At 44.0% G+C, this 72,089-nt stretch overlaps 2 protein-coding genes across 4 annotated transcripts in view; both read right to left on the reverse strand.

Annotated features, from left to right (window-relative positions):
• Positions 1-8,235: 8,235 nt before the first annotated feature.
• Positions 8,236-38,543, reverse strand: LOC143927031 (allograft inflammatory factor 1-like). Of its 2 annotated transcripts, none has more exons than XM_077451012.1 (6): positions 38,519-38,543; positions 36,178-36,239; positions 33,767-33,833; positions 15,598-15,639; positions 13,855-14,017; positions 8,236-8,534 (listed from the first exon to the last, which is right to left on the reverse strand). In XM_077451012.1, the coding sequence occupies exons 1-6, from the start codon at positions 38,526-38,528 to the stop codon at positions 8,333-8,335; spliced, it is 546 nt and encodes a 181-aa protein (XP_077307138.1). In that variant the 5' UTR covers positions 38,529-38,543; the 3' UTR covers positions 8,236-8,332. The 2 variants fall into 2 exon arrangements, with proteins under 2 accessions (XP_077307138.1, XP_077307139.1); XM_077451013.1 differs by lacking the exon at positions 38,519-38,543 and adding an exon at positions 38,376-38,415.
• A 25,149-nt stretch (positions 38,544-63,692) lies between these two features.
• The window catches only part of PRRC2C (proline rich coiled-coil 2C), a 120,845-nt gene continuing 112,448 nt past the window's right edge, over positions 63,693-72,089 (reverse strand). Inside the window, exons 34-35 of one of the 2 annotated variants that reach the window (XM_077453008.1) lie at positions 65,998-66,237; positions 63,693-65,280 (exon numbers count right to left, since the gene is read on the reverse strand). In XM_077453008.1, coding sequence (XP_077309134.1) covers positions 64,999-65,280; positions 65,998-66,237 — 522 coding nt within the window. In that variant the 3' untranslated portion in view covers positions 63,693-64,998. Of the gene's footprint in view, positions 65,290-65,997; positions 66,238-72,089 lie in introns of both variants that reach the window. The other variant, XM_077453007.1, reaches the window with a different exon arrangement.

Below are 72,089 nucleotides of genomic sequence, written 5' to 3' on the forward strand. Positions count from 1 at the left end.
TCTGCCAAATGTTCCTTTACTAAACTTTCTGTGCATTCCCTACACAGAACCTTGGGCCAGGAATCACCCATAGTACACAGCCATCAGAATCTGCCAGCGCAACACAGAAACCGAAACAGTTTTTAAAAAATGTTAAAGGGACCACCACCTCAGGGTTCCTTTTACCTTAGAGTTGCTGGTGTTGGCATCTCCCGATGCAGATCGGGAAACCTCGGTCATCGACATCCCTCCAGGCCAGATTGGGATGCGGTCCATCTCAAGCTTCTCTTGCCATCACTGCACTGGAGCCCACACCAGCTCGCTTTATGTCCCACAGCCGGAACGGGAAGCTGCGGGTCAAAACGGAAGTGCCTGCCCCGCCTGAACTGACGTCACCTGCCATAATGCCCAGCCTCGAGCTCCATGCCGGCCGCCCCGGAGCAAGGGGGAATCGAATACTTCCGCCATTACCTTCCCAATGCAGCAGAAAGTGAGCGCCCTGGCCTCCACCTTCCCCAAGAGAGGACAGGGTGCGATACAGCGACATATAGGTAATGGGCTCCCCAGCCCAGCTGCTCTGCGTGAAAGACCTCTGTCTCCCCCTTTCCAGGATAACACCAGCCTCAGCCTCCCCAGCTGAAATGGCCCTGGTTCCTAGCAGTGTCTCTCCACTGGAGGAAAAAATGAAAATAGTGGGCTGGAGGGGATGTGTGGCTTAAAGCTCTGGTGGAGGCAGCGTTTCCTGAGAAGAGAGGAGCCGATGTCTCTCAAAAGGTGCTGACCTGAAAGACGAAAGGGGGAAAACTCATATGCACATGTCTGAACGAAAACACTAAGACCCCCTTCACACCAGCGCATTTTGCAGGCGCTATAGTGTTAGAAATAGTGACTGCAATCCGCCATAAAAAATCGGCACCATTGTCTGTAGTGTGAAAGGCCTCGGGCTTTCACACTACAGTGGTGCGCTGGCAGGACGTCAGGGAAAAGTCCTGCCAGCAGTTTCTTTGGAGCGGTGAAGGAGCGGTGTGTTCACCGCTCCTCCACCGCTGATCCCCATTGAAATCAAATGGGGCAGCGCTGTAATACTGCCGGCAAAATGCCGCTATTGTGGGGCGCATTGCCGGAGGTTTTAACTCTCGCGCAAATCTGGCGTTAAAATGCCGCTAAAAATAGCGGCGTTTTACCGCCCACGCTATCGGCGATGTGGTGTGAAAGGGGTCTTAGCAGTCGAGTGTTAAGAGTGTATCAAGATTGGCTGTGGACCCTGATATAGCCCAGTAGGCGAGACCAAGCAGACCTAGTTGCCCCTCTCATTTCCTGAGTTTGTCTTTTACATAATTACAGGATAATAAATAAAATAAAAAAACAAACAAACACATACACACACACACACTACACCATTTGGTATGATATATTGATGTTTAAAATATGTGATGGAGACTTAGTGTGAGCTCTTCTCACTGCTTGCTCTGCTGATACATTCTGACCAGTTACTAGCGCTCATGCAAAAACACACACACACACACACACACACACACACACACACACACACACACACGAGAAGACAGTTTGGTTTGAAAATCATTATCCCTGTTGAACAAAATTATGTAACTGAAGTTTTAAGCTTACAAGATTTCTGGAAATACAAGTTTTTAAATTTCTCAAGCAAAGAGAATTGCTTTCACTGGGATTTTTAAAACAGACCAAAAAAAGGGAGCAACTAGAAAAAAGTTAATTAGTGGGGTTTATATCCATTTTGTTGTATGATAAACGGATTCACAGAGCACTGTTTCCGCTAACAAGGTAGTGTAGCCCAAAATGGCTCCCTTTTAGTTGCGTTTTCTCTTGCTAAAAAGCTCCTCTACATTTCTCCTTAAAAGGAAACCTGTACCAAGAAAAATATGGAGCCCATCATGCCGACTGAAGCAGACAGCATAGGCATCGCCAGGGGGTGGCCATTGAGGCTGTAGCCCCAAATCTGAAGCCCATAGCCCCAAGTCTCTTGCCGCAGGGTCCCTCCCTAGCCAGCAGGTCACGGTTGCGGCAGGCGGGCTGCATGAGAGGAGAGAGACAAGTGGGTGGACGAGCAGAGATTACATCTCTCTCCACGTCACCACTCTTCCGCCTTCACAGTTGGGCCACTTCAATGTGGGAGCAATGAGCAGAGAGATGACATCTCACTGCCCGCCACACATCAGCGCATTTACGCCCTCATAGTGCGGGCCTCTTCAATGTCAGAGGTGCGGTGGGGAGGAGAGAGATTACATCATCTCTCACTGCCCGCCCCACATCTCCGCTCTCCTGCCCTCACTAAATGGACCAGTGCTGCCAGCCTGCCACCAATGCAGCGACAATGCACATCTAGTGGCAGGTGACAATCTGCTAATGGTGGAAGCCGACAATTGACAGTATGCAAATGGTGGCAGTTGACAATCGCATCAGGTGACGTGGCAAGAGAATCTGAAAATGGTGGCAGGTTATGTTGCAATCCACATCTGGTGGCAGGAGACGGTAGTTAAAAAGCTGCATCTGGCGATAGTGGCAAGTGACACACCCAGGGTTCCCACTGATTCTGCGAGTTGAACCACTTCATTATATATTAGAATGTAACAATAGAAACAATGCACTTCGATAACCCTGACATATCAACCATGGTGCCATGATGATTGAAACGCCAACACCAGCCTTTGCTTACCCCCTGCGTCTCCACACCCCCAGCCTGGGGAAAAAAAAAAAGGGTGGTTGGTGACCGCTGTTATGGGCTCTAGCCCCAGATCTTTTGCAGACCTAGCAACGCCCCTCTTTTTCAGAATATAAACAAAGCACATACTGTATATCATACTACTATATCTTATTTCCGCAGCGCTGTTGATTGGTCATATCTTTCCTAGTTATTTTGCATCTGCATACATACATTTGCTAGCAGTTTTTAAAAGACCTTTTTTCTGACACTTTTTAAAACAGCATTTTTTTTTTCCCCTCTTTCTTCCTGCCAAATTAGGGGAGGGGTTAATTGTTCACAGGTGTATAAAGGTAGTTATACAAACTCCCCCTTGAGCTTGCTCCCTGATTGTGGCTTGCATGTGGATTTTGTGGACACAAGTGGATTTTTTGAACTAAAGTGGAGAGTTAATAACCAGGAGTCTCTAACCTCTATCCTACCTCCATCCTCCCCTCCATTTTAAAGATCCCACTGCAAGGGGCAACCAGACAGCTTTCCAGAAACGTCAGGCTGACAGCAAGCCAGATTCACCGGAACCAGAGTGTTTAAAGGGGACAACCGCAGCCAGGTAAGCTTGCGCCTCCACTCCCCCCCCCAGTGATTGTTCCAGGGACTCCGTCCGACCGCCTACGGGGGTCAGGAAGGAATTTTTGCCCCACTGGTGCGTTTGGCTGCTACTGTCAGGGGGTTTTTCGCCTTCCTCTGGAACAACCATAGGTTAGCATACCCCTACCTCCGGCCTCCTTTCCATTTTTTACGCTATCCTAGGACGACTATTCCAGATCACAGCCAGACTTCTTTTCTGAGCGGAGACCTCCACCTTAAGTAAAGGTAGCGGGAACAGCCAGCAACCGAATACAACTCCTTCCGCATCCATATAGGCATCCCCTGATCAACTTGCGCGCTAATAGCCTCAAGCACGGCGGCAAGTCTGATACCTAGCCCCACCTCAGGATCAATACCCTGATCAGGATCATCATCTTAGGCCCATAGTACCATCAACATCATCCACAAACCATGTGCTACTTCAAATAAATACTCAGCTGAAGTTCTGCACAGACTAAGGAACATCAACACCACATTGCCATCTTCCATACAAAAAATACTTCAAAAGGGAACAACTATTAAAAACCGGACGACAACCAGCCCCCAACCACAGGAAGACATCTACTCGACCACTACAATTAGATTGCGCCTTGATTAACGCCAGGTCTGCAGTCAAACAGACTGGAAGTACACGACTTCATCATCGAGAACAATGTAGACTGCCTCTTCATCACCGAAAGCTGGTTAACCTCTGACTGCAACACCATCCTCACCGAATTGGTGCCGGAAAACTACAGGATCCTAACCGAACACCGGATAGGGAAAAAAGGAGGAGGCCTAGCAGTGATCTTTAAAGGTCATCTGGATCTCACTAAACCATCATCTCAGAACCCAGTTCCTTTTATGGAAACCCTGATGCTACATCTTCAACCAACACCCCATGACACCACTCATATTCTACTGTGCTACAGACCACCGGGACCAAAGTCCAATCTTCTTTCACCCCTCACGGAATCCTTTGCAATGCACACCCTAAAATTCAAAAATTTCCTGGCACTCAGAGATTTCAACCTTTGGGCAAACGAGCCTAAAGACCCCATCGCGACTGCCTGCATCAATCAACTAGAAGAACTGGGTCTACAGCAACTGATAAAAGAATCCCACGCATGGGTCAGGACACACCCTGGACCTCATTTTCAAACAGAACATCGACGTCAACATACTCGACAACATAACTCTGCCATGGACGGATCACCACGCCATCAAATTTAAAATCACTACCAACATCACCAACGCAAAACGGAAACCTGTAACAACGCACTGGACCAGATCGCATAAAAAAAAACTGTACACCGAAGCCTTCAAAACCACTCTGTCCAAAAAGATATCTACAATAACCTTAAACCACTCTACGGAGGAAACACTCAACTCCCTGAACAAGGCATTACTGCAATCAGCAGACTCGGTAGCACCAAAACGCAGGGCACTCATCAGGAAGAAAAATGCTGGATGGTTTAATAGCTCCCTCTCCGTACTAAAGCAAGAACGCAGAAAAGCGGAAAGAACATGGAGAAGAAATCCCACCGAGGAAAACCTATTTAACTACAAAGGTCTGACAGAGAATTATCGGAAAGCAATCTTCAAAGCCAAAAAGGACCACTTTTCATATACAATCTCAACGGCCAAAAACCAACCACGGGAACTGTTTAAACTGGTTAATCAATGAATCCAGTGTGCCTAGAACCCCCAGAAAGCGAATCCCAGGATTACTGTGACAAACTGTCGGATTTTTTCATCGATAAAGTCAAAACCATCAGGGAAACAATTTGTCAGAAGAAAACATCCAACCTCAGCCAGCAAATACATAAAGAGGATGTCTGCACCAACATACCGCAACCGCCAAAATTTTCACTATCCCCAATTACTGTAGACACCGCAAAAAACATCATTAATAAACTGCGTGACAGTACCTCACCTATTGACATCATCCCCACAAAACTACTGAAAGAATGCTCCGACATCGTGGCTCCAACCATAACCCACCTCATAAACCGATCATTCCACGAAGGGATTGTTCCCAGCATCCTCAAACAAGGCATCGTCAAACCTCTACTCAAGAAACCAAACCTGGACCCTCAGGATCCAGACAACCGTAGGCTGATTACAAGCCTCAACACCATTTCTAAGATCATAGAGAAAGCTGTAGTACATCAGCTACAACTTCACCTGGATACTCACAAACTCCTGGACCCGCTGCAATCAGGCTTCCGCCCGGGTCATGGAACAGAAACAGCTCTCCTCAAGATTTGGGATGACGCCCTCGAAGCAGCAGATGACGGAGAGCCGTGTCTCCTCGTACTGCTACACCTAAGTGCAGCGTTTGATACAGTAGATCACAATACTCTACTCGTCCGCCTCACAGAAGTAGCCGGAGTCCAAGACATATATCTCCAATGGTTCGCGCCCTTCCTAGGAAATCGGTCACAGACAGTGAAACTAGGAAAATTCCTCTCCGAAACTCGGGCAGTCACCTGCGGAGTCCCTCAAGGCTCTCCGTTGTCACCCGTTCTCTTCAACATTTACATTCGCCCACTCCTTCAAATCATCAGATGCTCAGATCTCTGCTTCCACTCTTACGCTGACGACACGCAACTTTATTTCCGGATCAATGGAAAAAAGATCACCAACAACAACTTGAAAACTGCCTCAAATCAATAGAGGACTGGATGACCACCAACTCCCTCCAGCTGAACCAATCAAAGACAGAGCTTCTTATCTTACACCCAAATCATAAGCCCGCAACCAAAACCTCCTGGTCTCCACCAACCGTCTTTGGGCAGACTATGTCCCCAAAGACCAAAGCGAAGAGTCTCGGGGTTATTTTAGACGCACAAATGTCAATGGATGCGCAAATAGGATCTGTAGTCAGTCGATCTCACCATCTGCTGCGCATGCTTCGCAGACTCATCCCTTTTATCCCAAAGAATGACAAAGCAGTGGTAGTTGGAACAATCATTAATTCACGACTGGACTACGCAAACTCGCTTTACATAGGATTACCACAATATCAACTTGCGCGATTACAACTGATCCAAAACACGGCGGCAAGGCTGATAACAGGAAAAAAACCCTGGGAATCCATTTCTCCTTCACTGAGGAGCTTACATTGGCTAACCGTAAAAAATCGGATCACGTTCAAGACCCTTTGCCTCACCCACAAATGCGTGCATAGAGAAGCTCCGCAATACCTAATGGAAAAAATAAATCATTACACACCAAACCGCAGTCTTCGATCAGCCAACAAAAACCTCCTCCTCGTGCCCAAAGCCCGGTATAAATCCAAGGGTGATCGGAGATTCGCTGTCCAAGGGCCTCGGCTATGGAATGCTCTACCAATCAACATCCGCCTGGAAGAAAATCACCTGGCTTTTAGGAAAAAACTCAAGACCTTCCTCTTTTAGCAGATGATCAAAGCTCGCCACAGCGCCTAGAGGCGATTCAGTTCGCATTGTGAGCTATACAAAGTATTTCATTCATTATTTCATTCATCTGCAGGCGAAGATCTACAACATCAGCAGAATAATAGAAGCCCTTCCCATAGGAGTGTCTGCATAGCCCTAGAAGAAGAGCAATTCAAATTAAATTAGGAATATAAATCCCCACCCCAAAAGAAAAGTTTTACAGCTCCCTATAAATCATAATTGAACATCACATGTGTATTTTTTCAATATGGTGTAGGAAGATTTAAAGATAAAAAGGTCATCAGCTTTCATTTTTATTCCCCCCCCCCCCCCCCCCCCCCCCCACACACACACACACACACACACACTTGATATATTTCATGCTGATAAAGCCAAGCTTTTTTTGGAAATGAAAAGCTTTGAAGGAACTGAAACTGGAGCATGCTTAGTAGAGGACAGCTGCTGGTCTACACAATCTCAGGCTGCAAGATGAGAGGGACAGCTGAAGGCAGCATCAACGAGGGACATTTCACTTTTGACAAAGCATGTAATGAGAGTTTCATTGCCTGGGTTTAAATCACTTTAACTGTAAATTAATAAAAAAAAAGGACCCAAAACCAGTATGGTTTCAGAATTACCTTTTAACATTTGACCTTCAGGTTAACTCCACTTTCTAAAGAAAAAATATATAGCGTATACAAATTGCGACACAAGTCATTTTGTAAAAAAAGCTTTCCCCTTTCAATCTGCAGCCGCTGTAATTTTCTGAAAAGGCAATGCAATATGGCTACCTGGAGGTGTTCTGTACACAGCATGTATACAGGACTTCCCCCAGAAACAATTTCCTGCTTGTGCAATTGGCTCACTGATTTTTTCCAGAACTCTGCCCTAAGATGCAAGTCGGATTTCAGACACCCCCTGCAAAAACCATCATTTTTGGTTAGATACTCCCAATAGGTATGCGTCTAAGGCCCCTTTCACACTTGTGCAACTTGTCTTGCAACTTGTGACTGCAAAGGCTCATGACAAGTTGAGCCCTATGATTTCCAAATGATAACCATTCATATATGTGCGACTTCAAGTTGTGCCGACTTCAACGTAGTCCCTGTACTACTTTGGTCTGACTTTCATGCGAGTTGAGGTCCATAGACCTCAAGTTTACACAGGCATTCCCTGAAATCGCAGCAAAAATTGCACGGCTTTTAAGTCGTGGCAGTTCAGTCACGTCAAAAAGGATGAAGTATTCAGTGTTTATCAGTTGTTTTTTTTTTTTTGTTTTTTGTTTTTTGTTTTTTTTACATCCACTACCAACGCAAAAATGGATGAAAAACTGACCATTTGTCATTTACCATTTGTTTTTCATCCATAGCTTTTTTGTTGAATGGATAAAAGCCAGTAAAATAAAATAAAAACCACCACCACACACACACACACACACACACACACACACACACAAAGCACGCCAGCAGGGAGGATGGTGCCACTTGCTGCTAATTGATAATCAAGAATGTAAACAATTGCAAAATGTATTTTTTATGAAAAGTTTATTACACTGTTGCAAATTTAGTACAGTAAACATTTTACTATGCAAGTATAATTTTTTTTTATCCCAGCGAGAGAACAGTCATGCTGCTGGATAACTCGCAGCCTTCTCCCCTGGACACATATCAGCAGGTGACGGTGGGGGAGGGGGAGGAATTGGTGTAATTGGAGACTGAAGAGGAGAATGTGCAGAAAATTCCAGATAACCAAGGTAAGAAGTGTGGGTACAGTCCAGCCAGCAAGATTTTTTATCAAAGTCACCATCATCTCCATTGTGCGTCATCCTTTAAGAAGAAATGCCATCAGTACCCAGTCTTTAAATGTAAATCAACCAAATACATTAATGCTTATTAGAATGCAATTGCTATTTTTCATCCCACCTTCAACAGATAAAAGGAGGCGGCCTCCTAGCAGTGCAGGCCAGGCAAGTCCCTCCACACTATATTGACAAAAGTATTTGTCCACCCCTCCAAATAATTTGGTGGAGGATGGTTTGGTGATGGCCCCTTCCTGTTCCAAGAAGAAAACACACCAGAGTACAAAGCAAGGTCCATAAAGCCATGGATGAGCAAGTTTGGGGTGGAGGAACTTGACTGGCCTGCACCTCAACCCAATAGAACACATTTGGGATGAATTACAGCAGAGACAGGCCTTCTATTCCACATCAGTGACTAACCTCACAAATGTGCTTTTGGAAAAATGGTCAAACATTCCCATAGACACTCCTAAACCTTGTGGACAGCCTTCCCAGAACAACTGAAGCTGTTATAGCTGCAAAGGGTGGGCCAACACTGTGATGCCAATAAAGTTTATGTGCTTGTAAAGGCAGGTGTCCCAATACATTTGACAATATAGAGTGTGTACACCCCCGCAAAGTGGCAGTTCAGAGTTCTTGGCCTCAGTCAGCAGATGTGCAGCCCAGCATCATAACAGTTTACCGTGTGTAGCCATGTTCTCATGTTTTTCATTCTTCTTAAAGCCTTAAGATGCCGTCCATACATTTTGCTGTATTTTTTATTAATTTTTTATTATACAGTATTTAGCTAAAAACAGGCATGCATATGCTTTTTTTTTACCACATCCAAAATTTGGTATTGTATGCCTTGTGTGAATGAGGTCTATAAAGCACAATTCAGCTACACCCTGGAGAGCTTAAAAACAGATCTTATTTGGAGTGCTATCATTTTAAACACAATGCTAATATAGTGTCCTCCTAGCAAGGTACAGTCAATTTCCTCTTTGGTTTCTGCTGTAATCACAGGAGCAGCAATTGTTTGGTCCGTTTAGAGCTTCACGGGATGACAGTTGGATTACTTCCCCTTGCTTCTGGAAGAAAGGTTTACAGTTTAGGGATGGAAAATCCATGTCTAGCCTAAATATTAAAACAGGGCTCAACTTATCCCTGGGGATGTGCGCCCACATGGTGGCAGGGCTGATGTTAAATAGTCTGGAGCCCTGAGGAAACCATTTTTTTTCTCCCCCCCAGTGGGGGGATTGATCTGTGAGTGGAGAGGAGAGGGCCCGTTTTCCCCTTGAGCCCTGTGGACTGAATACTGAATTATTTTGCAAGAGGTTGCACCTATGGACTGTGTGTACCAATATCCAGCGATTAGTGCTTCTTTCTCTACTCATATTACAACAGATGCGCTCATGGATTCAGATAAGTGAATGAGGGTATCTTAACCACTTGCCGACCGCCTCACGCCGATGTACGTCGGCAGAATGGCACGGGCAGGCATAAGCACGTACATGTACGTGATTAGCCTCCCGCGGGTCGGGGGCCCGATCGGGCCCCCGCCCGGTGCCTGCGGCGGTCGGTTTTCGTTCGGGAGCGATCCCGGACGAGGGGACGGCCATTCATTCATGGCCACCCCCTCGCGATCGCTCCCGACGAATGGAAATCCCCGGTGACATCACTTCCTCTCCTGTAATGTAAACACAGGAGAGGAAGTGATGTATTCTCTCCTCCGTGTCGGTATTTTTCGTTCCGACACGGAGGAGAGCGGATCAGTGAGTTGCACCAACACATCCCACACACAGTAGAACATGCCAGGCACACTCACACCCCCCCTTTACCCCCCGATCACCCCCCCAATTACCCCTGCCCCCCAGTCACAGTGACACCAATGTCATTTTTTTTTTTTTTTTTTTTGCATTGGTGTCATTTGTGACTGTAATAACTGTTAGGGCAGTTAGGGTTAGCCCCCTTTAGTTCTAATGTACCCCCCTAACCCCCCCAATAAAGGTTTAACCCCGTGATCACCCCCCGTCGCCAGTGTCACTAAGGCTGGGTTCACATTGCAGCGGTTTATGAGAACGAATGTGATTCGCACCGCACTGCAGTGCAAATCACATCCGATCTCTGTGCGATTCGAGTTCAGCCATTCGCCGCACCCGCCGCACCCGCCACACCCGCCGCACCCGCCGCAAATTCGCACGGGACCCTTTTTTTGGCCCGCAGCAGAATCGGATCGCATGGGTGTTCACACCATGCGATCCGAGTTTGCAGATCGCACTGCGATATGCGAACTGATCTGGGGGTGTCAGTAACATTTCACTGACACTCCCAGCAGTTCGCATAGGGCAGTGTGAACTGCCGCCGGGAGGCATGCGATGCGGGAACCCGCCGCGGATTCGCGGCGTTTCCGCATCGCTCCAGTGTGAACCCAGCCTAATAAGCGATCATTTTTCTGATCGCCGTATTAGTGTCACAGGTGACGCTAGTTAGGCAGGTAGGTATTTAGGTTCGCCGCAGCTTTTTATAGCGCTAGGGACCCCCATATACTACCGCATAAAGCCCCCTGATTGCCCCCTAGTTAACCCTTTCACCAGTGATCACCATATAACTGTTACAGGTGACGCTGGTTGGTTAGTTATTTTTTTATAGTTTCAGGGCACCCGCCATTTATTACCTAATAAAGGTTTAACCCCCTGATCACCCGGCAGGTGTCATTTGTGACTAATAACTGTTAGGGCAGTTAGGGTTAGCCCCCTTTAGTTCTAAGGTACCCCCCTAACCCCCCCAATAAAGGTTTAACCCCGTGATCACCCCCCGTCGCCAGTGTCACTAAGGCTGGGTTCACATTGCAGCGGTTTATGAGAACGGATGTGATTCGCACCGCACTGCAGTGCAAATCACATCCGATCTCTGTGCGATTCGAGTTCAGCTATACAGATAGTATGGCTGAATTCGTGTCGCACCCGCCGCACCCGCCGCAAACTCGCACGGGACCCTTTTTTTGGTCCGCAGCAGAATCGGATCGCATGGGTGTTCACACCATGCGATCCAAGTTTGCAGATCGCACTGCGATATGCGAACTGATCTGGGGGTGTCATTAACATTTCACTGACACTCCCAGCAGTTCGCATAGGGCAGTGTGAACTGCCGCCGGGAGGCATGCGATGCGGGAACCCGCCGCGCATTCGTGGCGTTCCCGCATCGCTCCAGTGTGAACCCAGCCTAATAAGCGATCGTTTTTCTGATCGCTGTATTAGTGTCACAGGTGACGCTAGTTAGGCAGGTAGGTATTTAGGTTCGCCGCAGCTTTTTATAGCGCCAGGGACCCCCATATACTACCGCATAAAGCCCCCTGATTGCCCCCTAGTTAACCCTTTCACCAGTGATCACCATATAACTGTTACAGGTGACGCTGGTTGGTTAGTTATTTTTTTATAGTTTCAGGGCACCCGCCATTTATTACCTAGTCTCACTAGTGTACCCCTAAATTTAGGGGTGTCTACTTTCTAAAATGGGGTCATTTGGGGGGGGGGTTTGTGCCATCTTGGCATTTTATGGCCTTCAAAACTGTAACGCCCTTAGAAAGCCTGAAGGCGGTGCTTGGTTTTTGGGGCCCCGTACGCGGCTAGGCTCCCAAAAAGTCCCACATATGTGGTATCCCCGTACTCAGGAGAAGCAGCAGAATTTATTTTGGGGTGTCATTTCACATATGCCCATGGCATGCGTGAGCAATATATCATTTAGTGACAACTTTGTGAAAAAAAAAAAAAGTTTGTAATTTTCCCGCAACTTGTGGCAAAATATAAAATATTCCATGGACTCAACATGCCTCTCAGCAAATAGCTTGGGGTGTCTACTTTCTAAAATGGGGTCATTTGTGGGGGTTTTGTGCCATCTTGGCATTTTATGGCCTTCAAAACTGTAATAGGTAGTGAGAAGTGAACTCAAAAAATTACGCCCTTAGAAAGCCTGAAGGCGGTGCTTGGTTTTCGGGGCCCCGTACGCGGCTAGGCTCCCAAAAAGTCCCACATATGTGGTATCCCCGTACTCAGGAGAAGCAGCAGAATTTATTTTGGGGTGTCATTTCACATATGCCCATGGCATGCATGAGCAATATATCATTTAGTGACAACTTTGTGAAAAAAAAAAAAAAAAAAAAAAGTTTGTAATTTTCCCGCAACTTGTGGCAAAATATAAAATATTCCATGGACTCAACATGCCTCTCAGCAAATAGCTTGGGGTGTCTACTTTCTAAAATGGGGTCATTTGTGGGGGTTTTGTGCCATCTTGGCATTTTATGGCCTTCAAAACTGTAATAGGTAGTGAGGCGTGAAATCAAAAATTTACGCCCTTAGAAAGCCTGAAGGCGGTGCTTGGTTTTCGGGGCCCTGTACGCGGCTAGGCTCCCAAAAAGTCCCACATATGTGGTATCCCCGTACTCAGGAGAAGCAGCAGAATTTATTTTGGGGTGTCATTTCACATACGCCCATAGCATGTGTGAGCAATATATCATTTAGTGACAACTTTGTGTAAAAAAAAAAAAAAAATTTTTTTTTTGTCATTATTCAATCGCTTGAGGCAAAAAAATAAAATATTCAATGGGCTCAACATGCCTCTTATCAATTTCCTTAGGGGGTCTACTTTCCAAAATGGGGTCATTTGGGGGGGTTTTGTACTGCCCTGTCATTTTAGCACCTCAAGAAATGAGATAGGCAGTCGTAAACTAAAAGCTGCGTAAATTCCAGAAAACGTACCTTAGTTTGTAGATGTGACAACTTTTGCGCAAACCAATAAATATACAATTATTGACTTTTTTTTTACCAAAGACATGTGGCTGAATACATTTTGTCCTAAATGTATGACTAAAATTGAGTTTATTGGATTTTTCTAATAACAAAAAGTAGAAAATATCATTTTTTTTCAAAATTTGCGGTCTTTTTACGTTTATATCGCAAAAAATAAAAATCGCAGAGGCAATCAAATACCATCAAAAGAAAGCTCTATTTGTGGGAAGAAAAGGACGCAAATTTTGTTTGGGTACAACATTGCATGACCGCGCAATTACCAGTTAAAGCAGCGCAGTGCCAAAGTGTAAAAAGACCTCTGGTCATTTACCAGCAAAATGGTCCGGTCTGAAAGTGGTTAATGAATATTTTTGATATTAGAAATAGTTGAATAGTTAAGAGCAAGTGTAACATATTCGTATTTTTTTAGCCTGGAGTTGAACTTTAAACAGGGTTTGTAAACTGAAGGAATAAAGTATTTGAGAGACCCAAGAGCTGTTTTTTTTTGCACAATTCACAACCAGAATGTTAAAAAAATAAAAATAATAAAAAAGCCACTTTTCTGCAAATCCAATGAGATACCTTTGGCACACAGTTGAGCGTTGGCCCAGCACAGCCATGGCAGTGTCTTTATAGGAAAGGATGTTTCTTGTATTGCCAGTTATTTCCTGGACTCTTTTCTTCTGCTCTGCTAAAGTGGTAAAGACACGAAGTTCCCGAGCCATGGCATGAAAGGCAATATAATCTACAAACACAAAACATCTCACATTATTACCATTAACACTATACCATGAGGGAGAAAAAAATAAAAATAAAATAAAAAAAAAGTTTATAAAATTCCCCCTTTTAAATATATTGCTTTAGTAAACTTTGGAAAGCAAGCTATACCTGTAATAAAATGTGAATACTTACCTTTCCTACTGCCGCATCACTGAATACCACTCAAGAGAAGTTTTCTGTTAAGGTCCACAGAGAAGTGGAAGTTTCCAGGAGTGATGACCTCCTGCTTCCCCCACAACTCTCACTGGTGGCTCCTGCTGACCGTCACATCACCATTGTCTCCTGTAAACGGTGGAGGTCAGAGGGAGGAACCAGCAGAGCTGCAATGGACCCAGGTGAGCCAGGACTTCCAGAAGTGTTTGTTTGCCTCCTGACTTCATAGAAGACGTCTCAGCACTGATGCAGCATTCAATAGAGAGGGAAGCAGGAAAGGCAATTTACGTATCCCACATTTATGCCTTCAGCTTATTAAAGTTCATTTTTTAGGGCGTAGAATTGCCCACTCACTGGGACAGGACATTTTAGAAAATCTCCCCTGTGCAAACAGAGAAAACAAAACAAATTTTCATTAAAATATTTATCTTAAAACACCCCTGCCATTGAAATCCATGGCCAGAGCTGCCAACATGCCTGCAAAACGCTTCTGCAGCAGTGCTTTTAAACCTTTATCGTCTGCTAGCGGGGGGTTAAAAGCTCCACGCCAGTGGCCAAAAAATAGTCGCTAAAACAGCGGTGCTTTACCGCTAATGCGCCCACCGATTAAGTGTGAAAGTGGCCTTAAGGCTCAGGGGGCAGAGCATGTGGAAAAAGGATATGAAAAAGCATACACGAAGCAAAGTTGGTGGATTGGGGACACACACACACACACACACACACACAATTGTTGCACCCAACAGGGATTACTACCTGAAGTTAGTCATGTTGGGTTGTAATCAGCCCAGAATGATCTTGTAGCTTGGTTCTTCACTTGATTTTTACTTAAACTCAGTGGAGCTGTGTATTTTTCACTGCTGCCAGCAGGCGTCACTGGTACTACTAGCAATAGTTTTGAGATTCCACAACAAAATTATGCTTTGAAGGTTTATTTTTCTCTAGCCAGCCCAGCAGGAGGCTCATGGCCACCGGTGCATGCTGGGGGGTAGACCAAGGCCTGGGGACGTGCAGATGAGGTGACCGGATCTCTTAGGCCCAAACTCTGTATAGGGCCAACCATGTGCTCTGGGTGTGAAGACAGGCCGGAAGTGGTCCCCGAAGGCTGTCCTGCCTGAATATGGAGGAAGCTGTGCCAGGATCAAGACAAAGATAGGATGCACAAAAGCCTAGGAGAGGGAGAGAAGTCTATGGACATGCTAGGATGTTGCCTGCACTGTTAGGTTGGCTTAAAGGTTCTAACACTGAAGCTGGAAATGGATGTGGAGAAGTCAAAATTTTCATCTGGGCATTTAGGACAGAAGGGGACCGATGCCCAGTGTTCTTTTAGTCCCCCATTTTAGCCATGGGCCAAGCCCTAGGGTACGCAATTTATAAAATTTACTTGATACATACCAATTTCTCCTATACTGGCGTAGTCATACTTCATGAACAGTCCTTCAAAATTACAACATAGTTCACATTAGTTTCACCAGAAAAAAAAAAAAATAATAATAATAATAATAATAATAATTTACCACATCAATGTCAGTATACGGTTGCAGTACGATTATATAGACACAGTGAATGCCTTCTTTAAAAACATGCAAAATCAATTTTTTAGCATTTTGAAATATGCACCTTTTGTAAAAACTGGAAGAAAAAAAAATATATATACAGTGGTGTGAAAAAGTGTTTGCCCCCTTCCTCATTTCCTGTTCCTTTGCATGTTTGTCACACTTAAGTGTTCCGGAACATCAAACCAATTTAAACAATAGTCAAGGACAACACAAAATGCAATTTGTAAATGAAGGTGTTTATTATTAAAAGGTGAAAAAAAAATCCAAACCATCATCATGGCCCTGTGTGAAAAAGGGATTGCCCCCTAAACCTAATAACTGGTTGGGCCACCCTTAGCAGCAACAACTGCAACCAAGCGTTTGCGATAACGTGCAATGAGGCTTTTACAGCGTCCTGGAGGAATTTTGGCCCACTCATCTTTGCAGAATTGTCCTAATTCAGTTACATTAGAGGGTTTGAGCATGAACGGCCTTTTTAAGGTCATACCACAACATCTCAATAGGATTCAGGTCAGGACTTTGGCTAGGCCACTCCAAAGTCTTCATTTTGTTTTTCTTCAGCCATTCGGTGGTGGACTTGCTGGTGTGTTTAGGATCATTGTCCTGCTGCAGAACCCAAGTTCGTTTCAGCTTGAGTACACGAACAGATGGTCGGACATTCTCCTTCAGGATCTCTTGGTAGACAGCAGAATTCATAGTTCCTTTTATCACGGCAAGTCTTCCAGGTCCTGAAGCAGCAAAACAGCCCCAGATCACCACACTACCACCACCATATTTTACTGTTGGTATAATGTTCTTTTTATGAAATGCAGTGTTCCTTCTACGCCAGATATAGTTGGACACACACCTTCCAAAGAGTTCCACTTTTGTCTCATCGGTCCACAGAATGTTGTCCCAAAAGTCTTGGGGATCATCAAGATGTGTTGTGGAGAAATTGAGACGAGCTTTGATGTTCTTTTTGCTCAGCAGTGGTTTTCTCCTTGGAACTCTGCCATGCAGGCCATTTTTGCCCAGTCTTTTCCTGATGGTGGAGGCATGAACGCTGACCTTAACTGAGGCAAGTGAGGCCTGCAGTTCCTTGGACGTTGTTGTGGGGTCTTTTGTGACCTCTTGGATGAGCCGTCGCTGCGCTCTTGGGGTAATTTTGGGCGGCCGGCCACTCCTGGGAAGGTTCACCACTGTTCCATGTCTTCGCCATTTGTGGATAATGGCTCTCGCTGTGGTTCGCTGGATTCCCAAAGCTTTGGAAATGGCTTTATAACCCTTTCCAGACTGATAGGTCTCAATTACTTTCTTTCTCAATTGTTCCTGAATTTCTTTGGGTCTCGGCATGATGTGTAGCTTTTAAGGATCTTCTGGTGGACCTTACTGTGTCAAGCAGCTCCTATTTAAGTGATGCCTTGATTGTGAACAGGTGTGGCAATAATCAGGCCTGGGTGTGGCTAGAGAAATTGAACTCAGGTGTGGACAACCACAGTTATAGTATGTTTTAACAAGGGGGGCAATCACTTTTTCACACAGGGCCATGATGGTTTGGATTTTTTTTCACCTTTAATAATAAACACCTTCATTTACAAATTGCATTTTGTGTTTACTTGTGTTGTCCTTGACTATTGTTTAAATTGGTTTGATGTTCCGAAACACTTAAGTGTGACAAACATGCAAAGGAACAGGAAATGAGGAAGGGGGCAAACACTTTTTCACACCACTGTACATATAAGAGAGCAAGCAGATAAATGTGCAGTTTTAATATACAATTCCTAATATGGTAAATTTTTAAAATGCATAATAATTCGTACAGTTGATTCCAAAGTGAATTCTACGCTAAGTGATGTCCGATATTGCTTCAGAGTGCGTCTAACCGTGGTAACTGACCTTTGAATTATAAGGAGATAAAAAACATTGTGTTTCTTCACTCTACCCACTTTATAAACCGCATATTAGAAATGAACATTGTTGTTCTTTAAACGTAGAGGCACAGTAGTAAAGGATGCACCAGAAAACACACATGGGTGGCCAGTGCACACATTGATGACCGATCCAAGCCATCGCACAGATCATGCAGTTTCTGTAACCTTGTAATCAATCACAGCAGTGGCAAAATGTAAACAGTATTACAGTTTACATCCGGGAGCCCTCCCCTTCCTGTGTTTAGCGGGTGCCCCGCATCTCTCTCTCTCTGGCCGCCAGGATTGATACAGGCTCTCCTGAGAAGGGAGAGACAGCCTGTCCGCTCCTGTGCGGGAATTTCTCCCACTCCATCTCCTCCTCTTCGCAGTGTACGAGAGCAGTGCTTGCATATGTAGCCGCCCGTTCTGCACCCTCTGTGTTCCTATTGGCAGGAGGAGACCCAACCAGAACTGCTGCAGCAGCGCATTGTGGGACATGTAGTCCAACACAAAACAGCCCCATTGTAAATCCCTGGAGCAGAACTACGGATTCCAGCATACTTTGGGAGAGGAAAATAGTAAGGAATCCATTTTGTCTGCCTGAGGAGTTAGACGCCATGAGGCAGAGGAGGAGAAGACTGGACCTGGGGGAAAGGTTTTGCCTCCCAGGTTGGTGTACCATTCCTGCCAGGCATCCATGGCTGGTTGGGGGGGGGGGGGGGGCATCCTGCTTAAGAGGGGGATCCCAGGTGAATATGCATGCACACCTGCACCAACGGTGTGAAGCGTCCAGTTGTGAGGCAGCCAGTTGTGCTACCTGAAAAGTCTGCCTGTTCCAGGACGTTTCGCTTGGGCCTTGATCACAGGATTGATGAGCGGGCACTTGCCCATTTACAGGAAACAAAGACACTGCATGCAGACAGCGTTATTACTTTTCCCATACTTGCCAGAACCTGGGTCACACTGATGCCCTGTTAAAAAAATCTTAAAATCTGTCCTGTTATTCAGACTGCCAACATACACTCTGCCAAATGGGACACAAGTTCACCAACTAAAGAGGCTAGCCGAAGACTCAAGGCCTTCTTCAAAAAGGGACTGAGGCACAGGGGCTGCATAAACTGGTGGCCATAAAAACACGAACACATACCCAGGGCTAGTCTGTCTTTGTAGTTAGGCAATCGGCCACTGAACTAAGTGCAGTTTTTATAGTTTGTGGGGCTGTAGTGTCAGGGGACAGAAGAGAGGTCTGACATAAGTGAGGGTCATGCCTCTGCTCTCCTAATGCGTGGACTCAGAGCCAAACCTAAGTGAATAGGTGACCAATCCGGTATAAAGTTTGCCATTTGTGATCGGTTGTTATTAAAGTGTTTGCCTCTGCTCTTGGGGTTATTCGCCATTGAGAAATCCCCTGAAAGCAGCCCGACAGTAAATATGGGGTTATATTGCTCTTGATCCTCAGTCGTTACTCCAGTTAATTTACTTGAAATATACCGTACTTCTATTGTCTGTTACCATTTCACAGGGTCTTTCATTGGTGTTGTTGCACTACTATTCCTACTAAGTGTGCCAGAGGAGCCGAGACTTTTCTTGGGGTTGAGAGGCAGAGTACAGAACCAAATATACTTAAAGGGTAACTCCACTTTTGTCCTGCTAGCAGCATCTTTGGAGCGGTGAAGGAGCGGTGTGTGTGTATATATATATATATATATATATATATATATATATATATTGAAATCAATGGGGCAGCATGGCTATACCGCCGGCAAAGTGCTGCTGCAGAAGTGCTTTGCAGTGGTTTTAACCCTTTCTTGGCTGCTAGCAGGGGGGGGGGTAAAACCGCCCACTAGCGGCCGAATACCGCTGCTAAAACAGCACAGTTTTTACTGCCGACGATGCTCCCACCCAGTGTGAAAGGGGCTTAATTTTCTGAGAATGCATTGCAATATAGCTACCTGGAGGTGTTCTGTACCACTCCCCAGAAGCACAATTTCCTGCTTGTGTGATTGGCTTACCATTTTCCCCAGAAGTCTGCACTAGGATACAAGTCGGATTTCAGGCATCCCCTGCAACAAAAATGTCATTTTTGGAGAGATACTTTCAATAGGAACACATCTAAAGGGATGCAGGCCCAGCAGATTTCCTCATTAGTGTTCTGCAGCAGGACACCTGACAGTTCATCGTGAAACCACTCCAAGTAGGAATCTGCAACAAAGTTCATTATAATGTACATAGATCACCCAGAGGGGAATGTTCCCCCCCACCTCAACAAAAGTGGAGTTACACTTTAAGAGGCTCTTTTCCGGGGGTAGCGCTACAGGTGGAAGTGCCAATCAATCAATGAAAATTTAACAAGTAAAAGGAACCAGCAGCAGATCACAATTTTGGGTTTGTTTTTTTACCTTTTCATTCCCCTCCTCTCCTGTACATTTCATGTTGCCTCGCCATTTGACCTGATAATTAACCCCTTCACTACCCCCTCCTTCTTTGTATGATCTTTACATGCATCTAGAGCACCATTACCACGCTCCATGTTTTAAACTACCTCAATACCAGTATGTTTTTTTCATTTCCAAAAATCGTGTAAAAAAAAAAAAAAAAAAAAAAAAATCACCTTGGGCTATATGCTTTCCAAGAAGGGGTCATGTTGAGTTGTTCGTATTGTTTTAGCTTTTTTTTTTTTTTTTTTTTTTTTTTTTTTTTTTATTTGATATGCTTGATTACAAAAGGGAATACATTTTGGTCATTTAGCCTTTCCCTTTATATAAAAAATAAAAATAAAAATGCAAGTGATTAACAAAGCATTTTTCCATATCTAGAATAGGAGATGTTATGCACACAGACATATACAGTGCCTTGAAAAAGTGTTCATACCCCTTGAAATTTTCCACACTTTGTCAGGTTACAGCTAAAAATGTAAATGTATTTCTTGGGATTTTATGTGATAGACCAACACAAACTGGCACATAATAGTAAATTGGAAGGACAATGATATTTATAAAAAAAATAAATGTATCTGAAAAGTTTGGCGTGCATCTGTATTCAGCCCATTTACTCTGATACACACACACACACACACACACACACACACACACACACACACACACACACACACACACAAACTTAAATATAGTGGAAATAATTGCCTTCAGGAGGTCACCCAATTAGTAAATAGCATCCACCTGTGTGTAATTTAATCTCAGTATAAATACAGCTGTTCTGTGAAGTCCTCAGAGGTTTGTTAAAGAACCTTAGTGAACAAACAGCATCATGAAGGCCAAAGAACGCACCAGACAAGGCAGGGATAAAGTTGTGGAGAAGTTTAAAGCAGGGTTAGGTTGTAAAAAATGATCCCAAACTTTGAACATCTCGTGAAGCACTGTTTAATCCATCATCCAAAAACGGAAAGAGAATGGCACAACTGCAAACCTACCAAGACATGGCCGTCCACCTAAACCGACAGGCCAGGCAAGGGGAGCATTTATCAGAGAAGCACCCAAGAGGTCCATGGTAACTCTGGAGAGGCTGCAGAGATCCACAGCTCAGGTGGGAGAAACTGTCCACAGGACAAACATTAGTTGTGCACTCCACAAATCTGGCCTTTATGGAAGAGTGGCAAGAAGAAAGCCATTGTTGAAAGAAAGCCATAAGAAGTCCATTTACAGTTTGCAAAAAGCCATGTGAAGGACACAGCAAACATGTGGAAGGTGGTCTTCTGGTAAGATGAGACCAATATTGAACTTGTCCTAAAAAGCAAAATGCCATGTGTGACAGAAAACTAACACTGCACATCACACTGAACACACCATCTCCATTGTGAAACATGGCATTGGAAGCATCATGTTATGGGGATGCTTTTCTTCAGCAGGGACAGGGACCTTAGAGTTGATGGGAAAATGGCAAGACTTAAAAATTGGAGTTACTTACTGGTAACGTTTTTCCCGAGAGTCTCAGGACAGCAACCTATGAGACCTTGGCTCCTCCCTTCTTAGGAAACACCACCCAGCCTAGATTTAAAAAAAAAAAAAAAAAAAAAGGTATGGTTCTCCGCCAGCTCCTCGGTTCTTCAAGAGCAACTCCGGCCAGCTGGGGAGACACAAGAACACATCATACACCTTAAAGTGGTTGTAAACCCTTACAAACCACTTTGACCTACAGGTAAGCCTAGATTAAGGCTCACCCGTAGGTCCAAGCAATATCTCCTAAACCTATATGGTTTAGGAGATATTTGCCCGAAAACGGGCACCGCTGTCTACGGCGCATGCGCCGTAGACAGCGGCACGCAGGCGCACTGAGCACGGCATTCTCAGCGACGGAGCTGCCGCGCGTGTCGGCTCCAGTGCACATGCGCGGGAGTGACGTCATCGCGGCTTTGCCGAATGACAGCGGCGGAGCTGCGAGACCCCACCAACAAGATGGAATCGGCGGACTACAGGGGACAGCGGCGACTTCGCTGGCTCCTGTGTCAGGTAAGTGACACATAATGGGCTACTATGCGATGCATAGTAGTCCATTATGCTTTGCAGGGAATGAAAGAGGAAGTAAACTCATCAGGGTTTACTTCCTCTTTAAAGGACTTTTTTGATGGTTCCTGAGTCAGGAACCCAAAAGGAAAAACCAATAAGGCTGGGTACACGGTGCTGTCCTGAAAGACTCCCGGAAAAGACGTTACCAGTAAGTAAGTCCAATATTCCCATATCGTCTTTCAGGACAGCAGCCTATGAGAAGATGAGTGAGCACGTACCCTTAGGGTGGGACTACGGCTTACAGGACTCTGTGTCCAAAGAGCCTGATCCCTTTGCTGACAACAAGATCAGCCTCTAGTGTCAGGTAAAAGGTAGGAGAGCTGAATCACGTTGCCGCTGCACAGATCTGGCGCGGAGTAGCATCAGCTTCTCTGAGATCTCCCTACATATAGGCTTGTCCGATTGTTAACCAATACCATCTTGCCCAAGTACTGCTAGAGATTTTAACCCTAATTTTTTTTTGGAAGGAAACCCCTTATTGACACACGAACTATAGTTCAAAAGAAAGATCCTACGAGGGCCTGCAATGAGTTTGAGCCTACTTGAAACTCCAGACCTAAAGCTGGTCCAGCTGCCGAAATGCCTCCAGATCTCAGGTAAGTGGAGCATAAAATATAATCTTAAGGTATCCCTCTTAGTAGCCAGACCACCCGGTTCCCAGAGCCTTCAGGACAGAGAACCGTGGTCCTTTAACTACTTAAGGACCACCTCCTGTACATATACGTCGGTACTTTGAAGAGGGATATCTCGGTAATGGCAGCAGCTGCTGCCACAACCGAGATATCCCTCTTTACAGGAGGAGGTCCCGTTTACGATAATGGTGGTCTCCACAGCAGGTTCGCCGCGAGATCACCGTTATCGGTGGCAGGAGAGGTGCCACCCCCCTCCCGCCGCTTACCAGAGCCGTCGGTAGCGGCGGAGGCGATTGGGTCCTTCTTGTTGCTGGGTATGGAGACGGGTGAGGCCAAGATGGCCCCCACTCGTCTCTATACCATAGGAGGGCGGAAGCAACGTCAAAACGTCACTTCCACCCATACCTCTTAAAAAAAGGAACATTTTTTCAAATTACTTTTTTTTTTTTTTTTTTATTGCATTTAAAGTCCAAATATGAGATCTGAGGACTTTGACCCCAGATCTCATATTTAAGAGGACCTGTCATTTTACAACCATGTAAAAATAAAATAAATAAGAAAAACATTTTTTCTTTAAAACACCCCGTCCCGACGAGCTCCCGCTCAGAAGGGAACGAATACTTGAGTAGTGCCTGCATATGAAAACGGTAGTAAAACCACACATGTGATGTATCACCGCGATAGGTAGAGTGAGAACAATTCTAACCCTAGACCTCCTCTAACGCAAGACATGCAACCTGTAGAATTTTTTTAAATGTCGCTTATGGAGATTTGAGGGTAAAAGTTTGACGCCATTCCACAAGCGGGCGCAATTTTGAAGCACAACATGTTGGTTATCAATTTACTTGGCGTAACATTATCTTTCACAATAAAAAAAAAAAAATATTGGGCTAATTTTACTGTTGTCTTATTTAAAAAAGTGATTTTTTTTTCCAAAAAAATAATAAATAAATAATAATAAAAAAAAAGTGCGCTTGTAAGACCGCTGCGCAAATATGGTGTGAAAAAAAGTATGACAGCCATTTTATTCTCTAGGGTGTTTGAAAAAAAAAAAAACAATATATAATGTTTGGGGGTTCTAAGTAATTTTCTAGTAAAAAAAATAAAATTAAATTAAATAAAAAAAAAAGGAAGAAGTTTTAAACATGTAAACACCTAGTCTGAAAAAGAGAGGCCTGGTCCTCAAGTGGTTAAGCCAGTGCGATACAATGACAAAGACCGAAGTGTTCTATGCCCACCAGTAAGACTGTGGGTGGGCGAGATGGCATAGTGCCTGGGTAAAATGCCAGCTCTGAGCGACAGCATCTACCCAGGAATGCCAACCCTTTGAATGAATGAATGAATGAATGAAATACTTGTATAGCGCACAATGCGAACTGAATCGCCTCTAGGCGCTGTCTTTACTGGTTTAGGCCCAAAGAGGTTATATTGGAGGAAACCAGAGATCCCAGGGTTAACCGCCCTATAGACGGTTCCTATGGAAGTGCCTGCAACTGCAAGAGGACTCCATTGAGTTTAGTTATAACTTCCATCACCAGATGAGATCTAGTGCCCCTTATTTTCACATGAAGGGCTCTGTTCCTGTCTGGTAAGCGATTCAGGAATCGCCTCCGGCCCAGGACAAAAAGAACAGGCCCCCTGTGGGAGGGATATCGCACAGTCTTGGACATGCTGTCCATTACCCATCACTTGGTGGGTTGCCCGTCCTCTTACTGACCATGCATTAATGCATCAGACAATATTCTGAGATGCGCGACACCCCTTTCAGAAAAGTTCATTCTCTTGAGCATGGAATCCAACAATACCCCTCTTTCTCCCAGGACTAGGCCGGTAAGTCTGGATCTGTGGAAAATAACTGTCTGGAGCGAGCAGAGTGTACTGAACCAAAGCCTTCCAAGAAGCTGGACCCTAGATTTCCCCGGCTTCAAACTGACCTAATGAACAGGAACGCACCTTTTCCACTGCTCTATTCCTGGTCATGGAGAAGGAGTGTACCCCCCCCCCCCCCCTCTTTCTTATGCTCCTGCAACCACCTCCTCCAGAGAAATTTTGTAATGAGAGGGTCTACTGGATTCACCATCCAGGTCTTCTCCCACTTCTTAACAAGTGTTCTAGAAACTTGTGCATCTTTTTTTTTTCCACAAAGAATTTTTTATTTATTAGATTTTGCACATAACAGTTTATACGTTCAGAACAGAAAACAAGAAACATCATCTGCAGAGATTTCAGGGCAGCGGCTTGGAGTGTGCTAATGATGTGGATATTAAGCCCGTTGGAAATCCCTCTTAACATTTCAAAACCAGAAGGGGGTTTACGTTGTCATACTTAGTAGGAGAAAAGGTAGAAGAGTAAGTGAGGAATGAAGAAGCAAAAAAGAGAAAAAAAGAAAGAAAAAAAAAAAAAAAAAAAGAAAAGGGGGGGGGGGGGGAAGAAAGGGGGAAGGGGGGGTGTACGAGCAGGAAGGGAGGATAGGTTTTAAAGAGGGGGGGGAAGAATATTGAAAGAAGAGGGAAAGGAGGGGTGGGGAGAATAGGGAGCAAGAAAAGAAACAGGGGGATGGAGAAGGGGGAATGTAAGGCATAATTGCTATCAAGGTCTTATGCCCATAGGATACATGATCCAGAGCGGGCCAACCACCTCGGTATATTCTGGCCACAACTAATGTTCAAGTGCCATAAGTCTGAAAGCGTTGCGTAGATTTAAAGTGGAGCCAGCAGGCCCATTTTTGAATACGTTCCTGAGAAATATGGACTAGTTCTTCCATTTCCTCTATCCTGGAAATCCTCACAAACCATTCGCCTATTGTTGGAGTGTGTGTAGTTCGCCAGTGCACCGGGATGCATAATCTCGCCGCGTTACCATGTGCATGGCGAGGGACTTATAGTACTCAGATTTAGTCAGGTGGGTGTGGTGCAAGAGGTACTGTGCTGGAGAATAATCTAAAGTATAAGTGGTTATGTGGGCAATAAGCTCATGCACCTCCTTCCAGAATGGCTGGAGGCATTCACATTCCCACCATATGTGGAGCATGGTTCCTTTCGCCTTCTTACACCTCCAACATGTATCTGGAATGGAGGAGGAAAACTTATGTAGAAGTGAAGGAGTCCTATACCAACGCGTTTCAATCTTATAACAGTTTTCCTGGATGGCAACATTAAGAGATCCCTTATGGACGTATTCATTGATAAGGGCCCAATTATCGTCTGCGAGAGGTACCTGAAGGTCACGTTCCCAAGCTACACGAGCTGGGTCCGGATAACTAGGGACTTCATCCATAAGTATCTCATAGATACCGGAGATCAGGTGTCTTTGTGGGGGGGGGAGGCGCGTGCAGATCGACTTAAATGGAGTCAAGCGTCTTGTCCAAGTCTCTGTCGTCGCCTGAGTGGAAAGAAAATGTCGGATCTGTCTATATATCCAGAATGGAAAGGAATTGGAGGGGGACGTCGCTACTAAATCCTCATAGGAGCGAGGGGCTCCTCGGGCAAAGAACTGATGAGCCAGGATCTCCTCCTGTGGCCACGCCTGTTTAAGAAAAGAGGATGAGATACCCGGTGTAAAGCCGGGGTTCCCCCTTAAGGGTGTCAGGGGACCGGGCACAGAGGAGAGCGCAGCTGATTTTGTTGCCTTTCTGAAGGCTTCTAAAGATGGGTAGATGATTGGGTGTGCCCCGACCTCTACAGGCCAAAGTCGGGAGGGAACCCAGGGTAAGGACCTAAGGGGGAAATGCGTAAAAGATTTCTCCAGTGTCACCCAGAGCTTACCCGCCTCATGAATGCGCCAATCGACAAGTCGAGTAAGGTGGCTCGCCAAGTAATAGTTATAGAGGTCTGGTAGCCCAATACCACCTCTGAGTTTGGGGCGTGTTAAACGTGTATATTTAATGCGCGGCGGGGAATTCTTCCATATAAACAATGATGATGCTGACTTGTATGTTGCAAAGAAGGATACTGGGAGGCTGATGGGGATGCATTGGATAAGATATAGGAGTCGAGGTAACACTATCATTTTCAAAAGGGCTGACCTGCCGAACCATGAGACATTAAGGTTCCCCCAATCCTTCAGGTCTTGCTGGGCTTTTTTCAGGGCTATCAGGAAATTTTCATTGTATAGGTTAGTCAATTTTGTTGTGATTTGAATGCCTAGATACAGAATGGCTTTCTGATTCCACAGGAAGGGAAAGGATTCGTGACACTGTGCTACTTCTGTTACGGGTAGGGAGACATTTAAGGCATGGGATTTCGCATAATTAATCTTTAGGTGGGACAGGGTTCCGAAATGTTCTACCTCCTTCAGCAGGTTAGGAATAGAGGTAAGGGGGGAGGCGAGGGACAGCAGAATATCATCCGCAAAGGCAGCTACTTTGTATTCCCTATCTTGTATCCAGAGGCCCTTTATATCGGGATTCTCTGAATTTATTGAGGAAGGGTTTTAATATCAGAACAAAGATTAATGGGGACAAGGGGCAGCCCTGGCGTGTTCCGTTACCTATGGAGAAGGCATTCGATAGGTGGCCATTAACTCTTACACTCACACTCGGAGAAGAGTATAGCGCTGAGATATGAGCTAGCATGCGAGATTGGAGGCCCACTGCCTTCAGGGTCTCGTGCATGTAATCCCAGGCCACTCTATCGAACGCCTTCTCCGCATCTAGAGACAGGAAGAAACCCTGAGTGTTGGAGGTTTAGGGCTCTGATAGTGTTGTCCCTAGCCTCCCTTCCCGGGACAAAGCCTACTTGATCCAGAGAGATAAGATTGGGTAAAAGTGGGGATAGTCTATTCGCTAGCATTTTGGCATAAATTTTGATATCTACGTTCAAGAGGGAAATGGGTCTGTAGTTCTGTACTCGTGTGTTGTCCTTTCCTTCTTTCGGTATAACCGTAATGTGGGCCTCTAGCATGCGTCCAACTGAGATCTTAGGGTTTGCCATAGCGTTAAAGGTAGTTATTAGCTGTGGTGACAGTACGGCGGAAAAGGATTTGTAATATTGTAGCGTAAACCCGTCAGGGCCCGGGCTTTTTCCCGCTTTCATCTGCTTTAATGCGGTCTGGAGTTCCTCCATGGAAAGAGGCCGCTCCATGTCTGCAGCTTGTTCACCTGAGAGAGCATTTGGGCAGTATTGAGTTAGAAAATTCCTAATGGCCACTGTCCTCTCAGTTATCCGACTCGGGTTCTGGGTGGTGGGTTGTAAATTGTACAGTTTTTTGTAGTAATTCTCAAAACACTTTGCAAGGTCTTCATTTTTAAAGCAGGGTGTGCCCTGTGGACTCTGGATCTGGTGTATGGTGTTGGAGGGTCTAGAAGCTTTCACTACTCTAGCTAATAGTCGACCACACTTATTGCCCTGCTCGTAAAAGACTCTCTGATGAAGAACATAGCGACGTCTTGTGCGTTTCCCCAACTCCTCCAGCAGCAGGGAGCGTGTGCGAGACAGTTCTTGTAAGGAGCGCTGTGATTGAGAATGTTTATGTGAGGCCTCCAGGTGTTTAATTCTGTCTATTAGTTTTAGTATAGAATCCTGGTGATTTCTCTTGACTTTCGCTGCTTGTGTTAATAGCTCCCCCCGTATGACACACTTGTGTGCCTCCCACAGAGTGATTGGGGATGCAACTGACGGGGCATTGTCTAAAAAATATTCCCGGATTTGGGATTCTAAGCGTGTGGCAAACTCCACGTCTTTGAGTAATGCAGAATTTAATCTCCAGGTTTTAGATCGCGGGGCTGAGTCTGGAAAGGTCAGGGAAACCGTAATAGGGTGGTGGTCCGACAGGTATATTGGTTCTATCGTCAAATGTGTAAGGCATGTCAGGTCAGGTTGAGAGAGGAAAAAGTAGTCAATGCGGGAATATTTTTGGAATGGGTTGGAATAGAAGGTGTAGTCTTTAACCGTGGGAAACAACAAACGCCATGTATCGTGTAGTTCTAGGTCCTGTAGCCGTAGTTTAATTTGTCGGAGGGCCCGGTAGGGCAGTGAGGAGGTGCCAGATGAGGTATCAATGTCCGGGTTCAGTGGGACATTAAAGTCACCTCCAAGGAGGACTATGCCTTCCTTGAAAGAGTGTAGAAGGTCACAAAGCTTTCTAAAGAAAGAGACTTGACGTTCATTCGGGGCATAAATATTCGCTAATGTTAGTGGTTTTGAAGCGTAACGGCCTTTAATAAACACGAACCTGCACTCCGGGTCTACTAGCGAGTCTGAGATTTGAAAGGGTGCGTGCCTGGATATTAAGATAGAAGCTCCTTTAGTTTTTGCGGAGGGGTTTGAGGAGTGGATAGCTGTGCGGTAAACATGGTTAGTGAGCTTGGGAATGGAATTTGAGCGGAAGTGGGTTTCTTGCAGAAAAATAAACTGAGCTTTGTGTTTAGTAAGGGCGGACATAACCTGCGATCGTTTTTCGGGGACATTTAGACCCTTAACATTGAGCGACACACACTTCAACGAGAGAGGACCGCGACGTTGCGGGTCCATCTGCACGGTATGAGGAGATTCAAGAGTAAAGCTACGAGCTTCTATGGACACTCGTTCAATGTATAAGGAAGTGCCTCTCTATACCGAGGTGGCTGTGCTGAGGGGTGGGTAAGTGTGACTAGTGGGGAAGGGGTAGGGCAGGTATCAGAAGGGAAGAGAGAAGGGGAGGAAGGTTAAAAGAGAGAGAGAGAAAAGAAGAAAAAAGAAGGGGGGGGGGGGGGGGGGGGGGGGGAGGAAAGAGTGAGAAAGAAAAGACAGTGAGGACAAGAAGGAGGGGAGGGGAAACAGAAAGAGTGAGATGACCCAAAGGGCGAGGATAGAGAGAAAATAAATAAAAAAATGGGAGAGAAGAAAGATAGAAAAAAAGAGGGGGGGAAAAGATCGTGAGCACCACGAGGTGTAGATCAAAGAAGGTTACCAGAGGTGGAGACGGAAACACCGCTCCACCTGAGAGAAAAGGTGCTGGAGGGTCAGCGGTCCAGTTTCGTAGATCCGCTGCAGGGGAACACCGAGAATGACTGGGCACATCTGCTTCCGCACTCTAGAGGAGCTAGAGAACAGTAGCTGAGTGGGGAACAACAGGGCGTAAGACAGGGAGGGGTAGGGGAACCAGGTTTAACAATATAAGATACACCCAAAACTTTCAGTACAAAAAGCAAGGCACAAAAAAAAAGGAAAAACCAGAAAAAATTTGATCAACATTGTTACCATTATTACCAGCCTGCAAGTGTCATACAATAAATTGCAAGAGGAAAACTATACTGCGACAATTAACTGCTCTCAAGAGGAGGTTTGATTCTAACCCCCAGAACATCGTCTAGCCAGTGGCCCCTGCAAAGGGAAAGAGTAAAACTAAAAAAAATAAAGATAAAAAAATAAATAAACGAAAAAAGAAGGGGGGGGGGGGGGGGTTTCAGCCGGATCAGTAGTGGGGCTGGAGTGGAGTCTTGGGGGGGGGCGGGTAATATACCCAAATGCGTTCATGGGAAAACAATCAAGTCCGTCCTGAGCTCGGCTGAACCAGTCAACATGGCTCTGGAGGGAAGCGAGTGTCCTCGCCCAGCGATCCTGGGGCTTTCGGGACAGGGGCAACGGGTCCAGATCCGAGATTATACAGAGATCTCTTAGAAATTAAAATGTACTACAGCTAGTAGGATAGGGGGCGTAGGGGAGGTTATCACCGTAGTATACCAAAAAAAAAAAAAGAAAAAAAAAAAGAAAAAAAAGGAAAAAAAAAACATTAGGACTCTCAATCCCTCTCCTCCTCATCAAGGCAGGGGCCCTGTAGCCGAGATCCCTCCCCCACAGCCAGAAGATAAACAAAAAAAAAAAAAAAAAAAAAAAACTCAGACTTATTTTCCCCCTTCACCTCCCTTTCCCCCTTACAAAAAAAAAAAAAAAAAAAAAAAAAACACATCCATAGGTTGATAATGCTTTGGTGTGTAGATCTGCATGTAGGCCAGAGGAGCCCTTTACACCTGTGATCTATTCCAGAATGGGCCTGTATTGCTAGATGTACAATATTATTGGTGTACCCCAATATGGGAGTGCTTGCAGGTGTGGGATGGGGCAACATTCAAGCACCATTGCATCATCAATCCATGGGGTATGCAAGACCCAAAAGCTCCATTACACATAAGCAGGTGTAGCTATATATGAACAGGAATTCGTAGATAAAAAAAATAAAAAAAAAATAAAGAGAAAAAAGGGGCTCAGTCCATGTAGCATACAACACAGAGTTCTGTAGTGAATACATATAAAGATAGCACCAGGGGGGAGAAAAAATAAAATAAAAAAGAAGACCAAAAAAGAAAAAAAAATAACAAAAAGAAAAATAGGATAAAATAAAATAAAAAATAAAAAAGGGGGCGGGCCCAATCCATGCCAGTGCTTGTTCTGCAAGATCGCGGCCGTCTGTGTGCCAGTGACTGCGGCCTGTGCCAGCCTGTGTAGTTTCACTGGAACCAATATCTTAATGGCAGCAGATATGGAAGGGTTTTGCTCAGCAATGGGATGAGGTCAGCTGGCTTCAGCTCAGTGGGGAGTTCAGGAGTCTTAAGCAACATTCAAGGGGTCTTGTGCATACAATCACCTTAGTCTCTCTGTGCTACTATGAGTTAAAGTACTATTAACAGCCTTGTGATCAGGATAGCGTGGCCTCTAGGGTTAAGCGGATAACGTCACCATCTCGGTTGACAAAGGGCTGGCTAGAACAAGCAGGCACAGATCAACAGCAAAAGTCATTAGTACGCACTTACAGGCAGGCAAGGTTTATGGACCTGGAGACAACTCGCGCTTCCTAGCGATCCCTGTGAGGGGTCTCAGGAGGTCCCGGTGTGCGGTGCTGTGGATCCCGGCGGGATGCATGAGCCTCGGGTGAAAAATGATCCGGTCCTCGACGCCTTGAGCGGTGTCTCTGTGCTTTCGGAGAAGGGCTGTGTGACACCGGTCGCCATGGTTCCGACGGGAAATGGAAAGCACACCAGTCCGGAAGCTCCGTCAGGGGTAGATCAAGTTGTTCACAGAAGGCTGCCAAGTTATCCGGCGAATGTAGAATAGCGGTGCGACCCCTGGCGGCCGCCGAGAGGCCGAATGGGAACTTCCACCGGTATGGAATGTTGCGTGATCTCAGTTGGTCCAGCAGAGGGCGAAGAGCTCTCCTATTCTGAAGGGTAGTTGGGGAAAGGTCCTGAAAAAGCTTAACTTCAGTACCATTATGTAGTATCCGGCCCCTTTCCCTAGCCTTCCGTAGTATTTCTTCTTTTAGTGGAAAGTTTACAATACAGCATATTACGTCTCTGGGGGGCTCCCCATCACGAGGTGGGGGTCGCAAGGCCCTATGGAGCCTCTCCATCTCGATCGGCGAGTCCGCCGGGCGATCCAGCAGATCGTTAAAGATGGCACATATTGTTTGTGGCAGGGAACCGGCCTCCAGGCTCTCGGGTACCCCCCTGACTCTCACATTGTGCCTACGTCCCCGGTTATCAAGGTCCTCGACCTGGCGATGAAGGTCAAATAGGTAGGCAAGTTGGGAATCATACGTGCGTTGCACTTGTTTTATAGCAGCGGTGTGTAGTTGTGTGGTCTGTTCCACGTCATCTAGTCGGGTAGCCACCGCCTGAATGTCTGTCTTAAGGTCGAGAATGGCTGCCGAGAGAGTACTGGTGATGTTGCTAGTAATGTCGGCAGCTACCTTCTGCAGGTCAAAGAGGCTCACCGCGGGTGTCGAGCGCCTGCTTTGGGATTCTCTTTCCTCCGACAGTGAGTCCGAGCCGTGACTCGGAGAGTAAGGGCCTGAGGCCTGCGCAGCCTCGTGGTTATCAGAGCGGAGGGAGCGGAACAGCTCGGGGATATTGCGGCCGAGCTGCGTTCCGGTCTCCTTCGGTGTCCGGGAGGCTGAGGTACTCCTATTCGACTTACCCATGGTGGTAAGGTGCAGCCGTTCCCCAAAAGGAGCAGAATTCAGTCCTCAGAGTGCGGGAGCTCTTCACTTAAGCGGCCATCTCCGGACCCAGCCAAGCCACGCCCCCGACTTGTGCATCTTACTAGGGTCTGGTCACCTGAAGGCCTTTAACCCTCCATGATGCCATACAGGGGGCCACCCCCTGATATTAAAACCCAGAGATCCCCTGTTTAGTTTCCTATATCAAGTGCATACAGGTGATTTGACCATCAGGCACCATCCGGCCATCAACCCTATAACAACAAAACACTAGTGAAACATGCAGGGTGCTAGCTTGGTTGGGATGCAAACGCATGACCTCAGGATTTAAGGCACAGTTTAGGTGCCACACCTTCAATGAAAGCTCTTTCCTCACCTTTTGTGTGTCGGCCAGAAGAACCTGAAAACCCCTGCCTGAAAATTTTAGGCGAGCTGGTTTGCTGGTCCTACACAGGCAAAACGTTTTCACTGTAGTGTCTATAGTGCATGTGGAAAAAATTAAAGGGGTATGAATACTTTTTCAAGGCACTGTATTAGCCGAAAACTGCTATACCAAAAAAATCCCTGGTGCTTTTCTGAGCCCATGGAGCTACAGGCGCTGCGTACAGCCACCAATACAGGTGAACGCCCATACTCTTGTAAATGCCAATCGCTTCTGCATTTACCCTCACATACTGTGTGTTACTGAATGTGAGAGTGGCTCAGAGAAATATGCTATACACCCGTGTGCAGGTAATGCCGAAGGGATTGCTATGAGCACAGCCACATAGGTCATTCACTTGTATTGGCACCTGAGGTTTCCTGGGCACAGGAAAGCATTGGGATGTTACACTTGAAGAGTTTTCAGCTAATAAAAGTTTGCATGAAGCTTCATCTTAAAAAAGAGGTTGTCATCGGTTTTGCTTCGCACCTTTTATGAATGTTTACTAGGTGAAAGAGTTCATATGTTTATGGACATTATTGGCCATTTGCAAATATGACATTGATAATTTATGGACACTTATTAGTTTTATTATTAACTATAAATATTTAAGCTGAAGGTCACTTACTTTTCAGTTTATCCAGTTTAACTGCTAGGTTTGTAATGTCTTTAAAGGCTTCATCCTCAATTAATTCCTATTGTGTAAAGAGAAAATGAAAATATCAAGTCATTCTCAGCAAGGCAGTTATGCATGCATATGTCTTAAGTAATCATAGGATTGGCAAAGTACAGCACTGTGCAAAAGTGTTGGACAAGGTGTGAAAAATTATTTAAATTAATGCAAAAAAAATAAAATAAAAAAATAGAAGCGTTAGTTTATTTTTTATCAATTAACAAAATGGAAAGTAAATTAAAAGAAGAGCAATCCAAATCAAATATTTGGTGTGAGCAACTTTGCCTTCAAAACAGCATTGATCCTTCTAGGTACACTTGCACACAGTTTTTGAAGGAACTCAGCAGGTAGGTTGTTCCAAACATCTAGAAGGAGAACTAACCACAGATCTTCTGTGGGTGGATTTGAGGCAGCCTACTTCTGTCTCTTCATGTAATCCTAGGCAGACTCAATGTTGAGATCAGGGCTCTGTGGGAGCCAAACTGTTACTTCCAGGACTCCTTGTTCTTCTTTATGCTGAAGATAGTTCTTAATGACATTGGCTGTATGTTTGGGGTTGTTGTTTTGCTGCAGAATAAATCTGGGGCCAATCACACACCTCCCCGATAATATTGCACGATGGATAAAGATCTGCCTGTATTGGTATTCAGCATTGGGGACACAAATGATCCTGACCAAATATCCAACTCTATTTACAGAAATGCAGCCCCAACTTGCAAGGCACTGCCACCATACTTCACTGTTGCCTGCAGACACTAATCATACTGCTCTCCAGCCCTTCACAGACAAACTGCCTTTTGCTACAGTCAAATATATGATTATGTTTATCCCTAAAAATAATTTGAAAAAACAAAAAGTTATTTAGGCTCAGTCAAATTCAAAATTCTAACCATAACATACAAGGCCATTCACAACATCACCAACTTCATCTGTAGATATCGCCCAAATCCTCCCAGGACCTCTTGCTCTCTAGCTCCCTTGTTACCTCCTCCCATGCTCGCCTTCAAGGCTTCTCCAGAGCCTCTCCCATCCTCTGGAACTTCCTGCCCCAGTATAACCGATCAGCCCCTATCCTGTCCACCTTTAGGAGATCCCTGAAAACCAATTTATTCAGGGAAGCCTATCCCATACCCATCTAACCCGAGCCACCCCCATCAAATCATTCTCTGCAGCCATTACCTTTTGTATCACCCCCCCTCCCTTTAGAATGTAAGCTCTACGAGCAGGGCCCTCCTGTACCTTTTGTATTGAACTGTACTGCAATTGTGTTGTCCCCCCCTATACATTATAAAGTGCTGCATAAACTGTTGGCGCTATATAAATTGTGAATAATATTAATAATCAGTCCAGAGCACCCGCTGTTTGTGAAGGGCTGCAGAGTGATACAATGATTTTCTGCAGGCAATAGTGAAGCATGGTGGAGGTTCCTTGCAAGTTTGGGGCTGCATTTCTGCAAATCGGCTTGGAGATTTGTTCAGGAACAATTGGGTCCTCAAAGCTGAAAAATACAGGCAGATACTTTTCCTTCACTTGCTGTCCATAGGAAGGGAGAGGAAATCCCTGGTTGTCACATTAGAAGATTTCCCCTCTGTTAGGGCCCTTACACACTGATCTGCTTTTAAGTTTGTTCCCATTGACCAAGGTTCCATTCGCACCTAGGCGTTTTGATCGATTCTGCCCACAATTCCAAAACACCCCAATCGCGGTGCGATTTTGCCACAATAAATCTCACTGCAATCGCAGCAAATCGCAACATGCGATGCCGTCACCCAAAAGAGGCTCCTGGTCATTTTTTCGAGCAACAAACTTTGCGCATTGCAGCGCTATGTATCACCACAAAAGTCGCACCGCGATTGGGGTGCCATTAACAACTAATGCAAACATATGGAACAGTGGTCAAAATCACGCGATTCAAAACGCCTAGGTGTGAATGGAGTCCTAAAATCAAAAGGTACCTTTTTGGCAAGCTTTTTTTTTGGGGCAGCATGCAGGACTTTTCATAGCACAGCGCACCTGCAGTGAGAACAGTTACATAGATAGGGGAATAGCTTTCATGTGCTTTATTTACTCTTGAAGAAGCACCAGTGTGAAAGGGGCCTTATTATACTGGTGGCAACCCAAAATTTGGAGTTTTTTTACTTTCACTCTTGGTGATGATAAAACGGGACTAAGAGGGCGATTCTCCCAAACAGGAGACATAGACAACAATAAAAAAACTGACAGGTGTTCTAACCTGTCTTCATTCTGTACAAATCAAAATACAATTGTTAGGGCAAATAGTGGTCATTATGGCTTATTGAGTTGAGCTTTATGTCCATCTAAAAGTTATGCAGAAAAAAATAAAATAAATAAAAGTTAATACCAACCTTATTAATAAAATGAATGTCCATTTCCAATTTTTCACGAGGTTGTGCTGACAATGTAAAAACTAAAATAAAACAGATACGAGTTCTTACAACTTTGTGACTCAATGTATGTCCACATCAGTCCAGTGTCACCGGTCCTCATCTCCCTATACAAAATGCAAGTTTAAAGAAGAGAGGTCTTGTTCACCCAGGAAAGCGTATCATACCAAGTTTGGGCGAGGGCCCCCATTTCATAAAGTAGTATATGTGGGATGGCCGCTGCAGGCTCTGGATGCAATAAGTAAATTGGTGGGGTGTCCAAAGGATCCCTTCACCAATTTGTGACAACATAGGAGCACAACTGGGAGGCAGGGACAGGGCCATGTCACTAACAGAAAAACCTTCATGACAAAGTCACCAGAGCTTTTACTGAAAATTGTAGAGTTTTAAAGATTAAAGATTTTCGCAATCAGTTGAAACTAGGATTTTAGGGATTGGGTTTATACTGTGCTTTACATAAACTTTAAGTAGGGTTGAAGTCCTACAACGATCTATACTGCCAACAGCATCTATCTTTAATTTTAATGTACAAACAGGAATTACAACGTACTGAATATTTGCAGCAGCATTTTTAAAGGTGGTGTGCTAGGATTAGTCAAAAAACTTGGACAAAATTAACGATGGGCCCCTGGAGGGGAGAAAAAAAAAAAAAAAAAAAAAAAAAAAAAAAAAAAAAAAAAAGGGGGGGGGGGGGGAAGGGAAGGGAATTCACAGGTATTGAAGCATGAAGACTTGAATAACAGCAAGGCAACTAGCATTTTCCAGATGAAGAGGTCAGTAACAGCAGCTTTTTTCTATGTCTCTCCAGACAGGTTTCCTTTAACTACATAGAAGATTGAGTACTATCCGTGATATTTTTTAAGTTTATTTTTGTTTTGAACATACAATTTTTCAGGACAAGCTTTTGGGGCATGTCTCCTCCTTTAACCACTTCCCGACCAGCGCACGACGATGTACGTTGACAGAATGGCACGGGCAGGCATATTGGCGTACAGGTACGTCCAATATTCAATGCCGCCCTGCCATCGGGAGCGCGGCGCCAGCGGCGCACTCCCGCGCTGGTCGGGACCCCCGTGAGTCCGGTCGCGGGATCCGCGGACTCGATCGCCGCGGGCATCCCCGCGATCGTCTCACGGAGCGGCCGAATGGAGGAAATGCTGTGTAAACAACATTTCTCCATTCTGCCTAGCAACTAGTGACGCTGATCTCTGCTCCATGTGATTGGAGCAGAGATCAGTGTTCACTAAATGAAAGCCCAACCCCCCCACAGTTAGTAACACACCCCTACACTGCCACCCACTGGTTAACCCTTTCACTGCCAGTGTCATTTACACAGGAATCACTGCATTTATATAGCAGTGATTACTGTATAAATGACAATGGTCCCAAAAATGTGTCAAAAATGTCCGATGGGTCCCCCACAATGTCGCAGTCACAAAAAAAAATAAAAAAATAAAAATATCGCTGATCGCCGCCATTACTAGTAAAAAATAAATAATAAAAAATTATTAATAAAAATGCTATAAAACTATCCCTATTTTGTAAACGCTATAACTTTTGCGCAAACCAATCAATCGCTTATTGCGATTTTTTTTACTAAAAATACGTAGAAGAATACGTATCGGCCTAAACTGAGGGAAAAAAATGTTTTTTTATATATTTTTGGGGGATATTTATTATAACAAAAAGTAAAAAATAATGCGTTTTTTTTCCAAATTGTCGCTCTATTTTTGTTTATAGCGCAAAAAATAAAAACCGCAGGGGTGATCAAATACCACCAAAAGAAAGCTCTATTTGTGGGAAAAAAAGGACGTCAATTTTGTTTGGGAGCCACGTCGCACGACCGCGCAATTGTCAGTTAAAGCGACGCAGTGCCGAATTGCAAAAAGTGGTCTGGTCTTTGACCAGCAAAATGGTCCGGTCTGCAAGTGGTTAAGGTCCAAGCAGTGGCGATTCACATAAAAAAAAAACACAACAACACACACCCCCACGTATAAGGGGACATACCCCGAAAGCTTGTCCTGAAAAATTGTATGTTAGCGCAAACACAAAAAGTATCACACAGTACACAAATTTCTCTGTCACAATTAAACTAATACGGCTACAATCACCTCAACTTTAAATACATACAAAGGTTGAAAGTCATAAAAGGAACTCACTTGATGGAGCACATTAGTGGTCACAGAGCAGAACAGAACATAAAAGGAAAAACAGAAGTGTTCACACATCTTTATGCTGCCCACAGAATTATGTGTGAAAGACGTGAGCACACAGCAGAGCAATAAAAGAGCACAGCACTCACCAAAATCCATGGTGAAAAGACAGCACGGCCCTCTGGAAACACCCATGTTTAAGTAATAAATTACACCTGTTACAACATGAGAGCAGAATTTATTTTAACCAGCTCAAGAAAATGGGTTCAAAATGATGGCCAAATGTGTGTTGTTTTGTTTGTTGCTTTTTTTTTTATTTGAAGATTAGTATGTACTTGTATTTTGCAAGGCTTTGTCATTGCTTTGCATGCAATTATTATTTCACTCATAACATCTTATTTTATCTCTATTGTTTTCTACACATAATAAAATCTAATAATGCCAGCAGAAGCTATTTATAAAGATATAAACATACGTGTGTTAACTGACTTTAAAGTGAATGTAAAACTTAACAATAATCTTCTCTTATTTGCTTCCCGTTTAGGTCCCTTTCACACCTGCGGACTGTATTAGAGTTGTTACCTCATCCCTTTAAAACCGAACACATATTAATTACACAGGTTCTGTGGCTGATTAACCACTTGCCGCCCAGCTCTCGTTCTGGGTGGACGTCATATGACGGCCTCCCAGAACGACCAATCTCGCGTACCTCCGGGGGCGCGCAGTGCGGCGATCACGGCCGTGCCATGTTGGTAGGATATGGTGCGACCCCGATCTGTGTAAAGAGCCACGGCTCTCTAACCATATGATTGGCTGTGTCCAATCACAGCCGGTCACATGTAAACATGGAGATGTCTGTAATTGTCGCTCCTCACCTCACACTGACAGAGTGTGAGAAGAGAGTCGATCAGTGGCATCTCCTCACAGAGGACATCTAGGGATGTAATTAGGGCACTGATCATCAGTGGCCTGATTACAAATAAATGCCCACCAGTACCAGCAATGCCACTGCCAGCAATCAGTGCCAACCAGTGCCCACAATTGGCAACAATCTGTGCCAGCAATCAGTGGTCATCAGTGATGCCAGTCAGTGCTGCCTATCAATGCTGCCCATCAATGCCACCCATCAGTGCCACCTATCGATGCCGCCTATCTGTGCCCAGTGACCACCAGTGCCACCAATCAGTGCTCCTCAGTGCCACATATCAGTATCACATATCAGTGCCACCTATCAGTGCCCATAAGTGCGGCATATTTGTGCCCCCTCATCAGTGCCCATAAATGCAACCTCATCAGTGCCACCTATCAGTGCCCATGAGTGCCACATATCCATGCTGCCTATCTGTGCCCAGTGACCACTAGTGTCACCCATCAGTGCTCATCAGTGCCACATATCAGTACCCATAAGTGAGGCATATTTGTGCCCCCTCATAAGTGCAACCTAATCAGTGCTGCCTCATCAATGCCCATAAGTGCAGCCTCATCAGTGCCGCCTTATCAGCATCCATCAGTGAAGGAAAAGAATACTTATTTACAAAATGTACTGACAGAAACTAAGAAAAAAAATCTTTTTTTCAACATTTTTTGACTTTTTTTTTTTTTTTTTTCTTAGGAAAAAATAAAAAACCAAGAATGATTATTTAAATACCACCAAAAGAAAGCTCCATAGTGAAGAAAATGATAAAAATTTCACATTTGTCATTCAAAGTGCGTCAGCGCTGAAAGCTGAAAAATGGCCTGGGCAGGAAGGGGATGTAAGTGCCCTGTATTGAGGTGGTTAAGGTGGTAATTAAACTCACTTGGTGCCTTATCTGAAATAAATTAGCCTCAGAACCTGTGTAATCCATATGTGTTTGGGTTTAAAGGGATGAGGTGGCAACCCTAGAACCGTTCGGGTCCAACTGTCAGTTTTTTAGGTGGACCAGAACGGACACTCCATGCAGGTCTATGGAGCGACGGATGTCAGCGGTGACATGTCCGCTGACATCTGCTCCGACTTGCTGAATCCAGATAGATGGAAACCCTATTTTCCATCTGTCTGGCGGATCGGATGAAAATGGAGAAGCTGTCTGTAATAATCCGATCCCCCATAGAGGAGAGCGGGGGGGGGGGGGGGGGGGCTCTGACAGGTTCGTCCCTGCACAGTGAGCGGAGACTATCATCTATCATCCGCCGGCTCAATGGAGCGATCCCTGCTGAACAAGCGCAGTCCGTCAAAACGGATGTGTGTGTGTGTGTGTGTGTGTGTGAAAGGGGTCTTAGTCTATTAAACATATAATTGAAAGCTTTTTGTTATATCTGTTTGATAAGTTAAAATAAATATATGTTAATCCTGCCAGTGCTGTCATGTCCACTCTGTCTCTGCTGCACTGAAATCTCCAGCTGTGTTACCAGCCCCAGTTCTCTGTGAACTACAGAACACCTTCCGCCTATTTGAAGGGATGAAGAGAGGGTGAGGTGTTCTGTAGTCCAAATCCAGCATCCTAGGTTGAAAACACTGCTTCTTCATATATATATAGTACAAGTAAATGTTTTCACCCTAATGCCTGGTATACAAAATGAGATTATCGGTAGAAAGATTGTTTGTTTGTTTTTTTGTATGCTAGTCTCATATAGAAACTTTACTAAGTTTACTAAAGAGTTTACTAAAGTTATGAAAATTACCGTGCGACAGAATAAAAATTCGGAAGTGATGTAATGTATTGTAGTGTATTTGTATTGTATTTTCAAACAACTGTACTGATCAACCACTTCAGCTCTGGAAGGTTTTACCCACTTCACGACCAGGCAATTTTTTGCAATATGAAACTGTGTTGCTTTTATTGACAATTGCATTGGCGTGCGATGCTGTAACCAAATAAAATGGACCTTTTTCCCCCACAAATTGAGCTTTCTTTTGGTGGTATTTGGTTTTTATTTTTTGCACTATAAACAAAAAAATTACCAACAATTTTGAATAAAAAAAAACACTATTCTTTACTTTCTGCTATAATACATAAACAATAAAAAAAATGTGAAAAATCGAATTTCTTCATCAATTTAGGCCAATATGTATTCTGCTACATATTTTTGGTAAAGAAAAAAAAACCCAATAAGCGTATATTAAAGTTATCTTGTCTACAATTTAATGGGATATTTTTATGGCATTTTTATTCTTATTTTTACTAGTAATGGCAGCGATCAGCGATTTTTAGTGGGATTGCGGCAGGCAAATTGGACACTAAAGCCGCGTACACACGGGCGGACTGTCTGGCCAACTTAGTCCGTCGAAACACATTTCAGAGGACAGTCCGCTCGTGTGTGGGCTTCAGCTGACCTTTTCAGCGTGCAGTCTGGCGGACTAAGTATTTCGGAATTTCTGTAATATTGTCCGTCAGACTTTGGTTTCAGCGGACAATCCGCTCGTGAGTAGGCTAGTTCGACGGACTAAGAATGGCGCATGCTCAGAAAGGATTTACACGGCGAAAGGTTGCATTGCTGTGTATTGGACTTCCTATTTCTAGTCCCGTCTTACGTGCTGTACACGTCATCGCGCAAACTTTCGACGGACTGTTTTGCATCCGTGTGTGGTCAAGTCCGTTCATTCGAAAGTAGGACGGACTGTCCGTCGGATTGTCTGACGGACTAAGTTGGCCAGACAGTCCGCCCGTGTGTACGCGGCTTTAGTGACACCAATACTGTGATCAGTGCTAAAAAAATGCACTGAATACTGTATAAATGACACTGGCAGGGAAGGGATTAACAATAGGGGCGATTAAAGGGTTAAGTGCGTGCCTGTGAGGTTTTTTCTAAGCCCTTGTACACACAGTCAAACATTCTGATCACAAAATCCGTCTGATTTTTTCCAACGGATTTTGTCTAAAACTTGTGTTGCATACACACGGTCGGACAAAGTTTTCGGAAAATCCGATCGTTCGGAACGTGATGACGTTTGTTCGTTACGACGGGACTATGTAGTGGCTACTAGTCAATAGCTTTGCTCTCGTAATTTGATCTGAGCATGCGTGGCACTTTGTCCAATCAGAATTATCTACAAACGATCGGAAAAAGTCTGATCGGATTTTTTTGTTAGAAAATTTGAGATTCTGCTCTCAAATATTTTCCGTCGGAATTTCGGACAGAAAAAGTCCAATAGAGCCCATACGTGATCGGATTTTCCGACACTATAATCCGATCGGACCTTTTCCGTTGGATTTTCCGACTACGTGTACAAGGCATAACTGTGGGGGATGGATACACTGGAGGAAAAGAGAATCGGATGCAGTTCAAAACAGCTAGAAAAGAGAGATTTCATTCTCAAAAACACAATCTGACAACACAAGTCAGATACTACACTAGTCTGAGACAGCTAAGTAAAGTATCTGGCTTGTGCTGTTGTCAGATTGTGTTTTTGTGAATGAAAGTGCCTGAATGTAATGCCATACAATATAGTCATAATAATTAAAAGAGTGTCCTATGCTGTACAACTAAGAAAAGCAAGGGCATGACAAAATGTAAAATAGGCTTGTTAGGGATCAGCCAAACTTCTGTGGGTTTGGTTCGGCATTGTTCAGTGAACTTTAAATAAGTTTAAATGTTGAACCTGAACCCCACTGAAATCAATAGGAACCAAATACAGTAATACCACGGATTGCGAGTAACACGGTTAACGAGCGTTTCCCAATATGAGCTATTATTTTTTTTTAAATCCTGACTCGGTTTGCGAGCGTTGTCTTACAAAACGAGCAGGATTCAAGCTTCTGCTGTGTGCAGTACCGCATTTGCCCAAAGGTGCGGGAGCCGCTCAGATGCACTGAGAGCCACTCGGAAACTGTCCGTTCCCGAGTGTTTTCTAGCCTCTACGAGTGTTTTCAAGTGCATCCAAGCAGTTTCCGAGTGTCTCCTGCGCCCCCCCCCCACCTCTGGCCATATGCGGTACTGCATACAATAGACTGTGGAGTTTCCATTGACTTCTATGGGGAAACTCACTTTGATATGCGAGTGCTTTGGATTACAAGCATTCTTCTGAAATGAATTATGCTTGTAATACAAAGTACCACTGTATATCAAATTAAAAATGCCCATTTTCTGGGCAAATAGGCAAAGAGGTGTCATGAAAATAGCATGGGGGTGGGCACTGCCCTGAAAAACATGAGCAGGGGCAATGATTATGAACATTACAAATACCTAATATCTTTAAATAACATGCCTTGGGGGTGTCCTAACCCTTCCTGTGAAAGAGCACATGTGTCTCTGTGATTTACAGAAAGTACTGCAACAGCACTGACATTTACAAAGAAAAAAAAATGTATAAATTTGCTGGCAAATGGCATTTTATTGCCAGCATCTGTTGATATGTTGCACAATAAAATTTGATGATTTTATCATTTCTGGTTGTATGGATACTAGTTTACTGTTGTTTGCACCCAGAAATCCCTCTAAACATAGAATTGATTTGTCAGCACAGAGATTCACTGAATGGGGGCATGTACCAAGGCAAAAAAAAATCTCATTTAAAAAAAATACTATTTGGCATGGAATGGAACTTTTAATAATTCTTAAAGGGGAGCATTAATAATACATAATTATTCAATGACAAATGCCTAATTAAAAAAAACGAAATTAAAGATTAAAGAAAAATACACAGTTCTTTTTAATAACATGCTTGGGGGATACCTTGATCCTGCACCTGAAAAATGTATTCCAGAAAAAGTGACATTTAAGGCTCCATTGTCCAGTCACACACTTGTATGACTTCAAAGTTGTGTCGACGTTGGAGTGCAACTTTGGATGGGTGAACCTTGGATACGACTTTGGCTTTGACCAGTGATAATGGACTGTTGCATTATATAACATTCAGGTACGACTTTCATGCAACTTTTGAAGGTTAACATTGAAGTCTTTGGCCCCTTAAGTTGCATGAAAGTTGGACCATGAACTACTTTGAAGTTATCATCGGAAAACCCTGGGATTGACTTGTCCAAAGTTGCATGACAAGTCACACAAGTGTGAATGGAGCCTAAAAAATTTGAAAACTAACGTAGTACTGCTAAATTACATTTTTGATCCCCAGTCTGCTTATGTTTGTAAACAAAGCTGCCAGGGGATCCTGAATTATGGCATTGACCAAATAAAGATGTCAGTTGGATCCCCGTCACAAATAACAGTTCCTGGGTGCTGCTGGAATGTGGGAGGGATTATCCTGGCACAGGGCATGCTCTCATGGCTGGTGATGTATCTGTATCACTGGATAACACGATTGATGCTGGATGTACTGTACATCATGGGTCATGGTAATTTTTTTTTATGTTTTTGTTTTTTAATAAAGGACTTCTTCATACCAGACCCCTATCCTAGATTAAAGATTAAAGTATAACTAACTAAAACCAGCTGATGATGCTGGCTGACCTTATTTTGCCATTGACACCACCTAAGATGTATGTTGGCTTGTTTACAATTTGGAACAAGCCAAGAGGTATTTGAACTGACCAAATCTGGCCATATATTTAGCCCGTTCTGCAAACTGTGAACAGTTTGGGTCGAACTCATGGTCAACCTGAACCCTGAAACTTGTACCTAATTATGAAGAACATGAACAACAATAAACCCTTTATTCGTTGGAAAACCTAGTCCTCTCCTCACACCACCAACACGAAAATTACAATAAAACATGGCTCCTATGGAATGCTTTTAATTATTCAGATGAGGGAAAAACATTACTCGTAACTAGCAGTTGATTTATGGCATCTTGGTTGCTCACTAATTTCCTGTCCCTTATCCCCTATTCCCTAACCTACATCCCCTTTTCCCTTTTGTTTTCTTTATTTACACATTTAGGAATAAACCAACAATTAGAAACGAGCGCTATGTGCCTGAAAATCCCAATGCGGTATTACCTGTAATATATACAGTATCCCACAAAAGTGAGTACACCCCTCACATTTTTGTAAATATTTTATTATATCTTTTCATGTGACGACACTGAAGAACTTACACTTTGCTACAATGTAAAGTAATGAGTGTACAGCTTGTATAACAGTGTAAATTTGCTGTCCCCTCAAAATAACTCAACACACAGCCATTAATGTCTAAACCGCTGGCAACAAAAGTGAGTACACCCCTAAGTGAAAATGTCCAAATTGGGCTCAATTAGCCATTTTCCCTCCCTGGTGTCATGTGACTTGTTAGCAGTGATGGAAGTAACTGAGTTAAAGTAAACGGCTTTACTTAACGCCATTACTTTAGAGGGTAACGAGTAATCTAACTGATTAGTCTTCCCCTTATGTTAACGCCGTTCCCATTACTTGGGCGGCGTTACCGCAATTACATCTACGGCCACAGGGGCGGTAGATGTAATTGGCGTAATGCCGCAATTACATCTACTGCCACTAGGGGCGCAACGGGCTGCGATCCGGAGCGCTCTGCGTCCTCGGCCTTAGGAAAGGCCACGGCTTCGGCCTAGCTCCGGAGCGACTGCCATCTTGGTGCACCCGTCGGCAGTTTACAATGTGATTGCTCTGTACCCAGCCGTACCCATCCATACTCAGCCAATATTACAGGGGATGTGGATATTACAGTGAGGATTATATGGTGGTGGAATTTTCACAGGTTTTTGCAAATTCAATTATTATCTGCTGATCCGAAAAATAATCTGATCCGTGACTCTGATCCGAGGAACGATCCGATCCATGAGTTTGGGGGGACAGATGTACAGAGAGGAAACAGATATATGTTTGTGGGGGGGATGACAGACATGTAGTGGGGTACAGAGGGGGAACAGATATATGTGTGGGGGGGGAACAGACGTGCAGGGGGGTACAGAGGGGAAATAGACGTGCAGGGGGGCACAGAGGGGAAATAGACGTGCAGGGGGAACGCGCCCCTTGCTTACAGTAATACTAGACCCACCCCTTAGAATATAAAAAAAAAAGAGTCACAGTTACTTTGCTGAGCAACTAATTACTTTTCTAATGTAGTAACTGAGTTACTAACGCAATTACTTTTTGGGAGAAGTAATTTGTAACAACTAATTACTTTTTTAAAGTAAGATGACCAACACTGCTCGTTAGTGTTACAAGGTCTCAGGTGTGAATGGGGAGCAGGTGTGTTAAATTTGGTGTTATCGCTCTCTCTCTCATACTGGTTACTGGAAGTTCAATATGGCACCTCATGGCAAATAACTCTCTGGATCTAAGGATCTGAAAAAAAGAATTGTTGCTCTACATAATGATGGCCTAGGCCAGGGATCTCCAAACTTTGGCCCTCCAGCTGTTTCAGAACAACACATCCCATGAGGCATTGTAAAACTCTGACATTCACAGACATGACTAGGCATAATGGGAATTGTAGTTCCTGAACAACTGGAGGGCCATAGTTTGGAGACCCCTGGTCTAGGCTATAAGAAGATTGTCAAGACCCTAAAACTGAGCTGCATCACGGTGGCCAAGGCCATATAGCGGTTTAACAGGATCGGTTCCACTCAGAATAGGCCTCACCATGGTCGACCAAAGAAGTTGAGTGCATGTGCTCAGAGTCATATTCCTAGGTTGTCTTTGGGAAATACACGTATAAGTGCTGCCAGCATTGCTGCAGAGGTTGAAGTGGTAAGGGGGTCAGTCTGTCATTGCTCAGATCCTACACCACATACTGCATCAAATTGGTCTGTGTGGCTGTCGTCCCAGAAGGGGGCCTATTCTAAAGATGATGCACAAGAAACCCCACAGTTTGCTGAAGACAAGCAGACTAAGGACATGGATTAGTGGAACCATGTCCTGTGGTCTGATGAGACCAAGATAAACTTATTTGGCTCAGATGGTGTCAAGCATGTGTGGTAGCAACCAGGTGAGGAGTGCAAAGACAAGTGTGTCTTGCCTACAGTCAAGCATGGCGGTGGGAGTGTCATGGTCTGGGGCTGCATGATTGCTGCCGGCACTGGGGAGCTACAGTTCATCAATGCCAACATGTACTGTGACATATTGTAGCAGAGCATGATCCCCTCCCATCGGAGACTTGGCTGCAGGGCAGTATTCCAAACACACCTCCAAGTTGACCACTGTCTTGCTAAAGGTGATGGACTGGCCAAGCATGTCTCCAGACCTAAACCCTATTGAGCATCTGTGGGTGGAGGAGCGCAGGGTCTCTAACATCCACCAGCTCCGTGAGATCATCATGGAAGAGGACTCCAGTGGCAACCTGTGAAGCTTTAGTGAACTACATTCCCCAGAGGGGTAAGGCACTGCTTTTTGAAATGACACAGCTCTGTCCACAGAGCCGCGTCATTTATTCAAACAGCTCTGTGTGTGAATTAACTACAAGCCTTGCCTTTGCAGTTGTTGGCTTGTAGTTCTCAATGAACTACCATGGTGCTGTGGATCGCCGTGTTAGTTCATTGATTCTTTTTGTCAGTGTATCTGCTTGCCCATACAGCATGTACAGGCACACAGATACACTAACAGATTTGCAGGAGACCTGCATTGCACCAGTAATCTGCTGATCACTGGTGCAATGCTTTACAGCAGTGGACTCCAAACAGCGACCCGGGGGCCAGATGTGGCCCTTTGCTTGCTTTTATCTGGCCCTTAGGGCACTATTTCATCCACTGATACCAACAATGGGGCTTAATTCACTCCCACTGAAACCAGTGAGGAGGTACAGTTCCTTTCCATGGCAACAACGATGTGGCACAATTCCTCCCAATGGCACCAATGATGGGGTACAATTCCTCCTAATGGCACCAATGATGGGGTACTATTCCTCCCACTGCCACCAACAATGGGGCAAAACTCCTCCCACTGAAACCAAGTTTGGGGCACAATTCCTTCTAATGACACAGAGGATGGGGCAGAATTCCTCCCAATGAGGCTAACAATTGGGCCCAATGACACTAATGATGGGGCACAATTCCTTCTACTGACACCAAAGATGGTGCATTGTTTTTTTTTTCCGCTGACACTGGGACCTTTTCCAGTCCCTCTAAAGTCTGCAGGACAGTAAACTGGCCCCCTGTTTAGGAAGTTTGAAGACCCTTGCTTTACAGAGTCAAATAAATAAATAAATGCACATATTTTTTAGCTGCAAAGAGCAGCCATTTCTGAAACTCTGTGAGCCAAACTAGTAACTAAAAAAATAATCAGAACAACTAAAGGAATTATTAATATAAGTATACAGGATTTACATAGCGCCAGCAGTTTGTGCATCCATTGGATGGGTTAAAATGGAGGTTTCTGCAGTACAGAGATTACCAAATTGAGGTCAACAGAGTTTTCACTGGTAGTACAATGGTCTCAATTCAACTAAATAATATTGTATAAGTTATTTGGATCACATAGCTTATTTGATCGAAATGTCGCATGTGACATTGAAAAAGTTAATTCACTATCGGTTTATGCAGTGTTTACTGAAAATATAAGAAAAGCATGATAAATACTGCATTGGCTGACATTAAATTCACAAAATAAATAAATAAATAAATATATTTGTTAAATAAGTTGTGGCCTAGCCACGGACTTATTCAATGAATGTATGAAATAAGTATAGTTGGATGTTAACCTCTTTGCGCTGGCGCCCCCTGGTCCTTTAAGAGGTTTATGATGCCCGGAGGTGGGGTGGGGCTTACGATTACGTGACTGCCGTGATTGGCTGTCATGGTGGCACGTGATCCGGTTTCGGTTACGTACCGATAGCTCTAGTGACAGCAATTCACACTAATATTTGGCCTCTCAGTGCCAAGAGGTCACATATTTGTGTGTGTACAGCCAGCACCAAGGGGTTTGGGAGTCAGCACCCACCGGCATTCCAAGCTGATGGCAGAATAAAACAGAAGCCCCGGCAGTAAAATAAAATAAAAAATGGTGTGGAGGATCACCCCACAATCCATATCAGGCCCTTTGGTGTGCACCCCCCCCCCCAATTCCTCCCCATACCAGGCCACATGCCCTCAACATGGGTCCAGGGGGCAGAGTGGATATTGGCTATTAAGGGGATCCCATGCCAAACAATGTTAAAAAATAGCATGGAATCCCCCAAAATTCATACTAGACCCTTATCCGAACATGCAGCTTGGCAGGCCATGAAAGGGCTTTGTTAATGAGGACAAGAGCTTCTTCCCCACAATGAACAATGGCCACGACTCACATGAAAAAAAAGAAACACCACCTGCCAACACCTGACAGCTCCCGTTGGTTGCCAATGAAATAAACAAAGGTGTGAGGTCATCTGGGGACATCATTGACCAAATATAGGCTTGGCATGCGGTGGGTGGCAAGCAACAGGAACGATTAGGTGTTGGTGGGTTGGTGGTCGTTGTTCATCGTGATTGACATAAACCTATATTGCTGGATGACCTGATTGATGATGGATGTATATCGGAGGACATTTTTAATATTGTTTTACTAAAGGGCTTGTCAAAGGTTTCGGTGGTGTCAATTTTTTTTGTGAAAGGTACCTCTTACTCATTCACGTGGGGGAGACCGGGACCTGGGTGCCCCCTTTTTGTTAAAGAGGGCTTCTAGATTCCAATAGGTTTCCTTCCACAACCATTTGACCAAGGTTGTGGAACAGAGGCTTTTGTCCTCCTCAACATGGGTACAAAGGTGCAAAGAACCCCCCCACATGTTGGGGGCATGTGGCCTGGTATGGTGGGGAGGGGGCTGCATGCCCATCCCTCTTTTTTTTTAACCACCAGGCTGCATGCTCAGATATTCTGGTATGAATTATGGGAGGGACCCAACACCATTTTATTCTTTACTGTCTGGGCTTTTGTTTACATTTTGCTGTCACCCGGGAATCCCTGGCTGACCACAGGGATGCATCACTGGTAATTAAAGATGCTGTCAGGTTTCTATGGTAATGTTCCCTTATAGAAAGCCAACTCAGGGTGCAGTTGCAGCATCCCTCTTGTCTCCGTCCCCACCATGTCTCAGCAGTTGGCAGCAAAGAGGAGGACATAACTCATGTAGATCCTCCTGAGCCTCTCTGTGCTGCCACAGCACCCCCTCGTCTCCACCTCCACTGGTCTCAGCATTCAGCAGACTCCAGCAGTTGACCAGCCCTTCTTTGGTCCTCCTCCAGACTCTGCATATTCTGCCTCCCAGCTATCCCCCCAGCGTCTTCACAGCAACAGCATAAGGTAAGGGAGTACCCTGAGATGTAAGGGAGGGTGGGGGACTCTTTACTTCTGATGGTGGGGGGGGGGGTCTCTTGACATCTGATGTAAGAGAGGGTGGGGTACATAGAATACAATTCTATGCCAGCTGAAAAGGAGGGTATCATCCACAGGAAACTTTATTGGAGACTGCTCATACAGAATACCATGGGAGATACAACCGGCCCTTTGAGGGTAATCATAATGCTGATGTGGCCCGCAATGAAATTGATTTTGACACTGCTGCAATAGGCTGTGCACACCAATGCTGCAGGCTAGACTGTGACAGAAGCAGTGGGTGCCGACTCGTTAACCAGCTAAAAGTGCAAACCACATTTTATATTTGTTTACTAAAATACCAAACCATTTAAAGAAATAGCGTATGTGGTATTTTAGCTTTAGTGAATTGTATGCTATGTCTTGTACAAGTGGCCACACCAAAGAGTGTGAAATGATCTGTCTCTGAAAAAAGGACAACCAAGGCTGAAATTTGACCTTTAATTGTACTTAAGAACAGTCCCAAGTTAATGCCAGATTGGAGAAATGCCAGGGCGCTGCTAACCACATGAGCTTCTAACCCCAGCTTGTTCAATTAAGCTTTGGTAATAAAACCTGGACGCTCATTGCTTTCTATGCAGAAGTCAGCCTGATTTTGCACTTTTCAGCTTTAGTAAATAAACCCCATTGTGTACTTGAAAGTGGGGTATGCCTGTACTTGCAAGTGTGAAAACTCGGAGCCTCACACCAGGCAAAATACAAGTTTCAATCCCGTTGTAAATCTTCCTAGACATTACCTTCCTAGCCTTCAGCAGTGTAGGAATGTCTGAATCAGACACTTCCCATCCCCTCCTCTATTCATTCATCCTGAGTGGTATGTTACTAATACAGGTGGTGTGTTAATGGCAAGATCACCAGGTGAAAATTGAGGGAAAGGCCAGAGAGAAAAAAAAAACGAATGCAGCCACCACATCTAATGGTTGGTAAACTGCAATATATTACATTTTTGGTTTTGGGTTCAATACCGCTTTAAATAATCTTCATCCATTGGACTTATAAGTGTCTTGTCAAGATAAGAAACTGCCAGATGCACTGAAGGCATACTCCAGTTCTTAGTGAATTCACTTTTCATGGGGCAGTGCTGTGTGAACCTTTTAGCTGGAACAAACACCTTGACAGGATGAGATCAGTCCGCATACAAAAACATGCTTTAAATAAGCATATGTACAGGAAAGGAATGAGGATGTTGCAGCGGATTTCATAATCTAAATCCTGTGACCTATGGAACAGTGGACTCAGGATGCGGTAACTTAAAACCTCATCTTCCACTGGTCTCTCTTCCATGATTAGGGGGGAGGGTAACCCTTCTGCTTGCAACCAAGGCAATCTAATGCCGCGTACACACGATCGAATTGTATGACGTACTTAGACCGTTGAAACGCATTTCAACGGACAATCCAATCGTGTGTGGGCTTCAGCGGACTTTTTCAGCGTGAAGTCCGGAGTACTAAGAAGGCCGGTTTGCACACCAATCTTCCCGTCGTACTTTGGTTTCAGCGGACAATACGTTCGTCAGTATGCTAGTCCGACAGACTAAGAATGGCGCATGCCCAGAAAGGATTTACAGGGCGGAAGCGTTCTGTCTTGTAAAACTAGTGTTCATATTGAAGCTAGCATATTCGTCATGCTGCTAATTTTGTGATCTTTTAATATAGCACATTCTTTTCTTCTTCATAATGCAAGAAAAGTGAAGTTGCTTTGCTGCTTATATTCACACAGAGTTATCACAAATGTCTTTATTCATCCTCATCTTATGATTAATATTCCAATTTGAGAATAAATAAAAAAAAAAAAATAACGGACGAATTAAGCTGAAGTCTGAAAAGCGCGAATCGTCTCTAACCAAACTTCCACTAATGCAAAGTCAGCAGAAGGAGCCCAAAGGGTGCTTTACTGTGTCTTGGACTTCCTATTTCTAGTCCCGTTGTACGTGCTGTACGTCATCGCGCAAGCTTTCGTCGGACTGTTTGTGTATCCGTGTGTGGCCAAGTCCGTTCGGTAGAAAGTCCGCCAGATTGTCCGCCGGATTGTATGATGGACTAAGTACGTCATACAAATCGATCGTGTGTACGCGGCATAAGCCATCAAGAATTCCAGAAAGCTGGTGCTGTAGACCAGTGATGGCAGATGAGAATTCCCCCTTGACACAAACGTTCTTGAGGAAGGTGCTCCGGCAGTAGTGGAAATACCATACAGGTGAAGAGTCAGGGAACACTCTGACCTCCTGGTTCAAAGTGTTGCATGTGGGGGGGGGGGGGGCAGCATCCAGGTTCCTGTTTACCTGAGAAATGTATTTGGAACTCCTCACCCCCCTGTTCCTTGTCCTGCCTAGGAAGGGGGTGTCACTGGAGAAGTTATAAGGAGGGATGGAGGGATACCAGCAGGGACTACCCCAGGGCATTTACCATTCTTGCCACAGGATCCCTTGGGAGGTCCAATCTTCACCTATCACAAGTGACAGCACCACAAGGGCCCTTAGTGGCCATCCCCGTGTGTACAGGGCAGGGTCTGGGTACTGTTCCTCTTTAGCATTGAAAAACCACTGGAAATGGATCTGGAAAAAGAGTCTCTAAATCCCAGCCATTGAGAAATGATGTTTTTGTACAAAAACTTCACAAGCAGGACCATCACCTAAGACACTTAAAGGGGTTGTAAAGAGAATTAAAAAAATAAATAATAACAAACATGTTATACTTACCTCCACTGTGCAGAGTGCTCTTCTGGGGCCCCTCGGCGGCTGTCTCTGCTTCCCCACACAAGTACTTCTCACGTTCATGCAAGCTCCCTCGCATGGTGAGAAGCACTAGCGAGCGTGCTCTCGTGATACAGCCGGCGGCTATAGCCGCTCACTGTATCACTTGGCACTTTCAATCCATCCACTCCAGCCAATCAACGGCCAGGCTGAGCGGCGAAGAGGACGTTGGGGGCGAGCGCGGGACTTTCGAGGGGTCAGGTAAATAAAACAGGGGGGCTGGGGAGGCCGGCACTGTCAGATGTTTTTTCACCTTAATGCATAGAATGCATTAAGGTGAAAAAACTTTTAGCTTTACAACCCCTTTAAGCAAAATAAAAAATAAAACCTGAAAGCTTGCCTAACAATAGGGATTTCCGGACTTTTTTGCCAATCACTTGAAGGTAGCAGAATAACACTATTGTAATGGAGCTAAAGATACCGATGGGTTGATATACTAAAACTGGAGACTGCAGTCTGGTGCAGCAATGTACAGAAATCAATCAGCTTCCAGGGCTTTTTTTTGGTCAACGCTTAAAGAGGAGGTCCACCCCCCCACCCAAAAAAGAAATCGGCTGCTGACTTTTAATATATGTATATATATATATATATATATATATATATATATATATATATATATATATATATACACTTATCTGTCCAGGGAGCCTGCGATGGCGGCAGCCCGATATCGGGTGCAGCTTCTGCCACTCCTAGTAATGCCGCGTACACACGATCAAACAATCGGGTGGAAAAGTCCGGCAAACTCAAGTCCGCCGGACAATCCCCCCGTGTGTAGCCTCCGGCAGACTTTTTTGACCCGAAAGTACGGCGGACTTAGAAAGTAGTTTTACACTCCAATCTTCCCGCTGGACTCGCATTTCGGCGGACAATCCGGCCGTGCGTATGCCAGTCCGCCGTACTTTTGAAATGAACGGACTTTTCCCGCCCGGAGAAAAGTCCGCTCATTTTGAGCGGGTCTCCAGGTAGGCGGGGCCCGCGAAGGAGACGTCGCTGGCCCCGCCACCTGGTATGGACTTAAAGGGGAACCCCAACGCCAAAAAAATCGGCGTGGGGGTCCCCCAAGGTCCACATCAGACCCTTGTCCGAGCACGCTACCCGGACGAGCGAGCGGCCCCCCTCCTGAGCCATACCAGGCCGCGTGCCCTCAACATGGGGGGTTGCTTTGGGGCCCCTGCGGCCCCCCAACCCCAAAGCACCTTGTCCCCCATGTTGATGAGGACAAGGGCATCTTCCCGACAACCCTGGCCGTTGGTTGTCGGGGTCTGCGGGCGGGGGGCTTATCGGAATCCGGGAGCCCCCTTTAATAAGGGGGCCCCCCGATACCGGCCCCCCACCCTATGTGAATGAGTATGGGGTACAATGTACCCCTACCCATTCACCTGTGAAAAAAAGTACAAAAAAAACACAACACAGGGTAAAAATAGTTTATTGCACAGCTCCGGGGGTCTTCCGTCTTCGGGGGTCTTCTCGCCGGACTCCTCCGCTATCTTCTGCTAGCTCTTTTGCTAGCAGAGAAGCTTGGCTTTCTTCCTCGCCGCCGGCCTCTTCCAACTTCGGGGGTCTTGTCCCCCTCTTCGGTTCTTCTGCCAGGCCACCGCGCCTTCTTATAGCTCTTTTACAGGCAGTGGCCCGGTCTTCTGTCGCCGCTGCCTTCTGTTCTTCTCTTCAGATGTTGACTCATCGCATCCTCCGCTCACAATGGCTCCAACGCGATGCGCGGCGACTTATATAGGGACATCGCCGGATGATGTCCCCGCCCATTATGGTGTCACAGTCCCAGAGGATGCTGGGACTGTGACATCATAATAAGCGGGGACATCATCCGGTGATGTCCCTATATAAGTCGCCGCGCGCCCGGTCCCCGTCATTGTGAGCGGAGGGAGCGACGAGTCAACATCTGAAGAGAAGAAGCGAAGAAAAGAACAGAAGGCGGCGGACTTTACTCCGCGTGTGTGGGCGAGTCCGTTCATTTCAAAAGTAGGGCGGATAGTACGCCGTATTAGTCCGCTGAAAAAGTGCCATGTGTGGGCAAGTAGCCCCTTCGGAAAGTCCGCCAGACCAAGTTCGTCGGATAGTCCGCTATGTGTGTACGCGGCATAAGAGAACGCGACAGTGAAGCCTTTTGACTTCACAGCTGGTTCACTACTGCACATGTACGAGGCGGGCTGCACTTTCTAATTGGTCCAGGAGAGGAAGTATGAGACCAAAACTTCAGAGAGCTGGGAAGAAAGCAGTCATGGCAGGGGCGGACAGGGCTGGGGGGCAATTACCCCCTTGGCTGCTCTGATGCTTTGAAAAAGGCTGCAGACATGCACCTGTGCAGTACGGTCCTATAGGACGCCATCTCCTAGTGACTGGCCAGCTCCCTTTGCTCTCTTCCCTCTCACCCCCTTGTTTGAGAATCGGGTCACATAACAGAGAGCCCCGTCCACTGATGTCAAGAGTGGAGATTGAGCTACTGAGTGGAGGTGGGCAATCATTAGGGAGTGTACAGAGTAAAGGGATGAAAGATTGGGGGAGTGTAAGAATAAAGGGGGATAAACTGGGAGATCTTTGCTAAGACAGTGGTTTTACACTTCAGTCCTCAGGACCCACTAACAGGCCAGATTTTAAGTAGTACCTTGGGGAGATGCAGGCTAGAATACAACAATCACTGAGCAGCAAATGATATCACCTGTGATGTATTTCAGTTATCTTGCAAACCTGGCCTGTTAGTGGGTCCTGAGAACAGGAGTTGAGAACCACTGGTCTAGGAGGTGGAATGTTGTGAGGGATTCGACTCCCTGTACCCTACTGGCTCCTGTCCTCCATCCTGCTAACCCCTGTATCCTGCCTGACTGACTCCTGTTCTCTGTCCTGCTGACCCCTGTACCCTGCTCTACTAAGCCCATCTTCCATCCTGCTGACTGCTTTACACTGCCCTGCAGACCCTTCTCTTCTGCCATGCTGATTTTTGTTCTCCACCCAGATGACCCCTGTCCTCTCATCCTCTTCCCTGTTGATCACTATACACTGCACTATTAACCTTGCGTCTTCTGTCCCTCTGACACTTTTTACTGCACCCTTACATCAGACAGGCTATATCCAGCCCTGCTCCTCACCATTTTAATGAAGTTCTTCTTTAACCACTTAAGCCCCGGACCATTTTGCAGCTAAAGGACGAGCCCCTTTTTGCAATTCGGCACTGCGTCACTTTAACTGACAATTGTGCGGTCGTGCGACGTGGCTCCCAAACAAATAGAGCTTTCTTTTGGTGGTATTTGATCACCTCTGCGGTTTTTATTTTTTGCGCTATAAACAAAAATAGAGCGACAATTTTGAAAAAAAAAAAAATGCAATATTTTTTACTTTTTGCTATAATAATTATCCCCCAAAAATATATAAAAAAAAAAACATTTTTTTTTCCCCTTCAGTTTAGGCCGATACATATTCTTCTACATATTTTTGGTAAAAAAAGAATAAAAATAAAATCGCAATAAGTGTTTATTGATTGGTTTGCCCAAAAGTTAGAGTCTACAATTTTACTTATGCAGTGAAGGGGTTAACCACTAGGGGCCAGTGTAGGGGTTAAGTGTGTGGTTTTTTTTTTTTTTACTGTAGGGGGTGTGGCTTGGCGTGTGACGTCACTGATCGTCTTTCCCTATGACAGGGAACAGACGATCAGTGACAGGCTCACTAGGAAGCATGAGGAGAGGTTTGTTTACACTTATCTCTCCTTGTTCTTCAGCTCTGTGACCCGATAGCGGGACACCGGCGGCGATCGGGTCCACGGTTCCCGCGGCCACGGCACTCAGGACCGGGTTACGAGTGCGCCGGCAGCACGCGCGACCCACGGCTGGGCACTTAAAGGGCAACGTACCTGTACGTGCTTGTGCCCAGCCGTACCATTCTGCTGACGTAGATCAGCGTGAGGCGGTCCTTAAGCGGTTAAGGCAGGCTCATACAAAGCAATTTTATATGTACAAGGAAGCCTGGTTTTGTTTAACCACACTCCTTAAGCCCTTCCCACTGTTAAGAGTTTGGCCACACCCACATTTCACCAAGGCGCCCCACAGATTACTTCCTGCCACAAGTGTCTCTTATTCTGAAGTTCAAAAGGTGGGCTTTATGCGTTTAATCTATACAGATGTCATCAGTAGACACGTGTGGTTCATTTTGTTCTGAATTAATATTCTGACAAATTTTCCGTTATTCGGATATATCCGAATACCCAAATTACAATATAACCAAATTGTACCGAATGCTTAGAATTTCGGAAATTCTAATTAAATTTTACCTACACATAATGCTGAAATCAAAGACTGTGTGTGTGACCATTTCAAAATAATGCTGTTTTTGTTAAACCAAAGGCAATTTAAAGAGTCCTTGTAATCATTTGATGAAGATTTTTCTTGTTTGTTCACTTTGCTGCATTAAAATCAAAAACAATAACATTTTCGTTTTGACCGATTCGAAAATGTATCGATTTGAACATTTAGAATAAAAAAAAAAAACCTGTAAATTCGAAATCTCCGAATACAAATTGAACTAAACAAAATAACTATATTAACGTATCAAAACGAAACAAATGTTTTCGTAATGCACGTCTAATCAGGAGTTCCTCCTTGCAGAGCAAGAGTGGTGCTCAATTTGTGTCTTAACCGTTATCCTTAGTGCTAGGCTGAGCCTGCGAGTACCACTGGATTGTTTTTCCTGTGACCTTTTAATAAAGAAGCTGCTTTACGCTATGAGCTTTTTTTTTATATTTTTGTACTCTGAATGGAACCTTCTTTTTCAGGAGTGTTATGAAGATAGTAGGAACCAAAGGTTTCCTGTGCAATGTTACCCTATGCTCTTTGACCATTTTTTGTAACAAGAGGTCAATTAAATCTGGTGAGTTATACCGCATTGCGATGCACAAGCACTTTACCATATTGAAGATTTGCATTCACATTTCTCTTCTTGTGGCAGTTCACGGGTTGTGGAATGATTATACACAGCTGGATTGATTCTGAAAAGTGTTTTTTTTTTTTTTTTTTTCATTGCATCGCTTCTTGGATAGATTATTGATTTGCACAACAAATGCATTTTTTTTTTTATATATATATATATATATAATTTTTGGGTAGCGCTGTATTTTGCACATAAAGTGGGCTGTAGGCCGAGACAGAAATTGCAGTTTGTTGTCTCTGGATAGATTCTGGGCCCAGAGTCTTACAAGTGGGGGCATCCCATTATTGGAGGACTTGTGGCAGAATAAAGGGTCCAGGCTTTTCCTTGAACCTAGAGACCTGAGAAAAAGGAAAGACTAACGTCAGAGTAGAGGGTTTACCAGATGGAGATTTTGCCTATTTGTTGCCCATCAAAGGGAATATGCAATAGGAATTGGTCTGCAGAGCTTCAATACAAGAAACAATTGAGCCATAGGGTCCTAAGTGCATAGGTACCAAATGTATGCCCATTCTGGATATTTAGCATGTAATATCTACAGATAGCCCATCAACATAATAAAATAGGGCTATGGGCTAGAAGAGGAACATTGTGGCAGGTTAAAGGGCAATACCTGCACGGCAGAGTAGAAAGAGCTTCTAACCTTTTATATGCCATCTTTAAACATAGGCATTTCCTGAACAGGGACAGTCAGTCTTGTTAGAACAGACCACTTCTTTAGCTATCTTTCGTCAATAGGTTATTGCTGGGCAAAAGAGCAAAGACCCTTTCACGGTTTATAGAAAAAAAAATACACGTAAGCCACCATAGAGGAGACTCGCACAAGAGCAGAATGGCCCAGAGCCTGCAAAGCTGTCCACCCACTACAGCCTGCCTACAGAAAACCGTACAGGAGCAGATACAAGACCAGTCAACCCTGCACAAATTGTAGCAGCAGTATCTGGTCTTATTACAGAAAACTCATTAACAGAGGCAAACAGGAGCTGTTTAACCTCTTTAGCCCCAGAAGGATGTACCCCCCTTAAAGACCGGGTCATTTTTCGATACGGCACTGTCGCTGTAACTGAAAATTGCACGATCATGCAACGCTGTACCTAAACAAAACTGATGTCCTCCCCCCAGAAATAGCTTATTTAAAAAATTTTTTTATAGCCCACTATATTAAAATGAACCACCTTACACGTATAGCGATTCACGCAACAGAGCCGACCTGCCTGCGGCAGCTGGTCAGTAAGTGGTTGAAAAGGATAAGTTCACCTTTCAGGGGGGGGGGGGGGAGAAAAAAAAGCACATATTTTGGCAGGGGGAAAAAAATAGCATTTTTGTGATTTTCATTCACTACATGTAGTTCTATAGCGCTGTCAATTTAGATACATCTATCGTACATTCACATCAGTCTCCTAGCGTTTCAAACTCACATTCATACATACACATACTAGGATCAAGACAGATGCCAATCAACTTGCCAGCATGTCTTTGGCATGTGGGAAGAAAGCAAAGGTACCTGGAGGAAACATGCAAACTCCAGACAAGTCAAGTAGTTTGATTGTTGGGATTCGAACCGGCAACCCTAGTGCTGCCAGGTGGAAATGCTAACCACTTAGCCACTGTTCTGCCCACAGTGGATCATGGGTGCAATGTCAGGCTTCTGCAGACATACTATAAAGGGCTGTATGTTTGAAAGCTGCAATACTTGGGAATGAACTACAAAGCCAGCAGCTGCAGAGGTTGAATGTAGTTGTAGTTAATTCACAAGAAAATGTGAATGAATGATGTGGTCAGGTGGGTGGAGCCCTGCACTGCCATACTGTTTTCAAATTGTGACAGCTGGTGCAGGGAGATCCCCACACCCGTTGTCACAGGAAGGGAGGGAGCGGCAGCAGGAGATGTAACATGCTTCAAAAGGTGAACTTAGCCTTTAATGCTGAATTACTGCATAAATATGGAAAGTTACACACAAAGGATACAGAGATTCATGTAGGAATACACATAGCTCTTATTTAGACAATACTCATTTAGCCCAGACTTCTGCTTAAAGTTAATACCCAGTCATCCGCCAAGTAACGTGCAGTTAATGAGACAATGCCCAATCCCATTTAAGGCCTTCAGGTTTAAGACGGACCCCATGTAGGCTTGTGTGCAAATATAAGCATTTAGTGTAAATGTTTTACACCTGGGAAGGAAAGTAACAAACTGATTAGTTGCCCAACACATGCAAGTGGTGCACAATGGCTTGAAGAAAGACATTTGAAATTTCAGTTTAGATAATCCAGCATGAAAAGTGTGAAGAAAAAAACATGGCAGCTAAGGTTAAACTTCAATAAGTGTCAATGTATGCAAGCCCACATAAAGCCACGATTGTGTACAGCTGGGGAACACTGCCTAAGAGGTTATGAAGACTGCAGACCACTATATGAAAAAATATATATATCCAACTTGCTTTTTTTGCCAATGAAAGTGAAACTTCACACACTCAATCAGCACTGACTATTTTTAATCCCTATGCTGCCATTATTAGTAAAAAGATAGAAAAAAAAGTATATCATTCCTTGTTTTAAATTTCTAACATTTCTTCGGTTTCTGGCATAGGCAAATGGATGTCATAAATCCCAGGAGTCTTCAGGGGGTGTTATGTCGGTTAAGCACCATCTCCTGCCTGCATGCCTGAGCTAAGGGCAGTTGGATTTCAGGAAGTAAATGCTACATTTGCCCTTTTTCAAGATGACCACAGCAAGAAATGCTAGGGTATGATTCTCAAAGTGATTTCCCTGCAAAATAAAGCATGGGGACATGGATTGATGAATGGGCGATTTTGCTTTTAATATTAAAAATAAAATAACCTGGTTTGTGGTGCTCAGGTGCAGCGTAGTCCCACTTTAATAAAAAAAAAAAAATAAAAAAAAAAAAAAAAAGAACAAAAAACAAAGTCTGTAGTATGACTTGCAGGATTTTTTTTTTCAGTTTTGATTAGAAAAATTAATGCACTACAGACATCTTTATTTATAATACTTTATTAGTTCCTGTAATCAAATCGAATGATGTAAATAATATTTTCATACAATGCATTTGCTTTTTCTCTCAACTGAACAAGCTGAAGATTGGCTGCAAATTCTGTACAATGCCAAAAAGGAGGAATGGAGGTGCTAAGCACCCCCCCCCCCCCCCCCATAAACATGGAAGAAAAATTACATCATAGCTAAAAAGGAAAAATATATTTATATAAAAAACAAAAAAAAAAAACAAGATACAACTAAACTGCAGCTGTCCGCACTTAACCTGTACAGCAAGTCAAAGATTATGAAAGGACATGGGAATAAATGGTGGCTTTCAATTAGGAGTTTGAGCAAATACTTAAATACTAAACTGGATATCTTCAAAGCAACTGTTTGGGGATTTTATAAAACTACTGGAATTGTTTCAGGGAACAAACTTAAAGGCAAAGGCCAAGATAATGTATTAAGCAGGACTGCAGGAGCATAGGAAGGTGAGTGCAGTGTGTACATTCATCTTCATGCCAAGTCCTAGACTAACTTTAAAGCTGAACTCCAGGCGTCTTGTGACTTTCGTTTGTTTGGATCAAACTGGTCCAACGTAACTATTTGCTGCACTACTGGGAGTGCTGGATAAATGGTTTGCAACATCAGCTACATACAGGGCTATGTTCAGGCAGCAGGATAGGGACTTGCCTTCCCATTCCTGGAACCAAATCAAGTTCTGCTGAGTGCTGCTTAGCCATTCATTGGAAGTATTGCATCTCTTCAATGAATACAAGGCATCTTCTGATTGGCTGAGGTGGAGAGGCAGGTGAATGGCATCACAATCTTTACCCCAGCCAATTAGAGGAAGCCTTGTATTCAGTGAGGAAAAACAATGCTTTATATGAATGGCTGATGAGCATCCAGCCTGGACTTGATTTGTTCCTGGGAAGTGGTTACGATTAAGCACGAGGATGTGTGAAACGCACAACCATCCCTGGAATCCTGTTGCTTTATTATTTCCTTAGTTTATTGTGGTGGGGAGAAAGGCCAGCTCTGAGGAAGGGGATGCATCCTTGAAATTGGTCAGCCTGCTGACATTGACAATTGTTTGGTCATCTGTCGCCATGTTGATTGACCATCAGTGTCATCTGCGTTACTTCTGTCATTTGTGAGTATTAACTTGGCTATTTGGTTTTCTTTAATAAACCTTGGGTAATGCACTAGGTGTTTGCACCCCGTGTGTTCTTTTGCGAGCCGGGCCAGCACCTGTTGTCGGTGACCAGCTAAGGGATAAGCTTTCTTTTCTCACCTGGATCGGTATTTCCTCTACGTTGTATGCGGGACAGGGAATGCACATTCTGCTGCTGGAACACAGTAATGTATACAGTAGAGCTGCCGATTTTGGCCAAAATGGGAATAAGAATCTTTTTGGGTTAGAATAAAGATCACTATTCTCTTCAGGATTCTCACAGCATACAATCTTTCACATTATACAAAAAAAAAAAAAAAATTGGGCTAACTTTACTATTATTTTTTTTTAAATTCACGAAAGTATTTTTTTTTTCCAAAAAAAAATGAAAAGGCATTTGAAAGACTGCTGCACAAATACAGTGCGACTTAAAATATTGCAACAACCACCATTTTATTCTCTAGGGTCTCCGCAAAAAAAAAAAAAAATATATATTATATATATATATATATATAATATTATATATAATGTTTGGAGGTTCCAATTTTCCAGCAAAAAAATATGATTTCAACTTGAAACCAACAAGTGTCAGAAAATGTTTAAACTTCCCTCATTTACAGACCTTAGTTAATTCCTTTGATCTAAAGAACAAAACGTTACAATGTCTATAGCTAGCCCAGCGACTGAGGAATGTTGATATACTTGGCAAACTCTTTTTTGACAGCTGCTGGCTTGAGCAGAGAACTCTCTGCATAGAAAGAATCAAAAAATGCTTTGTGAGGGGGAAAAAAAAAATTGCTATCTCGATTCTTAACGATTAATCATGCAGTTCTAGTATACATCTGATACTGCATACAGTTTATCATCCAGAGATCTCAGTGGGTGCATTTGTTAGTGAAGTGACTAGCTGGTCCAAAAAAACCATTTAAAGTCACAAGAAACCTGGACATAGGCAACTTTATCACCTTTTCCATTGGATGCTGGATTTTTGTGAGCCAATGGGGATATTTCTGACAATGAGGTGAGGACTCATTGAGGTAATTACTCAAAACTGGATGGCTACAGGCTGGATTTACAGAGGTGAATGTAACTGACACATTCCAGTCTTTTTTCCCTTTCCACAGTCAATACAATACTCAAGGATGCCATTTAATAATCATAGCAACATTTTTTTTTTAGATCAGTATTTGATGCTACCAACGTGCAGATTTTTCTATTTTTATTTCATTTGAATAACTTCACACAGCTCGCAAGCAGCAGATGAAATTCTTTAAAAAAAAAAAAAAAATCACCCTTTATTGGACAAAATGAGTGTTTAAGTTTAATAAGAACAATTCTACCACAACATAGCTGCATTTACAAGATATCTTATAATGTACAGGTACAGTGTTGTGTTCAGATCAGCACAGAGCTTTATTCCACTTCCTTTATATTTATATATATTTATATATAAAAAAAAAAAATAAAAGAAAAAAAGAAAGTTGATGTATAACTTGATTCTACGTTCAGAAGAAAAAAAAATATGGTCGCAAAGAGGTCAGATTGTAAGGGTACAGTATAGAGCGATATTGTTGAAACATTTAAAAACAGCAGCAACAATGGCAATCATTTAAATTGCTTTAGCAAAGCACTGTTTTGGGGAAAGTCACTTACTATGAAATAAACATATGACTGCTTTGTTTTCTTGTTTAGACCCAGAATGCCTCGTTTCACACCAAACTTAAGCTGGCCATAGACGGATCGAAACTTGGTCAGTTCAGCAAGAAGCTGCCGAATTTAGATCCACCTATGGGCAGGCTGGTTGTACTGAAGTTGATCTATCTACAACCAGCTTGTATTTTTGGCTATAGCCCCCAGCAGTGACCATTGTATTCTGAAGGCGGAGAAATGTCCAGCTGTCAGAATAGTAGACTATATTGATGGGTAATCAAGTGATTTTCTTTCCCTCAACCTGCATATTGTATGGCCAGCCTTGGCATGTGTTCAGATTATCTCTTGCAACCTGTAATACCGACTGCTTGAGCCCAGTCTAAGGATTATCAGTAAAATTTGGAGGATGCCTTGGGAGAAAAATGGGTTGGAAAACTAGAGTCTAACATTTATATGCATGGGAAAACCCAGTAGGTGAGACAAATACAACAGTGTAACCCTAAACAAGACCATAAAGCGTGTTTGGGTATACAAATACTATGTTGAACTTGGAACTCACTCTGGTTCGGCACAGTTATTAAGAGTAGAATTGTAGGGTAGTGTTTCTTACTAACCATTCAGCATCAGCCTCTCTGGATGGTACACAATCCCTTACATAGACATTTGTGATTTCCAGCATACAGGCTGCACTCTTCTAAAACAACCACGACACACTGAGTAGAAACTAGAAAAAAAACCTTCTGGACATAGTATCTTCTACCTTTCACACCTTGAAATGCTGAGAGTATAGCCACTGAAGACTCCTCTGCCCTGTTCACACAATAGCTAACTATGCTCTGCTATCTCCACTTCCTACTTTTAGATAAGCTGCTGTTATCTTAGGTAAACATAAAAAACTCATATCGATACACCTCAGTTTAGTGCTCAGAACATGAATTTTCCAGCTATCTCTAGGACTTTGTGTCTTCCGTTTTGATGGCTTGAGGTTTTATTGGTCCAGTTCTGATGGGTTTGGTAGAGGTTGGCACTGCAGCTGGAGGCAAGGCAGCAGCGGCAGCAGCAGCTTGGTTCTCTTCTACCTTCTCTTGGGAGACTAAGGAGGGTTCCGGTATAGAGTCTGAAGGCTTGGTGGCACCTGGGGTGACTTTCTGAGGTTTGGGGATCACTGGTTTGCTCTGCTGATGTTGTTGTTGCTCGAAGAATCTATGTGTAGACTGCAATACCTCCGCTCTCTGTTTGGCCTTAAGGGTAAGCAAAAGAAAAAGGGAAAGAGATGTGTCCCATAAATTAGGATGTGCCAAGGTGTTTACAAATTTGTCTTTGCATCAAAACCATATTTCATTCTGCAACTGAAAATGAAATCGTGTTTTTTGTACACTCCGAACAACTAATCAGACTGAAAACAATGCTAGGTGCGAAAAAAAGTATGAATAATGAAAAACGGTCCATGATCTTATGGGTAGCGGGCATACAGAGGGGGGGATAAAAACAAAAACATGAAAGCCCCATACTAGTCAATTCACTTAGGAAAACAGTTTAGATGTTATTAAACTTATTTATTAAGGCAATGTAAACAGCAAGTATGCAAAAAATACACTAAAACAGTGTTCAGACAATTCAAAAAACAGTTACAAATCACAAATTCTATCTGATTGCTATTGGTTACACTCTGTTCCTTGACTCATTAAATAAGCCCTAACTATATACTGTACATTCTGCAAAATATTTCATTCAGTAAGAAATTACACCTCAAATCTTTAACATTTCTGTGTAACATTAGGATACAGCAGTTCTGCAGAATGTTGATTGCAGGAATGATCCATAAATTACCATAAAAGGTACCATACAGAATCAGACTTGTTGACCAGTTGTACAGTTGCATGTAGTAGAAAATAAAACATACAAAAGTTTTATAAAGTATCATTTACAAATTCACAAGTCATGCTGACCTTCAGATCCTGCTCTGCCCTTATAGCAGCATTAATTCGCACCCCAGAAGGTGGAACAGGAGGTGCACGGGACATATGGTGCAAACGTGGATGGTTCATCAGACCTGTGGGCATCTGTGGGGGCATCTGCGGGGGCATCTGATTGGTAAGTGTCATTGGTGGGCGTTGAACTGGTGGTTGGAAAGAATTTGGATGGGGTCCTCTGACCAGTGGAGGCACCAGGTTAGGCTGGGACAGCATCTGAAGGAAAAACAAAACAAACCCAGCAGATTAGTTAACAGGAGTTTACACTGAACTTTAGATTGTCTTCATTATATGCCAAGACACCAATTTCAGTAAAACAAGGGAAAAAAGTCATTAAAAGTTTTCAAAAAGGTCTATTAAAAGAGAAATAACCAACAGTTGACAAGTGTAGTCAGAAACATTCCCGGTATAAACACTGTTACCACATGCAGAAAATTCTAGTACACAGCTTACAACAAACAGTTTCTACCATTAACATTCATTCACAAAGAATAAATAACTACAGCTCTCTTCTTACTGTGCAAAACACTATACCAGCAAAGTTAAGGGGTTAAGTATATCTGCCATTTATGGATTAATGATTCTTCTAAAATTGCAAGCCCTTTCCACTCATTTGCAGGAAATCTAATTATTCTGATGAACTCCAAAACAAAAACATTTCCAGTTTAAAGCGGTTGAAACCCTTAAAAAAATAATGCTCAGGTCCCTTTAAGGCATGAGATATAGCACAGTGCTTTTGCCATGTTAATTATCCTTTTCTATGCTGATCCTGCCTGTTCCTGTGGTCCCCCGTTTAAACTGACCACGTTTATTATGGCTGCTGATCCATAAAAGCGTGGTCAGATTACATGACTCCTTCATCCAGCTCTCTCCCCCCCACCTTCCATAGCCTGTGTGAGAGTCAATCTCCCCACCCCTCCACTCCTAGTGTAATTTTATTTCCTGCAGCTACTCCAGTGCTTGTAAAGTAAGGAAACATGCATTAATTACTTTGATCCACTAGGTCAGGGATTTCCAAACTACAGCCCTCCAGCTGTTGCAGAACTAGATGTCCCATGAGGCACTGTAAAACTCTGACATTCAGACATGACTAGACATGATGGTAATTGCTGTTCCTGAACTGGAGGGGCCTTAGTTTGGAAACCCCTGCTATAGGTCAGTGATGGTGAACCTTGGCACCCCAGAGATTTGTAACTACATTTCCCAAGATGCTCAAACACTCTATAGTGTAGTTGAGCATCATGTGAAATGTAGTTCCAAAACATCTAAGGTTCGCCATCACTGCTCTAGAATTTAGGTCCCTGTTCAGTACGGTGTGTGTTTTTTCCTAAAATTAGAATGCTAAATACCTTCTTTGCAGAGTCCTGCTGTGCAGACATGCGACCTCCCTCTGCCAGCTTGCATTCAGAGGGGAATCTTAGCCACTCCCACTGTACTCACATAGGAAGGAACACAGAGGGAGGTCACATGACTGCACAGCAGGGCTCTGTAAAGAAGGTATTCAGCATTATAATTTTAGGAAAGCCCAAATTACTGAACAGGGACCTAAAACAGAGACTAAAAGTAATGAATACACATGACTTTAAATATACCAATCCGCATTTATGACTTGGTAATCAAGAGCATACAAGTTCCTTAAAATCAAAGCCTTTAAAAAAAAATAGAAAATAAAATTAAAAGTTAAATATAAAAAGTATTTCATTGGATGGTTAAGCAGATGCGTAAAAAAAAAAAAAAAAAAAAAAAAAAAAAAAACAGGATGTATTTACATGCCTTTGATAAAATTTCCCAATGAAGAAAGTGTGCCAGGTGCCAACCAGATGGCCTTGTGACCACACAGGATATTGTGCTACTAATTTACATGTAGCTGGAAAATTTCACAATAAAAAAAAAAGGCAGATTTTTCAAAGATTCAACATTGTCTGAAAAAAAGAACCATTTAGGGGAATTTTTGTATTTAGTAGGTCAAGCTCATTGTGATATGTTTGTCAAACTCATTGGAGGCCGATTATCGCTTTTTCCTTTACAGGGCAAGGCTAGTAACTCAGAGCTCCTGTTTTCATCAAACATGAAAGCAATTCGTTACTTCTTTTTCTGTTACTTTTACACAAAGAAGTAATTGTTCATAATGTTAAAGTGGTTAACCTTAAAAAAAATAAATAAATAATAATTTAGAGACCCTGGTCCCTTAAAGCAGATTAAATAGCACCGTGCTTGTGCAATCTGCCCCTCTCTAAAAGCTTAAAAAAAACCTGGCTGATCCTTCCACTTCCTGTATCCTGTTCTCTGTGCTGACCATGATAATCAGGGCTGTGGAGCATACCTCCCGCCGCCATCCGCAGTGCTCCCCGTCAGTTGTCTGTCTCCGCCCCCTCCCCTATTAGTAATAATAAAAAACTGGTCACTGCGAGCCCCTCTATTATAGATAGGCATGCCACATTGTATAAGTCTTTTAGAAAAACGAGGCATGTAAATATCTTTTTAGAGCGATCTTCAGACCAGTCACGTGACTCTCGGCCAGGTTCCAGGGCTACTACAGGAGGGGCTGAGCGGCCATGTGACCTCCCCAGCAGACAGAGGGAGATAGCGGCCCCTCCTGCAGAAGCCATGAATCAGATTGAAAAGGTATTTACACACTGTTTTTATAAAAGACATGTACAGTGTACTATGCCTAGCTCTAATAGAGGGGCTGGCACTTTAAATTTGTGCTCATCTGGAACCCTGAATTGGTGGAATCAGGAGTACAAGTTTATTAAATGCTGTGCCAAGCACAGTAAAGATCTCTGCAGTCCATGGAAAGACTACTACTGTTGCAGCCCTGCTGTGAAGTTTCCCCTAGGAATCATTTAACTATTTGCAGAAAGGGAACTGACCAAAAAAAATAAAAAATTTAGATCACAAATATTTAAACCACTTTAAAAGGCTTAAAGGGGTGGTAAACCCTCATGGCTTTTCACCCAAATGCATTAAGGTGAAAAACCTTCTGTAGTGCTGCAGCAGCCCTTCCCTTCCGCCCCCAGCCCGTTCTACTTACCTGAACGCCGTCTTTCTCCGGCTGGGAATGAGCACACCAGCTCTAGCTGGTGTCTTGTGTCCTGATTGGATACATTGATAGCATCGCAGCCATTGCCTCCTGCTGTTGTCACTCAAATCCAATGATGCAGCTGCGGGGGGTGGGGCCAAGTCCTGCATTCTGTGTGAATGGACAGATACAGGAATCGGGAGCGCGCCCACACGGGTGTCCACCTTAGGAGAAGCCTTCTCCAATGTGGACACTTGATGTGGGGAGGAGCCACCAGCGCTGCTGAGGGACCCCAGAAGGAGGATTCGGAGCCACTCTGTGAAACATGAACTGCACAGTGGAGGTAAGCGTGACATGTTTGTTATTAAAGCACACACACACCAAGGGTTAACACTTACACAACCCCTTTAAAACCAAATGAACCCTCCCCTGTTACTGCAATCTATCCAAAACATTAGCCTGGAATGATATTAATGCGGAGCTCCACCCAAAAGGGTTTTTGCTTCCTCGCCCCCTCTGCTGCCACATTTGGCACCTTTCGGGGGGTGTAGAATATACCTGTCAAACCCGGGTATCTGCTCCCATTTCTGGGTAAGATCGCAGCACAGTGTAATTTCCGCCCCCTCCGCCAATATTTCTATTTTTTTCCCCCAGGTTGGAACTCCACTTTAAATTGTGAGCTCAACTTACAACCCAAATTGTAACCCAAAGGGACACTCTGAAAACTACATAAAAAAGATTGCCAAATCTTAGACCCATATTTTATTCCTATTAGAGATCAGAAAACCGATCAAATGTTTCAACTGAGAAAAATGTACTGTACAATTAAAAAAAATAAGGTAATTATGTAATTTATGACAGCATCAAGTGTCAAAAAAGTTGGGACAGGTCAACAAAAAGTTGGCAAAGTAAGTGATACTAAAAGTAGGGCTGGAAGAACAATTTGAAACCAAGTAGGTCAATTGGCAACAGGTCAGTAACATGATTGGGTATAAAAAGAGCATCTTAGGGATGTTATTCAGTTATTGAGAAGAAAAGATGGGCAGAGGTTCACCTGAAACGCTCAGTCTAAAAATTGTTGAACTTTACAATAATGCTCCTCAATGTAAAATTGACTTTAAATATATCTGCAGTACATATTACTGAAAGATTCTAACAATCTGGAGAAATGTGTGTGCAAGGGACAAGACTGAAACGCAACACTGGATGCATGTGATCTTTGGGCCCTCAAACAGAACTGCATTAAAACCAAGTATGATTCTGTGATGGACATTACTGCATGGGCTGAGGAATACTTTCACTGTCTGAACACAGCTCGCCATGCCATCCAAAAACGAAAGGTAAAGCTCTATCATGCAAGGAAGAAGCCATATCTGAACAAGATCTAGAGATGCAGCCATCTTCTCTGGGCCCCAGTGTCCGTGGGGTGTGGCCACACGGACACCAAACTTCATTGACAGAAAGACGCTGATGCTCGTGTTCCGTTCGGTGTCACCCGGAGCAGTGGCTGGGAAGTGGTGAGAGCTTAGAGCGCACACTTTGAGTTCCGCTGTAACCACAGTGCATCACCCTTTTTTTGGTGAAAGTTAGTTGCGGTTATTTCTATTGAGGCTGTCACTTTTTATTTAACATGTGAGTGGATATATTGAAGTGGCGTGTGAGGTGTTTGAATAAATGTTAAATGGTATCAGGCTATGTTTACTTTTCACATATGGATAAGCCTAGCCTGGAGTGATCGAGGGATAGACCCAAGTGGGGTTTATACTGCTTTTTTTGCCAAACACGAAAATGGGAGGCAACATCAGTCGGTGAGTGTTTCCTTTGGGCAAGGTATCACAAGCACACTGGTGTGGTGTAAGTTTGAATGAGTTGAAGACTAATGGACTTGTAGTTCTCTATATCACTGCATCACAGGGTGATAGATTGAGTATATTTCACTTTGCACATTTGTTACATTGTTATGAGCGCTACTTAAATGATCCTTTGAATATTTTTGCAGTACACAATTGGAGGTATAATTTATTTTTACAAGCATTCAGACTTTACAAAGAAAGCAACAAGATATGTAAGGGTGCAATTAGGGAGAAATTCTTTAAGTATGTAAACAGTAAAAAAAGGAGGACAGGCCATATTGGACCCATAAAGAATGAGGAAGGACATCTGGTTACAAAGGATGGGGAGATGGCGAAGGTATTAAATTTATTCTTCTCCTCAGTCTTCACAAGGAAATTGGGGGGCTTCAGTAACCAAAACTGCATTGATTGTCCTCATGACACATCACAGAAAGCACCCTCATGGCTAAAGGATGAGCTCAGGGGTGTTCGCAAAACGCACATGCAGAGCCCGGCAGGAAGTCGGCACTGTACAGCGCTAATCACAAGCAGTGAGACATTGTTCCGATGCACGGCTGCAGAGATCGGGAAATGTCTCACTACTTGTGATTGGTGCTGTGCAGTGCCGACTTCCTGGCGGGCTCTGCATGTGCGGTTTGCGAACACCCCTGAGCTCACCCTTACTCATCGCTAACAGAGAACAGAATTAGACAGACTTGGGAAACTTAGCATTAAGGGGCCAGATGGCTTACACCCGCTGGTACTTCTAAAACTCTGTCAGTAAAAATTAGGAACAATGTTCTAGCAATTACTGTCTACTGACTGGAATGGTATCAGCCAATTGGAGAAAAGCCAATGTAGCACCAATATTTAAAAATGGGCCAAAATACATCCCCGGGAATTGCAGACCATTTGCCCAACATCAACAGTATGCAAGCACTTGGAGGGGATGATAAGGGACTATATACAAGATTTTAGTAATGAAAACTGTATGGTTAGCAGTAATCTTGGACTTGTGTCTTTTTCCGGCCTCACCTACTATGTAACACTGCCTGCCCTCTCTCTGAGATCCAGTCAATGCACATGTGTGCATCAGGTGACACGGCAAGTGACAATCCGCATTTGGTGGCAGGTGACATGGCAAGTGACAAGCTGCATCTTGTGGCTGATGTGGGGGCTGGACCCGGACGTAAGGAGGGTCAATAATAACAAAC

Source organism: Lithobates pipiens, unplaced genomic scaffold (genome assembly GCF_037356315.1).
Source record: "Lithobates pipiens isolate NorthernLeopardFrog02 unplaced genomic scaffold, aLitPip1_a1.2 Scaffold_23, whole genome shotgun sequence".
In the NCBI taxonomy this organism is placed as follows: Eukaryota; Metazoa; Chordata; class Amphibia; order Anura; family Ranidae; genus Lithobates; species Lithobates pipiens.

Bases quoted from the DNA above. Each gene is read 5' to 3' on its own strand.
- LOC143927031 (XM_077451012.1), bottom strand. The intron at 14,018-15,597 runs GTATGTATCAAG...TTGTGTTTGTAG, and splicing joins CGCCAGTATAGGAGAAATTG to ATTATATTGCCTTTCATGCC. The intron at 8,535-13,854 runs GTATCTCATTGG...TTCTTCTTAAAG, and splicing joins CGCTCAACTGTGTGCCAAAG to GATGACGCACAATGGAGATG.